Source organism: Coregonus clupeaformis, chromosome 11, assembly GCF_020615455.1.
Source record: "Coregonus clupeaformis isolate EN_2021a chromosome 11, ASM2061545v1, whole genome shotgun sequence".
Classification (NCBI taxonomy): domain Eukaryota; kingdom Metazoa; phylum Chordata; class Actinopteri; order Salmoniformes; family Salmonidae; genus Coregonus; species Coregonus clupeaformis.
This window is the reverse complement of record NC_059202.1, coordinates 48,948,505-49,020,593: the sequence shown is the minus strand read 5'-3', so window position 1 is coordinate 49,020,593 and position 72,089 is coordinate 48,948,505. Positions and strand designations below refer to the sequence as shown.

The 72,089-nt window shown below is 43.2% G+C and overlaps 1 protein-coding gene and 3 non-coding genes across 6 annotated transcripts; all 4 read right to left on the bottom strand.

The window, feature by feature from the left end:
• Window positions 1-33,566: 33,566 nt before the first annotated feature.
• LOC121577047 (synembryn-A-like) lies at window positions 33,567-55,458 on the bottom strand. 3 transcript variants are annotated; one of them, XM_041890754.2, is made up of 11 exons: window positions 55,238-55,458; window positions 53,107-53,154; window positions 44,884-45,171; window positions 41,520-41,921; window positions 40,274-40,368; window positions 39,781-39,931; window positions 38,968-39,063; window positions 37,161-37,305; window positions 36,773-36,917; window positions 34,438-34,557; window positions 33,567-33,750 (listed from the first exon to the last, which is right to left on the bottom strand). In XM_041890754.2, the coding sequence occupies exons 1-11, from the start codon at window positions 55,319-55,321 to the stop codon at window positions 33,627-33,629; spliced, it is 1,698 nt and encodes a 565-aa protein (XP_041746688.2). In that variant the 5' UTR covers window positions 55,322-55,458; the 3' UTR covers window positions 33,567-33,626. The 3 variants fall into 3 exon arrangements, with proteins under 3 accessions (XP_041746688.2, XP_041746689.2, XP_041746691.1); XM_041890755.2 differs by lacking the exon at window positions 53,107-53,154; XM_041890757.2 differs by lacking the exons at window positions 44,884-45,171; window positions 53,107-53,154.
• Window positions 55,459-62,046: 6,588 nt separating this feature from the next.
• On the bottom strand, window positions 62,047-62,118 carry trnap-agg. The gene has a single exon. It is a non-coding gene; the product is annotated as a tRNA-Pro (tRNA).
• A 3,300-nt stretch (window positions 62,119-65,418) lies between these two features.
• Window positions 65,419-65,490, bottom strand: trnap-agg. Its single transcript has one exon. It is a non-coding gene; the product is annotated as a tRNA-Pro (tRNA).
• Window positions 65,491-66,141: 651 nt separating this feature from the next.
• trnap-ugg lies at window positions 66,142-66,213 on the bottom strand. Its single transcript has one exon. It is a non-coding gene; the product is annotated as a tRNA-Pro (tRNA).
• Between the last annotated feature and the right edge of the window lie 5,876 nt (window positions 66,214-72,089).

Below are 72,089 nucleotides of genomic sequence, written 5' to 3'. Positions count from 1 at the left end.
TGAAGTTACCCTCAAGGCTATTTGTGCATACAATCTAGCCCCCAATCCTAATGCTATTGTTTAAACTTCTTACTCCTCTCATGCACTGCCTTCACCACTTTCTCACTCTGGGTTGGACTCATGCACAGCAGCGCTCTTATTGATACCAATATGGAGTTTGGCTTCTCAATGAACTTTGAAGACCACCATCTTGCTGAGCCCTATAGTTAACCAGACATTATAGTGGGCTTGCTGTGGTTCAGAACTGCATGTAGAATGAGAAGACTATAGTCCAATTTGGCTCAATTACCCTCTACCAAACTCTGCATGTAGAATGAGAACAGTAGAGTTCTGCTTCTAGGAGAACTGTAGCGCATTCTGCTTGGCTCTGTGACCCTCAACTAGTCCAGGTGCATCTCTGTGTGTGTTTTGATTTGGATTCCTCCTTCCCGCTCCAAAGTCCAGGTGAAAAATTCCGGGTGAAACTCCCATCCCGGGGATCATGAGCCTAAACAAACATTCAATGGAATCATCTCTAGAAAGAAAGGGCAAACTCCAGTAAACAAATAAGCAGGTCTGTCATTTGGGCTAACACCAGAGCTTGCTCTGTAATAATAAAATGCCTCCATCATCAGTGAAACTACCTACAGTACCTGTCTATCCATGATCTTCTTGCACCCTGATGTAAATCAGATAGTGAAAAATTCCACTTTGCGCAGTAATAAGTATCTTCTCCACTCATAACTCCACATTATGCAAAGATCAAACATTTAGTCCCACATTCTTTGTGCCATCCACCACATGCCGTGCCAACTCAAAATTACACACAGACCAAAAATACACACCCTGTATTATCGCCTTGCCTATGATGTGATTCTGTTTCATAGAATGGAGACTTTGCGTTTAATTTGACATTCGGGGCAAAGAGTGTTTAAGATGATTTCCCAGATAGCTATAATAGCTTTTTGAGGAACACCCAGTTAGCAGCTAGAGATAATTTGGATAGTTGTGAAGCCTCTGGCAGGTTACTATGGGCATATCTCCTCTGAGAGAAAAGGATCCCAACCTTTATTGTCCTTGTGGATTCATGCAGGAAGAACAGCATGTCAAAGATTCAAAGACGGCGCGTGTAACAATGGTGGAAGATGAGAGAGGTGTCAAGGTGGGACAGTGGAGGAATTACATATTGCATATTGCTATGGCTATGGCTTCGCTTATCTGGCAAAGCATCAACAGCTCTATGGGCTCTCAGTTTCCTCATTCTTCTTGTTTCAATGGCACTCATTCTAACTCTTCATAATGTGCTCTTATTGGAGAGAAAAAAACAACCCTCGAGAGAACAATATGTCAGTGACATTATGTCACAAAAACAAAGATAAGGACATTTTTAAGTGTATGTTTTGTACTGTTTTTGCTGTCATGGAAATGGTCCTCTGTAGCTCAATTGGTAGAGCATGGCGCTTGTAACGCCAGGGTAGTGGGTTCGAATCCCAGGACCACCCATACGTAAAAATGTATGCACACATGACTGTAAGTCGCTTTGGGTGGCGTATTATATTATTATATTATAAGTTCTTGTCATAGGCTTTGTATAAAATTAATAGTTAAGTGAAGTTAACCCACAAACAAACATTCTTTCTACATTCTTTATATACTGTATTCTATCGGTACTAAAGTAGAAATCAATGGCTCTGTCCGAATACCCATACTAGCGTACTAAATAGTATGTGAAAAAATAATGTTTTATAGTATGTGAAATTTCGAAAATAGTACTCCAAATGCGTCATCTATTGCGTGATTGTGTTGACGCACGTCATTCGTTAATTTTGGTACAGCTCGTCAATTTATCTGATTATCAGCTGTTGTCAAACACGTGAGTCGGAAAAGACGAGTGAGTTCTACTAGATCAAACGCCGAAATGAGTATGCAGTTTAAGTATGTAGTATGCTAGTATGGGTATTCGGCCGCACCCAGTATCCCAGCTTTTCAAAAGTGCACTGACACCAATGACTCCGAATGTATCCTAAAGCATCTACTGTAATGTTATTGTATCAGGCATATTCCAGTATGCTGACATCTTAGTTTTTTCTTTCATATCTTATATTCAGTCATTCCCTTTTGATCAGAGAGAGGATGCAAATAGAAATACATCCCCATAAAGAAACAAACGTGTGATTTGGCAGAATTCTCACGATATACTGTATGGTCCAAGAGAGGACAAAGTGTGAGTCACGCTCACACAGTAGTCTTCCTGGGATATATTTTTAGACCCTGTCTGTGTCTGACAGCATTGTACACCTCAGTAGCTGTCAGGGAGGACAAACACACTGCAGTGACTAGGCAAAATTGTGAAATGCTATTTCCTATTAGTCATATATCGTACAGTGAAATACAGCTACAGATTGAGTTGTATAGCCGTTAACACTTTACCTTAAGATACCCTTTCATGTATGTAACTACACAGTAATAACTGTAGTTACAAAGCATCAGAGCTGTTTGAAAATCTAGTGCACACTTCAGTAATTAGAGTAGGTTACATCCAGTGTCTTGCAAGTCAAACACACTAATTAAATCCAGTCACATCTTCTCCTTAAGGCGACTATGTGACAGACAGTCAGGTCAACACGGTCAACTATTCTGAACTCAGTGCCAATTTGGTTGTCACAGGCAGCTGGGGTGTATGTGCCATCTTGAATTGTGGTACCAATTCGACGTAATAACCCTATGAATCTCTCCACTGTATAGTAAAATATAACTATCATACATCACACGAAATGGAACAATGGGTGTTGTCTGTGTTTCTGTCATGAGGCTTGCTTGAGTTTCAGGTTCCTTTGAAAACAAAGGCCCTTCAGCTGGTACAGGGTGGGCACTACATAGGAGGATCAATACCTGAGGTTGTATATCCACTTAAAACTGTCAGCACAAGGATTGATATGCGGTGTCTAACAATGAGAGTTAGAATGGAAGACAATTCTGTCTTACTGCACATAATTTCAAGGCCCTTAAGCGGTAAATGGCGGCACTACATTATATGACGCCAGCAAATGAGAAACAACACACTCTCCAAACAGAGTGTGTTGATGAAGAGGCTGTAATGTGTTAAAAGGTTTCCATTATAATGGCATTGTATTGTTCTCAGTGAAGTGGCTTAGTCTGCATTTGTATGATGAGACAGACATGGATGACAGCCCCACTTAAGGCCATGCAGGTAATCTACTCCAGACAGGAAGGCCTTGTATGTGTCCCAAATGACACCCTATTCCCTATATAGTGAACTACTTTAGACCAGCACTTATAGGGCTCTGGTCAAATGTACTGTAGTTCACTATAAAGGGAACTGGGTGCCATTTCGAATGCAGACTGTGTCAGTCATCGTTCGGCCCCTCAAACAGCGCTGATATGGGACAGACAGGGCAGACAGGCAGGTGGGGGATGCTACGGGGGGATGGGTAATTGGTAGGATTTGACAGAGCACCTTTTTGGACGAGGTACAGAACGAATAATGTAAAGTTGTTTTGTTGTTTTTTTAAGAGGGGGAGATTTGATGAAGCGATTAGATTGGGAGTATTTTGGGGAATGGTGTGGCAGGTATTTATCTAGATGTATTGCCTTTAACCTTTGGGGTTTCATTTTGATTAAGAGGTATTTTTGGACCCAGACATATTACATTATGTTGCACTTTCCTCTACAGTGTATCTGCATTGTGGTATTAATCCATTGCAATTTACTGTATACTAAACTGTATTCAGCTATCAGATTACTTGACATCCAGCAAAGAAGTGTCTGTACATATAGTAAGTGACTAAACAAATATGTGTGTCTCTAACCTTACCTAGATTAAATAATTTTTCTTTATGTAACCATCTTAGATGGAACTGATATAATGTAAGTAGTTGTGGTTTTTCCTCATGTCGTTTCTGTTATTTCTGTGCATAATATCTCTTCATTAAGACTCCAAGGTAGCCTTTGGAAAGCTATTTATGAGAAAGAAATGCATGCAGAAAATCCTGTTATATACTTACTGAGGACAACAGTGCCATCATTTGCTCGTATGAAGCAAGGGCGACATAACCATTACATGGCCCTGAAGATCTACTACACTGTCTGGCAAACTGGTTGAAGTCTATGACAGAACTGGTTTGCACAGATTATTTAATTGTTGACAGTAATCCAGCTGTGACAGCTAACTTTTCTTTACAATTTTTTTTGCAAAGAACAAATGTTTACCGTAAATACCAAGGCGCTGCGTGATATACGTACATGTTTATTCAACTAAATAAACACACGACAAAACAATAAACGAAACGCGTGAAGTCCTAAGGTAGAATACAACAAACCTTAACCGGAACAAGATCCCACAACTAGACAGTGCCAATAGGCTGCTTAAGTATAGTCCCCAATCAGAGACAACGAGCGACAGCTGCCTCTGATTGGGAACCACACCGGCCAACATAGAACTAGACATACTAGATCCTCATACATAGAACACGCACAACAAGGAATATACACACCCTGACTCAACAAATAAAGCGTCCTCTGAGTCAGGGCGTGACAACGGCAGACACAGTACTGTAGTTTTGTCTTCCATCCCAACATTTGACCAAAGAAATAACCACATTGTGAGGAACAGAGTCACAGAGTGAAAGGTGTCATTGTTTGTCGCCATGACTCGTGTTCAGTTGCTTGTTTGTCCTGGTGTCTGTTTCATCCCCAGGGCTGTGAGTGTGTGATTGACTGGCTTGGAGAATCCACAGACTCCACACCACAGGCCTCTTGTTGGTTTCACTGCAGCAGAAACAAAGTAATCATTCTGTGTAGGGCCTTAATATGCCCCAATGACATGGGCCACAACAGTGTTGTGTGTTAAAACGTCCAGATAGTTAAACCACTCCATTGGAGTGTTAACCCATTAAAAATAATGAGCTTTTTTCCTCTCCTCCAACTGGAACCACTTTCATTTTAATGAAACGTCTCTCACGTGTGTGTGTGTGTGTGTGTTTGTGTGTGTGTGTGTGTTTGTTTTGTGTGTGTGTGTGTTTGTGTTACACTTGGGTGAAACAACAGTTTGGTCACAGGTCTGTCCATGCTGAATTTGACCAGCTTACATGGACCAGGTCACATTTTTCCAGACGTCTTAATTGCCTCCAGTTTTACTATCCACAAATAAAGTACAATTCCCCTGCCATGAGTTTGTATGTTTTGTAATTGGTGGTCAATCAGTACTTTTTCTTATTGTATATATATATATTTTTTTTACCAATCATAAGAAACAGCAGTAGAATATACAATGGCACAGTTTGATTCATTATTTAAGGTTACAAATGGTACAATTTCGACCAGGCAATGTGTGAAAAATAAAAAAGGATGTGCAGACCATAAGAACCCCTTTCCCTCCCTCCTCCCACGATCCCAGGTCCCCATATAAATAATAATAATATTAATAATATATAGCTGAACCTCCCACCCCATCCCAACCCCCCCTCCCAGCTCACACCGGCCAAGAAGATATTGAGACCCCTCCTAGCTGTCACACCCTTCTCAACCCCACCCCCCCATTGATCTGAAGGAAGCACCACAATGCCTATTCCACCCATGCTCTACCAAGGTTTTCCAGCGTACAGCTTTGACCTACCACAGTTGGTATTGTACTTCAAACTATGTGTAGGCAGGTTGGTTTAGGATTCAAACCTTCGCAAACAGCCTACTTCATACTCTTAGAGGAGGTGCTTCCACAATAATGGGATTTGTACCGCATACAAGGTAAAATTTTGGATTCTTACATTTTAGTCATTCAGCAGACACTCTTATCCAGAGCGACTTACAGTTAGCGAGTGTATACATTTTTCATACTGGCCCCCTGTGGGAATCGAACCCACAACCCTGGCGTTGCAAGCGCCATGCTCTGCCAACTGAGCTACAGGAGGACCTGATTCTTCGCACACCACAGTAAGACATTATCCCATTCCACTACCTTTTAATGCTTTTTTTTTACTAAATGAAAGCAAGCTGTGCTGTTATACTTACAAGACCATTAGGCTTGATTGAGCTGTTTTGTCTTGTAGTAATGTGGTGCATCCCTGTATTTCCTTAAACCTTTATTTTAGGAAAACATGTGGGGAAAATAAGTATTTAGTCAGCCACCAATTGTGCAAGTTCTCCCACTTAAAAAGATGAGAGAGGCCTGTAATTTTCATCATAGGTACACGTCAACTATGACAGACAAATTGAGAAAAAAAAATCCAGAAACACATTGTAGGATTTTTAAGATTTATTTGCAAATTATGGTGGAAAATAAGTATTTTCCACCATAATTTGCAAATAAATTCATTAAAAATCCTACAATGTGATATTTTTTTCTCATTTTGTCTGTCATAGTTGACGTGTACCTATGATGAAAATTAAAGGCCTCTCTCATCTTTTTAAGTGGGAGAACTTGCACAATTGGTGGCTGACTAAATACTTCTTTCCCCCACTGTAATTGAAAAAAATAAATCATAGTAACATCCTTTTTTGGTCAGTAGGTGCCCAACAAAGTAGCTCAGGTAGATAGAGCCTGTCTGAATTCCTGCTTTCTATAACTGTTAGCTTACCTGTGTAATATTGATATAAGCTCAGAACCACTTGTGTTTCAAACATGGACCTGTTTTATCAATTGCTGTACTGATCAATGGACAGTTAATTACCTCTGTAAAAATAATGTGTACCTTAAAGTTATGTTTGTATTTATTTTTTGCAATAAAGATGGTGACGCAACAATAATACACATTTACCATAGGCCTATATCTAAAAATACATACAGCCAAATGATATATATATATATATATATATATATATATATATATATATATATATATATATATATATATATATATATATATATATATATATATATATATATATATATATATATATATATTATATAGCAGGACACTGTTATCTATTATCCCTCTGAAGAGTATGAAATAGGCTGTTTGAGGTTTGAATCCTAAGCAACCTGCCTACACATTCAGTAGTTTGAAGTTCAATACCAACATAGCTACTGTAGTAGGTCAAAGCTTTGTGCTGGAAAACCTTGGTAGAGCATGGGTGGAATAGGCATGGTGATGCTCATATGAAATCCTTTCTTATTCTGCTTCAGACCAATGCCTATTCTCACTTAAAATGTAGTTTTTTGTTTTTAATTTCCATGGTTTTTACAATCATGTTTATTATGCAACATTATTATACAAGATTATAATACAGCATAACACAGCAATAAAAGTTAAGTAAATGTAAACAATTATGACAAATGGTATTTATTTAATATTAACAGCTGATTTTCCAGAGGGTTGCGAAAAACCAGAAACCCATTTAAGCCAATATGGGTAAACTGGAAAAAAAAATCCCTGATCTCTCTTAAGACAACCGAGCAAGCTCCTAGAAACTACACAAATAATCAACATGTACCCATTAACTATTTACCTGAACATGTACCTTATAGTTTACTGAAGAAAGGCCTAGTACTACATTACCTGCAAACAAAAGTGAGTTATCACTAATTATAAACTGGGTAGTTCGAGCCCTGAATGCTGATTGGCTGACCACGTGTATGACAAAACATTTATTTTTACTGCTCTAAATACATTGGTAACCAGTTTATAATAGCAATAAGGTACCTCAGAGGTTTGTGGTATATTGGCCTTATACCACACCTCCTCAGGCTTTATTGCTTAAATATAAAATGTACAACCAAATGTTCATTCATCAGATATAGTCAACTTTGTAAATACAATTCAGGGATGGCCACAATTGCTCTTGACAAGATACAGGTTTATGCAGGCTTTTTTGTTCTTTGCCCAGTTCTACCACACCTGATTATACTATTCATGGTCTCGATGAACAGTGGAGGTCTTGAACAGCTGTGAAGTAGAATCAGGTGTGGTAGCACTGGGCTTGAACAGAATAGCCTGCATAACGCTGTGGATCGTCAAGAGCAAATTTGATAACTCCTGATACAAACACTGCAGCAAATGACACACTGCTGAGAAACACCTGTAAAATACAGTCATTAGACAAGTACAAAACTCTTAAGAAAAATTATAGCCATATTTACAAATCCAAAATTGGATAGGTGCTCTAAATCCTTGAATACAACACTTCAAATGTCCTAAGTAATGCAGTATACAGTTGTTCAACTCCACTAAAAGAGCACACGTCCTCATTTATAAATGGCAGTATAAATATGAAAACAGTAGGGAGTACTCACAGATTTGGAACAGAACATACATTTTAAATATTGATAGTGTTGGCATAAGCTATTCGTCAGTTCCACACGGGCCAGCTTGCATTTCTCTGTGACAGGCGCATGCCCACAATCCACCACTTTGCCATAAAGCACCGTGTCCCTGGGCAGTACTGTAGGGATGGCGGGCATCTCATGGTTTAGGGCAACGACCTCTTTCTTCCTTGAGAGCCTATGAGCTGGTCTCTCCTCTGTTCTAGCAAGACGTACTCAGTAGTACACACCACCACAATCACTGCCACTTGCCTGCCACTCCACGAACCTAATAAATGCAAAAAGCACTGTGTCAAAACTATACGCTAAAGAGAATGGTCAAAATGTATCTTCTGAGATGCAAAACCAGGACCTTCAGTTCCCAAGGCAGTGACATTAACCGTTACACTACATTTCTTGTTATAAACACATTCACTTGACACTATTTAAATGGACAGTCTGGTCTATTTACCTGGGAAGTCTGGTAATGACAGGAAGCTTTCGTTGAACAATGTTTTTGTTGTTCATTCACTCAGTACTGATTGAACACTTATTTATCTTGCTGCTTGGTTAACAAGAAATCGTCTAAAACAGTTGATGTGTTGAAAACAGTCTCATTTATAGAGTTAGCTCTAACTAAGTTAGCAAGCATGGCATTTTCTTTTGACTGCACACAAGTTTGGTTGTGCTAGCAAGCATTGATGTTGTTGTTTTAACTGGGTGCACAAAGTGCTACTTATGTGGATGGCAAATTCAGATTTTTGGGAACACACCGAAAAGTAACTTGACACTGTATTGATAAGTCAGTGCAAATTTGGATTATAATGGCAAGAAGAAAATTGCATTGAGAGAGGAAGGAGCGTACTGAATTAATTCATTAGGTAAGGTCTGTAACGTTAGCTAACGTTTGTTTTGGCTCATCAAAAATCTATGTCTGTCTAGTAGCTAGCTAACTGTTTCTTAGCAAGTCATTTTTATCAGCTACAGTTTGTGTTGTGAGAGGCATGGCTGATCTTGGTCAAAGCTAGTTAGCTAGCAATTGTTACGTTATGTGCTGAAATCTGGTTGCACACATAACGTTAGCAAGCAAGCCAATTTGACTGTATGGAGTAGCTAATGTTAAATGAGCAATACCCACTGCAAGATGTATTATCAATAAGCAGCGTGGCAGTTTCCCAATGTTGACTATGAACTTTAATTAGCTAGCTAGCTATGCTTTGTGGAAGAATGTGGGATATAAGTTATTGTCTGACAAAGTTTGGTGTCGAATATGAACTTTACTTAGCTAGCTACCTATGCTTCGTGGAAGAATGTGGGATATACAGTGCATTCAGAAAGTATTCAGACCCCTTGACTTTTTCCACATTTTGATACGTTACAGCCTTATTCTAAAATTGATTAAACCCCATAATGACAACGCAAAAACAGATTTTTTGAAATTTTAGCAAATGTAAAACTGAAATATAACATTTACATAAGGATTCAGACCCTTTACTCAGTACTTTGATGAAGCATCTTTGGCAGCGATTACAGTCTTGAGTCTTCTTGGGTATGACGCTAAAGCTTGGCACACCTGTATTTGGGGAGTTTCTCCCATTCTTCTCTGCAGATCTTCTCAAGCTCTGTCAGGTTGGATTGGAAGTGTCGCTGCACAGCTATTTTCAGGTCTCTCCAGAGATGTTCGATCAGGTTCAAGTCCGGGCTCTGGCTGGGCCACTCAAGGACATTCAGAGACATGTCCGAAAGCCACTCCTGCATTGTCTTGGCTGTGTGCTTAGGGTCTTTGTCCTGTTGGAAGGTGAACCTTCGCCACAGTCTGATCTCCTGAGCGCTCTGGAGCAGGTTTTCATGAAGGATCTCTCTGTACTTTGCTCCGTTCATCTTTCCCTCAAACCTGACTAATCTCCCAGTCCATGCCGCTGAAAAACATCCCCACAGCATGATGCTGCCACCACCATGCGTCACCGTAGGGATGGTGCCAGGTTTCCTCCAGACGTGACACTTGGCATTCAGGCCAAAGAGTTCAATCTTGGTTTCATCAGACCAGAGAATCTTGTTTCTCATGGTGTGAGAGTCCTTTAGGTGTCTGTTGGTAAAATCCTAGCAGGCTGTCATGTGCCTTTTACTGATGAGTGGCTTCCGTCTGGCCACTCTACCATAAATGCCTGATTGGTGGAGTGCTGCAGAGATGGTTGTCCTTCTGGAAGGTTCTCCCATCTCCACAGAGGAACTCTGGAACTATATCAGAGTGAACATTGCGTTCTTGGTCAGCTCCCTGACCAAGGCCCTTCTCCCCCGATTGCTCAGTTTGGCCGGGCGGCCGATCTAGGAAGAGTCTTTGTGGTTCAAAACTTCTTCCATTTAAGAACGATGGGGACCTTCAATGCTGCAAAAATTTCCCCAGATCTGTGCCTCAACACAATCCTGTCTCGGAGCTCTACGGACAATTCCTTCGACCTCAGGGCTTGGTTTTTACTCTGACATGCACTGTCAACTGTGGGACCTTATATAGACAGGTGTGTGTCTTTCCAAATCATGTCCATTCAATTGAATTTACCACAGGTGGACTCCAATCAAGTTGTAGAAACATCTCAAGGATGATCAATGGAAACAGGGTGCACCTTAGCTCAATTTTAGAGTCTCATAGCAAAGGGTCTGAATACTTATGTAAATGAGGTATTTCTGTTTTTTGTTTTTAATAAATTTGCAAACATTTTAAAAAATCTGTTTTCACTTTGTCATTATGGGGTATTGTGTGTAGGTTGATGAGGGAAAAAATGAATTTAATCCATTTTAGAATAAGGCTGTAACGTAACAAAATGTGGAAAAAGTCAAGGGGTCTGAATACTTTCCGAATGCACTGTAAGTTATTGTCAACAGCTAGTTGGATAGCTAACTTGCAAGCAAGGATGTTTGCTAGCTTATTTGTTTGTTTACACAGATGACTTCAGCCTTATATAAAAAAACAAAATATAGCTAGCTAGCTTTCCTCGCTTGTTGGGTAGCTAGCTTGACAACGTTATCTCTCATCTGACTGGTATTCTATCTGTGGTAAAACATTACGTTAGCTAGTTAGCTAACATTACAGCTGCTGGCTAGCTAGCTAGCTACCTACAGTAACGTTAGCTAATCAAAACAAAACCACATTCAGCTCACTAATAACAACCAACCCATGTTTCATGTCGGACAATTTCTCTGTATGCATTTATTGATTAACCTCAGGTTGCGTATCAACATATAGCTATCTATAGTAGCCTAGGTTTGTCCTCAATCACTTCTTATTTATATATATATATATTTTTTTTTTGTCATTTAGCAGACGCTCTTATCCAGAGCGACTTACAGTTAGTGAATACATAAATTTTTGTACTGGCCCCCCGTGGGAATCGAACCCACAACCCTGGCGTTACAAACGAGATGCTCTATCAACTGAGATACATCCCTGCCGGCCATTCCCTCCCCTACCCTGGACGACGCTGGGCCACAGCGCGCCCATGAGTCTCCCGGTCGCGGCCGGCTGCAGCAGAGCCTGAATTCGAACCAGGATCTCTAGTGGCACAGTTAGCACTGCGATGCAGTGCCTTAGACCACTGCGCCACTCAGGAGTTCCACTCTTATCATGACTGGCTGCTGCCTGGCTGTGTTGTTGAGCTGCTGAGTGACCGAGATGCTAGCACGGTTTTAGAACTCTGAGATTCGGCTGAAAAAATTTGATAGCGTTGTCAGAAATGTTACAAAAAGGTAGCACATCATTGGTTATTAATGGACAGAAATGAGCATGTGAGAGCGATAAATTACACATTTAATAAAAAACTGTTGCACCTACAAATCTAATCAATCTGGCATTTTTGTTGTTGTCATGTTTCAAGGGAGACAAATCACAGTCCCTGTGACCAAGAAAGCGAAGGTAACGTGCCCAAATGACTACCGCCCCATAGCGCTCACTTCAGTAGCCATGAAGTGCTTTGAAAGGCTGGTCATGGCTCACATCAACATCATCATCCAAGAAAACCTAGACCCACTCCAATTCGCATACCGCCCCAACAGATGCACAGATGACGCAATCTCAATCGCACTCCACACTGCCCTTTCACACCTGGACAAAAGGAACCCCTACAGTACCAGTCAAAAGTTTGGACACACCTACTCATTCAAGTGTTTTCTTTATTTGTACTATTTTCTACATTGTAGCATAATAGTGAAGACATCAGAACTATGAAATAACACATATGGAATCATGTAGTAACCCAAAAATTGTTCAACAAATCAAAACATATTTTACATTTGAGATTCTTCAAATAGCCACCCATTGCCTTGATGACAGCTTTGCACACTCTTGGCATTCTCTCAACCAGCTTCACCTGGAATGCTTCTCCAACAGTCTTGAAGGAGTTCCCACATATGCTGAGCACTTGTTGGCTGCTTTTCCTTCACTCTGCCATCTCAATTGGGTTGAGGTCGGGGGATTGTGGAGGCCAGGTCATCTAATGCAGCACTCCATTACTCTCCTTATTGATAAAATAGCCCTTACACAGCCTGGAGGTGTGTTGGGTCATTGTCCTGTTGAAAAACAAATGATAGTCCCACTAAGCCCAAACCAGATGGGATGGTGTATCGCTGCAAAATGCTGTGGTAGCCATGCTGGTTAAGTGCGCCTTGAGTTCTAAATAAATCACAGACAGTGTCACCTGCAAAGCACCCCCACACCATAACACCTCCTCCTCCATGCCTTTCAACGGGAACTACACATGCGGAGATCATCCGTTCACCCATACTACGTCACACAAAGACACGACGGTTGGAACCAAAAATCTCGAATTTGGACTCCAGACCAAAGGACACATTTCCACCGTTCTAATGTATTTTGCTCAAGATTGCCTGCCATTCTGTACCTTTTGGACTCTGATCTGGATTACTGACCTCTGCCTGCCCTTTGACCTGTCGGTTTGCCTGCCCCCCTGTTTTTGTAATAAACTTTTGTGCTTCGACACTGTCTGCATCCGGTTCTTCTCCTGAAACGTGATATAACATTTGATTTGATTTGACGAAGTACGGGGAGTGTGTTGTGTACCTTCAATCAAGTTGATTTGCGATTTTTCCTCGAGATTGGTGTCATATTGGCTTAGATATGATGGTAGGGAGATTTGAATTTAACACTGAGCTTCAACCAATGCCTATATAGACACGACTATCGTTGCATCTACGTATAATGTGTGATTCACACCACAGTCTCACATTCATGGGTCAAACTATTTTCCCCTGGACCACATTCACCCACAAGTTGTTTCCTCTGAAACCCTGGGTTCTCCCCCTCTGAAACCTCCCACGTTTCTCCTGTTTGGACCGTATCAGTTCTGACACCATCTTGTGGAGCATACACACGTGCACACACACACGCATGCATAGTCAAAACAAAGGAGATGATCGTGGACTTCAGGAAACAGTAGAGGGTGCACCCCCCATCCACATCAACGGGACCGCAGTGGAGAAGGTGGAAAGCTTCAAGTTCCTTGGCTTACACAGCACTGACAAACTGAAATGGACCACCCAAACAGACAGTGTGGTGAAGAAGGCGCAACAGAGCCTCTTCAACCTCAGGAGGCTGAATAAATTTGGCTAGGCACCTAAAACCCTCACAACTTTTTTACAGATGCACAATTGAGAGCATCCTGTCGGCTGTATCACCGCCTGGGTACGGCAACTGCACAGCACACATCGCAAGGCTCTCCAGAGGGTGGTGCGGTCTGCCCAACGCATTCCTGGGGGCAATCTACCGCCCTCCAGGACACCTACAGCACCCGATGTCACAGGAAGGCCAAAAAGATCATCAAGGACATCAACCACCCCGAGCCACTGCCTGTTCACACCGCTATCATCCAGAAGTTGAGGTCAGTACAGGTGCATCAAATCTAGGATCGACAGACTGAAAAAGAGCTTCTATCTCAAGGCCATCAGACAGCCATCACTAGCACATTAGAGGCTGCTGCCTATAGACATAGACTAGAAATCACTGGCCGCTTTAAGAAATGGAGCACTAGTCACTTGAATAATGTTTACATATCTTGCATTACTCATCTCATATGTATATACTGTATTCTATACTATTCTACTATATCTTAGTCCATCCTGCTCTGACATCGCTCATCCATCCATATATGTAATATTCTTAATTCCATTCCTTACTTAGATTTGTGTGTATTGGGTATACAGTGGGGAGAACAAGTATTTGATACACTGCCGATTTTGCCGATTTTCCTACTTACAAAGCATGTAGAGGTCTGTAATTTTATCGTAGGTACACTTCATCTGTGAGAGACGGAATCTAAAACAAAAATCCAGAAAATCACATTGTATGATTTTTAAGTAATTCATTTGCATTTTATTGCATGACATAAGTATTTGATACATCAGAAAATCAGAACTTAAGATTTGGTACAGAAACCTTTGTTTGCAATTACAGAGATCATACGTTTCCTGTAGGTCTTGACCAGGTTTGCACACACAGCAGCAGGGATTTTGGCCCACTCCTCCATACAGACCTTCTCCAGATCCTTTCAGATTTTGGGGCTGTCACTGGGCAATACGGACTTTCAGCTCCCTCCAAAGATTTTCTATTGGGTTCAGGTCTGGAGACTGGCTAGGCCACTCCAGGATCTTGAGATGCTTCTTACGGAGCCACTCCTTAGTTGCCCTGGCTGTGTGTTTCGGGTCGTTGTCATGCTGGAAGCCCCAGCCACAACCCATCTTCAATGCTCTTACTGAGGGAAGGAGGTTGTTGGCCAAGATCTCGCGATACATGGCCCCATCCATCCTCCCCTCAATACGGTGCAGTCGTCCAGTCCCCTTTGCAGAAAAGCATCCCCAAAGAATGATGTTTCCATCTCCATGCTTCACGGTTGGGATGGTGTTCTTGTGGTTGTACTCATCCATCTTCTTTCTCCAAACACAGCAAGTGGAGTTTAGACCAAAAAGCTCTATTTTTGTCTCATCAGACCACATGACCTTCTCCCATTCCTCCTCTGGATCATCCAGATGGTCATTGGCAAACTTCAGACGGGCCTGGACATGCGCTGGCTTGAGCAGGGGGACCTTCCGTGCACTGCAGGATTTTAATCCATGACGGCGTAGTGTGTTACTAATGGTTTTCTTTGAGACTGTGGTCCCAGCTCTCTTCAAGTCATTGACCAAGTCCTGTCGTGTAGTTCTGGGCTGATCCCTCACCTTCCTCATGATCATTGATGCCCCACGAGGTGAGATCTTGCATGGAGCCCCAGACCGAGGGTGATTGACAGTCATCTTGAACTTCTTCCATTTTCTAATAATTGCGCCAACAGTTGTTGCCTTCTCACCAAGCTGCTTGCCTATTGTCCTGTAGCCTATCCCAGCCTTGTGCAGGTCTACAATTTTATCCCTGATGTCCTTACACAGCTCTCTGGTCTTGGCCATTGTGGAGAGGTTGGAGTCTGTTTGATTGAGTGTGTGGACAGGTGTCTTTTATACAGGTAATGAGTTCAAACAGGTGCAGTTCATACAGGTAATGAGTGGAGAACAGGAGGGCTTTAAAGAAAAACTAACAGGTCTGTGAGAGCCGGAATTCTTACTGGTTGGTAGGTGATCAAATACTTATGTCATGCAATAAAATGCAAATTAATTACTTAAAATCATACAATGCGATTTTCTGGATTTTGTTTTAGATTCCGTCTCTCACAGTTGAAGTGTACCTATGATAAAAATTACAGACCTCTACATGCTTTGTAAGTAGGAAAACCTGCAAAATCGTCAGTGTATCAAATACTTGTTCTCCCCACTGTATGTTGTGAAATTGTTAGTTATAACTTGTTAGATATTACTGCACTGTCGAAGCTAGAAGCACCAGCATTTCGCTACACCCGCAATAACATCTGCTAAACACGTGTATGTGATCAATAACATTTGATTTGATTTGATTCACATGTATGTGCATGTGCATGCGCGCACACACACACAGGCATGCACGCATGTACACACACACACACAATCAGGCACACACACACGTGCACACACATACACAGAGGCATGCATGCAGGGACACACACTAACACACACACCAGCAGGCAGGCACACACAATCATGCACACAGACACATACATGCTCATGAACACATGCGCACACACACACACACATGCAGGCACGCATGAACACACACACAAACACACACACACAGTCATGTGAGGTGCTAGCACACTCTGGATTGGTCCAGAGCTGGAATTCCCCCCCACATATAGTATGCAGCTGTTACAAATGGACACTTTAGACATGTAACGCAATACCTAAAAATGACCTCAATCAGTCTGTCTCGTTTATAGGCAAAGTTGACACTACTCCCTCTCCGAAAGCCCTGCATGGGCACATATCTGATATACATACACTATAATACATGTTGGCTAGGTTGCCAATTACTTTAACTCCAAGTGCGTGGTTTTTTTTATTGATCGTGAAGCAGTCATTGCTTGTCATGTTCTGACAAGAGCCACTACTAATGACATGGAATCCCCTGCCCTTGTGCACTTGGGCAAGGCACTTAACCCCTTAATCTGCTCCAGGGTCGCTGCTCCGCATTTGACCATGGCTTCCAACCCCTTCGGGTGTGTGTCTGTTTGTGTGTGTGTTTCTTGGGAGTTGGGTTGAAAGCAAATGGACAATACCAGGTACACTTTAAATAGCAGGACTGAAGCAACAATATATAATATACAGATGCAACCTCCTTTTTAGATCTCCCACAGTCATTTTCCATTGGGAGGCTAGTAGTCTAGTAGTCTATACAGGATAAACCCACTGAAATAAATTCCCATACATTTTTTGTGATGCCCTTCGCCATCTAGTGGCCTTCAATGAAGTAATCAGTTCAGCGAAAAGACAATGTTTGTTTACTCCACTGTTTATGAACAATGACTTTGTATATCTTCAAAATCTGTTTAAAAAATGTGTTTAAAAAACAGTATCATGATGTTGTCTGATGTGTCACAGAGTCACGTCGGCTACTGTATGTCTAGTTCACACACTAGGGCCAAACTGACCCTGAACTGCACTGCACTACTAATTGTTCAACAACCACCGATCAAGCTGTGTTCCCTCACACACTTGTCATCAGAAGAAATGAGACTCACAGGGCTGATGGGTTTTTCTGGCACCATGATACAAGAGCTGCAACATCACAAACCTGTGTCTATGTTTGTAAGAGTGGAAATAACATGCTTTTCAATTAACTTCACCCACTGTGTGAGATTGAGGTTTCCATAGAAAGCTTTCAAAAGAAGGATGTTATCCACTTACTGTTTGGCATCTCCCACTACACGGTATTATGCATTAGAATTCATTCCAACGGGAGACCCATACGAAAATAAATGCACTCACTACTGTAAATTGCACATGGCCTCTCCTATCATTGCTACGTAGACGACACACAATTCATCTTTCCTTTCCCCCTTCTGATAACCAGGTGGCTTGATCGCATCTCTGCATGTCTGGCAGACATATCAGTGTGGATGACGGATCACCACCTCAAGCTGAACCTCGGCAAGACGGAGCTGCTCTTCGGCAAGACGGAGCTGCTCTTCCTCCCGGGGAAGGACTGCCCGTTCCATGATCTCGCCATCACGGTTGACAACTCTGTTGTGTCCTCCTCCCAGAGTGCAAGAGCCTTGGCGTGACCCTGGACAACACCCTGTCGCTTCTCCGCTAACATCAAGGTGACCCGATCCTGTAGGTTCATGCTCTACAACATTCGCAGAAAACGACCCTGCCTTACACAGGAAGCGGCACAGGTCCTAATCCAGGCACTTGTCATCTCCCGTCTGGATTACTGCAACTCGCTGTTGGCTGGGCTCCCTGCCTGTGCCATTAAACCCCTACAACTCATCCAGAACGCCGCAGCCCGTCTGGTGTTCAACCTTTCCAAGTTCTCTCACGTCACCCCACTCCTCCGCACACTCCACTGGCTTCCAGTTGATGCTCGCATCTGCTACAAGACCATGGTGCTTGCCTACAGAGCTGTGAAGGGAAACGGCACCTCCGTACCTTCATGCTCTGATTAGTCCCTACACCCAAACAAGGGAATTGCGTTCATCCCCCTCTGGCCTGCTGGCCCCCCTACCTCTGCGGAAGCACAGTTCCCACTCAGCCCAGTCAAAACTGTTCGCTGCTCTGGCACCCCAATGGTGGAACAAGCTCCCTCACGACGCCAGGACAGCGGAGTCACTCACCACCTTCCGGAGACACTTGAAACCCCACCTCTTTAAGGAATACCTGGGATAAAGTAATCCTTCTACCCCCCCTTACCCCACCCCCCACTGGCTATCATAAAGTGAATGCACCAATTTGTAAGTCGCTCTGGATAAGAGCGTCTGCTAAATGACGAAAATGAAATGTTTGTATACAGGCAGTCAGCTCAGCAGAACTCCCCAAGGTCCCATTCTATTGTGTTTATCAACACACAGCCCAGTGATATGTGGCCACTACCAAATATTTATATTATGACATTAAGAAATTATGAAGTGCAACAAGCCATTTTTAGATAAGGTCATGGTGATTTCTTATTTTTTGTTGAGCTGCCAAAGTTTAATGTGACAACAAGCACAACAGCATCATCTGCTGGATATGATGGTAATCTTTGGAAGGACAGCAGAAGATACTCTATATGGTTCACAGTGGCTATCACCTGACTTTAAAGGAGAAGTTTGCTTTTTTACAACCAAATCAAGTTTTTTTTGCTGTATCACTTGTTTTTGAGAAATGTATTCCAACCAGAGATTAATTTTATCATCCTTGTGGTGCAGTACGGGGGCTCTGAAAAATAAACATGAACAAATGCTCCAAAAACACCCAAATACGTCATTTTAGAAACGGAAACGAGTTCTCGGCATAGTGACGCAGGTCTTTAGATGTTGTACATATGAAATTGTGTCATTCCGAACTTTATCCACCACATTATATTCAATTGTGTGTACTCAAGCTGTTTCCCCTATCCAGCTGTTCCATTCTCTGTGTAGCCTGCTGCTATTATGGATGGAGAGGTATCGCTCGAGTCGCAACAAAATGGAATATAATACAATGGAATGACGCTAAAGTGTAACGATCCCGGCTGTCTGAGTCGGGGTCTGGTCGTAAGCTCCAGTTTCCCGAGGGTTCGGGAACGCTCCGGGGAGCGCTCTGGTTTCCGCACCTGATTCCTGTTAGCAATCTGCACACCTGGGCCTAATCAGCACCTTTCTTAGGCTCTGGCCCAACATCCAGTTCCTGCCGGATCGTTAGCCATGAACAGTAGGTGTTCGTTGTATCAGTTGAGCGTTCTAGCGTGAGTTTTGTTATTTTGTACTTTGTTGAGTTTTTGTGTCCTTACCTCCGTTTTTGTTCCACCTGCAGTCACACGTCCGGAACCTTCACCCACCTCTGCCTGATGGTCGGCGGCTGCCGAGCCATCACTGGACCCAGACTGCACCCCCAACTACTCAACCACGCCGCCCGCTCTGTCCCTGGATTATTCTGCACCTTTTGTTATCTGAATAAACCCTCACTTTCGTTCAACTCTCCTTGTCCTGGTCTGCTTCTGGGTTCTGGCTGAGGGAACTGTGACAGAACGATCCGGCCAATTATGAACCCAGCGGACCTGGACTCAGTTCGCCATGCCATTACCCAGCAGGAGAAGATGTTGGGCCATCATAGCACGGTACTACAGGAGATCGCGTTGTCAGTTCGGAACCTTTCTACCGGCCTGATGGAGGTCCAGAACCAACGCCAGTGTCCGGTGGAGGACCCACTACCGGTTTCACCCATTCGCCTGCCGCTTCTGAAGTTGTGTCCCTCCGTGAGCCCAAGGTTCCGACGCTCGGATAAATATGAGGGGAGCTGGGAGGATGCCGTTCCTTCCTTATGCAGTGTGGATTAGTGTTCGATCTACAGCCCTACTCTTATGCCACAGACAAGGCTAGGATAGCCTTTGTGATTGAGTTGCTGCGTGGTCGAGCGCTGGAGTGGGCTTCAGCCGTTTGGGAACGACAGGATCCCTGCATGGCTTCATACCAGGGGTTCACGGCCGAGATGAGGAAGCTCTTCGACCATTCCGTCCGAGGAGGGACGCGGCTAGGCGCCTGTTTTCTCTTCACCAAGGAACTCGCAGCGTGGGCCGATTTCAGTGATCGAGTTCAAGACGTTGGCTGTGGAGAGTGGGTGGAACAGCAGGAGTCTTTGCAAGCGGCTTTTTTACCAGGGTCTGTCGGAGCAGCTCAAGGATGAGTTGATTCTCCTATCCGGAGCCTAGTGACCTGGACAGCTTGGTAGCCTTGTCTATTCGGGTGGATAATCGAGTCCGAGAGCGAAGGAGGGAGAAGCAATGGGGTCCGTCCAATCGATCAGCTTCTCAGTTCCCAGTCGGGTCGGGTGGTGGACCAGAACACGTCGATCATTCTCCACCACTAAGGATTAGTGGAGAGGACCTCTCTCCCGATTCTGAACCCATGCAAGGGGCGGCACGGGTTAACCAAGGAGGAGCGTCAACATAGACGTAAGACCAACTGCTGCCTCTACTGTGGTCGCTCGACATTACATCTCCACCTGTTCCCGGCGGTCGTCAAACTGCCCGGCTCGCTAAAGTTGGGAGGACTTTTAGCGAGCCAGTTTCAACCTCTCAGTACCTCTGTCAGACCCCGCTCTCGGCTACCCTTGTGAACAGGAATCAGAGCTTAGCGCTAACGCTTTTACTCGATTCAGGGGCCGATGGAAGCTTTCTTGATGCCGAGTTGGTGGAACAGCTGGGGCTTTCCAAGGAGCAATTGCCGAAGCCATTGAAGCGACCACTCTGAACGCAGTAGTCTGGCACGTATCACGATGAGACTGAACCGGTTAAGATGCGGTTGTCAGGGAATCATTCTGAGATGATTTCATTTTTCATTCTGCCGTCTTTCCCATGTTCCTCTGGTCCTTGGATACCCCTGGCTGAAGGAACACAATCCACGTTCGATTGGGTGACGGGCAAGGTAACGAGTTGGAGCCTGGATTGTCATGCTAACTGTCTCAAGACTGCCTGCCCCCATTCGGTTCCCAGTCAGGTGATTGAGGCTAAACCTCCAGATTTGTCCCTGGTTCCCGAGACATATCACGATTTGGGGGAAGTTTTCAGTAAGCAGAAGGCTCTGTCACTCCCTCCCCACCGACCATATGATGTGCCATCAACCTGGTCCCTGGAGCTGTCTACCCCAAGGGAAGGTTATACAGTATCTCCCGACCTGAACGTGAGGCGTTGGAGACCTAGCATCAAGGAGTCCCTAGCTGCTGGTCTCGTTCGGTCCTCGTCATCACCCCTGGGGCAGGATTCTTCTTTGTGGGTAAGAAGGATGGCTCTCTTCGACCATGTATTGACTATCGGGGGTTGAATGACATCACGGTCAAGAACAAGTATCCCCTGCCCTTGATGAGTTCTGCCTTGACTCTTACAGGGTGCTACGGTGTTCACCAAGTTAGACCTCTCGCAATGCGTATCACCTGGTCCGGATCAGAGAGGGGGACGAGTGGTTGACGGGTTTCAATACACCGATGGGGCACTTGGGTATCAGGTGATGCCGTTTGGACTGACCAATGCTCCAGCGGTATTCCAGAGTATGGTGAACGACGTCCTGAGAGATATGATCGGTCTCTTCGTGTTTGTTTACCTGGATGACATTCTGATCTTCTCGAAGGAACCTTCCCGACCACGTCCAGCATGTCCGGCAGGTTCTGCAGCGATTATTGGAGAATCGCCTGTTCGGAGGCCGAGAAGTGCGAGTTTCACGCCCACACGACATCCTTTCTCGGGTACATCATCTCCAGGGGTGAGATTAGGATGGACCAGGAGAAGGTTAGAGCGGTTCTGGAATGGGCCCAGCCGGTACGAGATTGCAGCTCCAGAGATTTTTTGGGGGTTTGCGAATTTCTACCGTAGATTCATCCGGGATTACAGCCGTGTGGCCGCTCCATTAACTGCCTTGACTTCCAGCATCAGGACCTTCAAGTGGAATCCGGAGGCGGATCGAGCGTTTCTGGATTTGAAGAGGCGATTCACCAACGCACCGATTCTCTCTCAACCGGACACGCCCGTCAGTTCGTCGTTGAAGTGGACGCGTCTGATGTGGGAGTTGGCGCCATCCTGTGTAGCGATGCTCCACGGACAGTAAACTCCATCCCTGCGCCTACTACACTCGTCGCCTTTCGCCTGCGGAGAGGAATTACGATGTGGGTAACCGGGAGCTTCTGCAGTGAAACTTGCCTTGGAGGAGTGGCGCCACTGGTTGGAGGGGGCGGAGCAACCGTTTATTGTCTGGACTGACCACAAGAATCTTGCTTACGTGCAATCGGCTAAACGTCTCAACTCCCGTCAGGCCAGGTGGGCGTTGTTTTTCGGACGATTCAAAGTTTGCCCTGACGTTCCGACCTGGATCTAAGAACGGCAAGGCGGACGCCTTGTCCGGATGTTCTCAAGACGGAGGAGAGTGGGTCCAAGACCGAGACTATTCTCCCCGGAACTGCGTCGTGGGGCAGTGATGTGGAAGATTGAGGAGGAGGTGCTGGCGGCCCTTCGGACTCAGCCCGGTCCCGTAACGGTCCACCCGGTCGGTTGTTTGTGCCTGAGTCGGTTCGTCTGCTGTCCTCAAATGGTCCCACGCCAGCAAGATGGCTTGTCACCCCCGGCGTGGCTCGGACGATGGCGTTTCTTCGCAGACGTTTTTGGTGGCCTGCCATGGCCGAGGAGACTCGGGGTTTTGTTGCTGCCTGTCCAGTGTGTGCGCAGAATAAGAGTACCAATCGGCCCAGCTCTGGACTACTTCATCCCCTTCCTATTCCCCCGCGTCATGGTCGCATCTGGCCCTGGACTTCGTCACGGGGTTGCTTCCGCTTCTGAGGGGGAACACGGTCGTTCTGACTATCGTGGACAGATTCAGCAAGTTCGGCCCACTTTGTGCCTATTGCTAAGCTTCCTCTGCCTCGGAGACGTCCGAGATCCTGGTTAGGGAGGTTTTCAGGGTCCACGGTTTGCCCAGTGATATCGTTTCCGACCGTGGCCCTCAGTTTACCTCTGCTGTCTGGAAGTCCTTCTGTTTGGCCATTGAGCTACAGTCAGTCTCACATCTGGTTTTCACCCCCAATCCAATGGTCAGGCGGGAAGAGCCAACCAGAAGATGGAATCCACGCTACGCTGTCTGGTCTCTTCCAACCCCACCTCCTGGGCCTCTCAGTTGCCTTGGGTTGAGTATGCCCACAATACTCTCCCTACATCGGCCACTGGGATGTCTCCCTTCCAGTGCCTGTATGGCTACCAACCTCCCCTGTTCCCTTTCAGGAGAAGGAGTCTCAGTGCCTTCTGTTCAGGCTCATATTCGGCGTGCCACAGGACCTGGCATCGGGCCAGAAAGGCACTCCTTAGAGGTTCGGACCGGTATCAGCTCCAGGCGAATCGTCGCGGATCCCCGCTCCCACCTATACCATCGGAGATAGGGTTTGGTTGGCCACACGGGGATCTTCCGTTACGGACTGAGTCTAGGAAGTTGTTACCGAAGTTTATTGGTCCGTTTGTGGTGGAGAAGGTGATCAATCCAGTGGCAGTGCGACTCAAACTACCGAGGACGCTCAGAGTCCATCCCACTTTTTCATGTCTCCTGCCTCAAGCCTGTCTTCCTCAGTCCTCTGTTGCCTCCTCCGCCTCCTCCTCCTCCTCCTCGGATGATCGGAGGTGGTCCTGCCTACACGGTGCGTCGCATTATGGATGCCAGACGGCGGGGCCGGGGTTTCCAGTATCTCGTGGACTGGGAGGTATGGTCCGGAGGAGAGGAGTTGGATTCCGCGGCGACAGGTCCTAGATACGGATCTCATCAGGGACTTTTACCGCCTCCATCCTGGCGCTCCGGGAGTCCGCCCGGTGGCGTTCGTCGGAGGGGGGTACTGTAACGATCCCGGCTGTCTGAGTCGGGGGGTCTGGTCGTAAGCTCCAGTTTCCCGAGGGTTCGGGAACGCTCCGGGAGCGCTCTGGTTTCCGCACCTGATTCCTGTTAGCAATCTGCACACCTGGGCCTAATCAGCACCTTTCTTAGGCTCTGGCCCAACATCCAGTTCCTGCCGGATCGTTAGCCATGAACAGTAGGTGTTCGTTGTATCAGTTGAGCGTTCTAGCGTGAGTTTTGTTATTTTGTACTTTGTTGAGTTTTTGTGTCCTTACCTCCGTTTTTGTTCCACCTGCAGTCACACGTCCGGAACCTTCACCCCACCTCTGCCTGATGGTCGGCGGCTGCCGAGCCATCACTGGACCCAGACTGCACCCCCAACTACTCAACCACGCCGCCCGCTCTGTCCCTGGATTATTCTGCACCTTTTTGTTATCTGAATAAACCCTCACTTTCGTTCAACTCTCCTTGTCCTGGTCTGCTTCTGGGTTCTGGCTGAGGGAACTGTGACATAAAGACCTGCATCACTATACCGAGAGCTTTTCCATTTCTAAAAGGATGTATTTAGGTGTTTTTGGAGCCTTTGTTCATGTTGTTTTTTTTTAGATCCCTCGTACTGCACAACGAGGATGTGGAAATTAATCGCTGGTTGGGATAAGTTTATCAAAAACAAGTGAAATCGCAAAAAAAGTGTCTGGTCCCTTCTATAACATTCACAAAAAATGTGGTTGTAAAAAAGCGAAATTCTCCTTTAAGTGCTGTGTAGAATAACTATGTGGCCCTATGGTGATCCGTTTTCATTTCAGGATATGTACAGTGGGGAGAACAAGTATTTGATACACTGCCAATTTTGCAGGTTTTCCTACTTACAAAGCATGTAGAGGTCTGTAATTTTTATCATAGGTACACTTCAACTGTGAGAGACGGAATCTAAAACAAAAATCCAGAAAATCACATTGTATGATTTTTAAGTAATTAATTTGCATTTTATTGCATGACATAAGTATTTGATACATCAGAAAAGCAGAACTTAATATTTGGTACAGAAACCTTTGTTTGCAATTACAGAGATCATACGTTTCCTGTAGGTCTTGACCAGGTTTGCACACACTGCAGCAGGGATTTTGGCCCACTCCTCCATACAGACCTTCTCCAGATCCTTCAGGTTTTCGGGGCTGTCGCTGGGCAATACGGACTTTCAGCTCCCCTCCAAAGATTTTCTATTGGGTTCAGGTCTGGAGACTGGCTAGGCCACTCCAGGACCTTGAGATGCTTCTTACGGAGCCACTCCTTAGTTGCCCTGGCTGTGTGTTTTGGGTTGTTGTCATGCTGGAAGACCCAGCCACGACCCATCTTCAATGCTCTTACTGAGGGAAGGAGGTAGTTGGCCAAGATCTCGCGATACATGGCCCCATCCATCCTCCCCTCAATACGGTGCAGTCGTCTTGTCCCCTTTGCAGAAAAGCATCCCCAAAGAATGATGTTTCCACCTCCATACTTCACGGTTGGGATGGTGTTCTTGGGGTTGTACTCATCCTTCTTCTTCCTCCAAACACGGCGAGTGGAGTTTAGACCAAAAAGCTCTATTTTTGTCACATCAGACCACATTACCTTCTCCCATTCCTCCTCTGGATCATCCAGATGGTCATTGGCAAACTTCAGACGGGCCTGGACATGCTCTGGCTTAAGCAGGGGGACCTTGCGTGTGCTGCAGGATTTTAATCCATGACGGCGTAGTGTGTTACTAATGGTTTTCTTTGAGACTGTGGTCCCAGCTCTCTTCAGGTCATTGACCAGGTCCTGCCGTATAGTTCTGGGCTGATCCCTCACCTTCCTCATGATCATTGATGCCCCACGAGGTGAGATCTTGCATGGAGCCCCAGACTGAGGGTGATTGACCGTCATCTTGAACTTCTTCCATTTTCTAATAATTGCGCCAACAGTTGTTGCCTTCTCACCAAGCTGCTTGCCTATTGTCCTGTAGCCCATCCCAGCCTTGTGCAGGTCTACAATTTTATCCCTGATGTCCTTACATAGCTTTCTGGTCTTGGCCATTGTGGAGAGGTTGGAGTCTGTTTGATTGAGTGTGTGGACTGGTGTCTTTTATACAGGTAACGAGTTCAAACAGGTGCAGTTAATACAGGTAATGAGTGGAGAACAGGAGGGCTTCTTAAAGAAAAACTAACAGGTCTGTGAGAGCTGGAATTCTTACTGGTTGGTAGGTGATCAAATACTTATGTCATGCAATAAAATGCAAATTAATTACTTAAAAATCATACAATGTGATTTTCTGGATTTTTGTTTTAGTTGAAGTGTACCTATGATAAAAATTACAGACCTCTACATGCTTTGTAAGTAGGAAAACATGCAAAATCGGCAGTGTATCAAATACTTGTTCTCCCCACTGTACATAGATATTCATTCATTTTATTTTAAATGTATTTATACAGGTAACTTTTAGCCCATTAATGTTGAGATAAAATAAAATATTGTGCTACAATCAGGCTACAACATCTGGAAAGTGTTGGGGAAATACGGTAGATGTATGGCTAAGGTAGCTGCAGTCTCATTCACCAGACTTCTGTGACGAGTTTAGTAGGCTACAATTGTGAGAGCACTATAAATCCTTGCCTCAATAACATTACACTATACACACATCATACACATGACACACACACACACATAGTTCCACATACTTTACCTGAACATATCCAGTTTCAAGATTACGCATATAAATCAGTTTCGTTTTGTGAGGGGCACCTTTACAGTTGTTTTTGCGTTCATTTGCCTCAGCGCAGCATTGCAGTAGAGGCTCTGGCAGGGGTAACATGAGGACAGCCTATCAACTGGAGCAACTCTTGGTATCAGCCAGCCTGTCTGTGGAGCGGAGCCTTCAACGCCGTTGATCTGACCAATTAAATACCCGGAGGCTATTTCAGCGGGAGGGGACTTCAATACGTAGACTATTTTCATTTGCTATGACCTTATATTACACTTGGCAGGTAGACAACAAAAATCAACGGGTTCCTGTGGGACATTGTGGACTTTCTCCTGGGCACAAGACAGAAAGAGTCATCACGACTATTGGATTGAAAAAATACACGAAAGAGGAATAATGTCGGGGATCAGAGGTTCAGTCAATTTGCTAAGGGTCGCAGTGAGGTCGCAGATCGTCTCCAAAGCCACCCTGTCACACAAGCCTGCGAAGCACCACATATCCGCGGGCGTAAGTAACGTTTGGCTACATGCGGCAGGTTGCTGCGCACTTTCCCTTTCCTAGATTGCATCCCGCAGCGCGCATAAAAAGTTCGCCCTTTCATTACAAATCCATTTGATGTCTTTCGATTTCAGACTTGAGTTTGCCTTATGAGGCTATATCAACGTCAGATGATTTAATGCAGAGATTGTGATATTCTTATATAAATGGATATTATTCATAACTGTCTCTGTCTCGCAGAGTATAGGGGAGTATAGGGGAAGTGCGCATAACGCTATTATCACTGTACATTCATTCACGTAGGCTAGTAGCCTGTTGCATTCATGAATAGTTCTTTATTTAAAAAATGTGTTTGACATTTGTTTTATGTGTTTGGCATCGATAACTATACTACTCACATTTCCTGCCTGGTGGTCTAGCTCATGACATGTGCATGGAGCCCACTTGAAATTGTGCCAATAATGTGACCTTGTAAGACTTTACCAAATATAGTCAGATTGTGCACATTTAGATTTAAAGCTAGTACAGCAAGGACATTGTGAAGGAAACTGATATAGAAATGGCTCACCACTGTCACATATTTGGTTGGACTTTATCCTGTATTGCGCTAGAATAATGCAATTCTAACTTAAATTAATCTGCCAATTGTTTTAATATGCCAATCGTTGTTGTTTTTTGTATAAGAGTGCAAGGGTATGCATGTGCAATGAAAGCAATAAATGCCCTTTTTGGCCTGATAGTTGTTATTAATATCTCTTGAGACTGAATGGCCAGAAAACACAATGTTTGGTTCTATTTTCCAAGATTAAATTGTTACAGGCCTAAACATATGTCACGTGTTGTTTTCATCCAGGAGCAAGCCATTGCATTGACAACCTTTTTTATCACAATCCTGGGGCCCTCTGGTTATGTCTTGGCCCACATGGAGGACTACAAGCACCACTCCTAAGTGGACCTGTCCTGACTGTGCCCCAGGCAACCTCACCTGTGCATTACTCCAGATGATGTCTCCTGAAGTCTCCTAAACCCTTTACATGAATGATGATTCTATTAATGAATGTACCAATAAATGAATTTCCCAATGCTATGAATGCCTCATCTTCTGATCTAAACAATCACATACATTTACGTTTAAAGCACATATATTTTTAAGCAGATAGGTGGGCAGAAGATTGATGTATTTTTCTCACGTAATTAGACAAAGTATATATTCTATTCTATTTTGATAGCTAACAGTCTTGTAGTGCATTTATAAATGTGTATTTTTGCCTCACAACAAACTGCTGGTAGCACAGCATAATTCAGTTATGCAAGACCCGTGACTCAGCCCTTCTAAGAACCATTCCATTCTGTCTGTAAAAAGGGCACTCTGCAGTAAATGTGATTATTAGACTATTGTGGCATTGCCAACACACAAGTAGATTAGAAAGTAACAAATATTGAGGCACTGCCAACAAACAAGTTAATTAGTTACAGGGTAGGCCTATTCATTCAGTGTGCCTGAGAATATAGGTGTATCCCTTTACTGCAGTCAGTGACCAAAGCCCTCTTTGGCCTCATGGATGGAATGTTATTAATATCTGTCATAATTTCAAAATCAATAACGATTTATTTCTTTTTTTTACAAAACAAATCTGCTGTTTCTATGTCAAACAGTTTTGTTATATTTCAGTCTTCTGTGATGTATATAAGGTGTAATATTGGGATGCAAACTCAAAATGGAATACATTTCAACTCTATATCTGACATGGTACAGGTGTCTTATTATTTTTAAGCCCATAACCATGTGTTTGAGGTGTATACTTTTGTTTCAAGGTAGATTTGTTTAAGACTACCAATAATCACTCTGTGTGACCCTGATTTAGCCCACTGCAGTAAAAGTTTAAGATATTATATAAACTATCCATTTGTGACATGAACATGTTGTATAATTAAAACGATGTAAACAAAACTATATCATTTTAGAAAAGGGTTTAGCATTCCCCCCGAGAAACACTGACCATTACATTGCATCAACCACCAGAGGGCAGCTTTTACTATCAATAATAATGTTTCTACCAGACAGGTTTGGCAGTGTTTACCAATCCTGGTCCTGGGGAACCAAATGCAAGCACCGTTTTTTTCCTCCTGGCACTAACACACTTGATTCAACTATTCAACAAAAAAATCAAGCCTTTAGTTGAATCTGCTGTGTTAATGCTAACTAGGGAATGGCCCCGGAGAAGATGGCTGCCGTTTTACGGGCTCCTAACCAATTGTGCTGTTGTGTGTGTTTTTCACGTTATTTGTAACTTATTTTGTACATAATGTTTCTGCCATTGTCTCTTATGACCGAAAATAGCTTCTGGATGTCAGGACAGTGTGTCACGCTCGTCATAAGCAACGGACCAAGGCGCAGCGTGATATGCGTACATCTTTTAATGAGTACTTTAAACAACAATTTACAAAACAACAAAACGATACGTGAAGTCCTAAGGTTAACGAACACAAACCTCTCCGGAACAAGATCCCACAAATGACAAGTGCAAAACAGGCTGCCTAAGTATGGTTCCCAATCAGAGACAACAAGCCACAGCTGCCTCTGATTGGGAACCACCCCGGCCAACATAGAAACACATGAACTAGAACAAGAACATAGAACACTAAACATAGAAACTAACACCCTGGCTCAACATATAAGAGTCCCCAGAGCCAGGGCGTGACACAGTGATTACTCACCTCGTACTGGATGAAGATTTTTCTTTAACGAGTCGGACACAAAGGATTTTCTTCAGACACCCGACAAGGCCAAAAATATCGGGGACGTAGGTCGGGGTGCCTTGTAAGGATCCGACGGCGAGTGGGTAATCTGCCTCTACCATCAGTCCTATTAGCCAACCGCCAACCTACAATCATTGGATAACAAAATAGACAAACTACGATCACGGATATCCTACCAACGGGACATTAAAAACTGTAATATCTTATGTTTCACTGAGTTGTGGCTGAACAACGACATGGATAACATACAGCTGGCGGGATATACGCTGCATTGGCAAGATAGAACAGCTGCCTCCGGTAAGACAAGGTGTGGCGGTCTGTGTATATTTGTAAACAACAGCTGGTAAAGTAAATCGAATATTAAGCAATTCTCAAGGTTTTGCTTGCCTGAGGTAGAGTATCTCATGATAAGCTGTAGACCACACTATTTACCAGGAGAGTTTTCATCTATATTTTTCGTAGCTGTCTATTTACCACCACAAACTGATGCTGGCACTAAAACCGCACTCAATGAGCTGTATAAGGCCATAAGCAAACAGGAAAACACTCCTCTAGAGGCGGCGCTCCTAGTGGCCAGGGACTTTAATGCAGGTAAACTTAAATCCATTTTACCTAATTTCTACCAGCATGTTAAATGTGTTTTACTTAAAACTGCATTGTTGGTTAAGGGCTTGTAAGTAAGCATTTCACTGTAAGGTCTACACCTGTTGTATTCGGTGCATGTGACAAATAACATTTGAAAAATGTGTACTCCTTTGGGTCCCCAGGACCAGGATTGGGAAACACTGGGCGATAGTATCCATATCATATTCTGATTCTCCTCTTCATCTATTTACCTAATAACCTAAGATGTTCATCTCATCTTTACAGTAGCTGTGTTCACCTGATATGACACCTCTTATTTCCCTCCAAGTCAAATCGGGGAGCAGGACCAACCATCCAAAATCCCCCAACTGTTCCCGAGAGCAAACCAACCCCCCCCCTTCAACTATGCTGTGATGTTTAACGTGCAATTTCAATCTATCTGATCGAATAGAATCCACAGATTGCGAGGTGAAGATAAATACTTTTACTAAGAGTATTAGTATATTAGTAATTGTACTTTACTAATTAAATACCTGATAATTTCTGTAAAAGGAAAATAAATTGCCACGAATATGTATTTATTAAACATGACAATTCAAGAGACAATGTTTTAAACATGTTTTACTGAACCTCACATTAGAGTTTGTATACAATTTAAATGAGGGCAAATATATCATTTTATTATTTTCATCCAACTTTACAATTACCATATGAAACCACCTAAAATTCCCGTTCTGGACAGAAATGTGCACATAACTGAGATAGCACAGATGCACACCATATCAAGATCATCCATCCAAAAAAACGTCAGGTATCACATAACATATCAAATGCTTCATAATATAGTCAGATATTCTACTTCCTTTTGAGGCTCTCTGTGCACTAGTTTAGAACAATGCACCTTTCAAAAGATTGCACAGTTTACAGAAACATAGGACACATTCATTAATCATTTTATTCCATTAATAATTTCAATAAAATGTGCAACGCAAGGAAAAACACTGGGTCAAATAAAGGGGAACTCATCACACTGTTTCATTCTGTCTTTTGAGAATGTAAACAAGATTCAACTTGAAACAACATTTACCAGAAAGGATTATGACAGTAGGCAGATTACTGTTTTCAACCCTCCCTCTCCCACTCTTTCTCTCCCTCTCCCTCTCTACCGCACCTGCTGTCTCGACCTCTGAATGCTCGGCTATGAAAAGCCAACTGACATTTAGTCTTGAGGTGCTGACCTGATGCACCCTCTACAACTACTGTGATTATTATTTGACCCTGCTGGTCATCTATGAACGTTTGAACAATCTGGTTTTAATGGCCATGTACTCTTATAATCTCCACCCCGCACAGCCAGAAGAGGACTGGGTTTTAGGCTGGTTATCTGTATAAGCACTTGTGACATCTGCTGATGTAAAAAGGGCTTTATAAATAAATTTGATTTGATGAGCCCAATATTTCAAGTATTTCAACTATAAAAGGCAGAACACACACCCATAGTCCCAATCCAAACACACTGATAGAAGCAGCTAAAATGCCACCTACAGTTAAACACAACCCAGAACACATTTTTGGATTTAAGAATCTAGTTTACATTTCACATGCTACTCAAAACCTGTATTTACTACACAGTCATTGAGTATGTGTCATGGAAATTCTACACCATGTCGTGGAAATTACCACTAGGGACACTCGAAGTCAATCTTAAATGAATCATCGTTTATTGTCAGCGTGCTGGAGAGGTTCCAACCAACTCAATGCACCACATGTACACATGTCGACAAGGAGCTCTGCTGGGGCTATACACAGACAAGTTATATTTGCATGATTTAGCATAATTTTTACATTTTAGTCATTTAGCAGACGCTCTTATCCAGAGCGACTTACAGTTAGTGAATACATATATTATTTTTTTATACTTGGCCCCGTGTGGAATGAACCCACAACCCTGGTGTTGCAAACGCCATGCTCTATCAACTGAGCTACATCCCGGCCCGGCCATCCCTCCCTACCCTGGACGACTGGGCCAATGTGCGCCGCCCAGAGTCTCCCGGTCGCGGCGGCTGCACAGAGCCTGGATTCGAACCAGGATCTCTAGTGGACAGTTAGCACTGCAAAAGCAGTGCCTTAGACCACTGCGCCACTCAGGAGTAATAATGAATTGATCATTAACGTTTTGTTTCATTCATGTGACCGACCAATACTGGTTCATAATATGTGACAGACCAATACCTCACGAGGCTTCTTCTCTCTAAGATGAGACCTTGAAACTGAGATATCTTTCGTTCTCAAAACAAAGGTCTGGGCGTACTGCCAAATTGCAGCTACTGATAAGTGAGGATTCGTCAGTCACTTGCATGAACACAGAAATTGGTTATTAGAACAGCACATGAATAGAACATAGAAATGTATAGAATAGAAAAGCACCAACATTAAAATTTCCATCACAAACGTTTACATGCACACTAATAATTCGATATTCAACTGATTATGGCAGTAGGTAGATTATGCAATAGTCACGTAAACACCTTACTCTGTTTATCTTAATCGTCGTAAACCGGGTTTTCTAAGCAATCTTTATAATTAAATCCAGCGATTTTCAGCATTTATCAGAGTGCCATCAGGTAGCCTGATTTCAGATGTGTCCATGTAAACAGGATTATTAGGAAAATCGTTCTTCTTGCAAAGCATGTAAACATGCCTGCACTGATAAGCTTCAGACACCCAGGCTTGAGCCTGTGACAGAAGCTACAAAACAGGTGATAGTCCTTTTATTCATTCTACCCTCATCCTCCTCCTCGCTGCCTGAGCCATGTTGTTGTTGTTCTTTTGGTCGTTGTTGTTGTTGTGGTGGCTCTAATTGTAGTTGTGGTTCTAAGTGTAGTTATGGTTCTAGGTTTAGTTGTTGTCCCTGTGGTGTCTGGTCTGTCATTCGTCGCAGGTCTCCAGAATTCATCTGTGTCATGGAACCATCACTCCCCAGCATCATCGGCTGGATAATATTGGACCTGAAAAAGAGAGAAGTCTCAACTCAACAAATATTTATGATGATTGGCTCATTACAATACATATGGCTTAAATGCAGTGTTCATTACCATTTATTATTGATAACAGTACATGTTTATTATTGTACCGAATATTTATATTCCATTCTATAAAGGGTTTTATCTATGAGAAAGTTAAACAGTTCTACTGTGGCGAGGGTGGAATACATGAATCCTCTGTCTTTTGGTAACAGCTCACGCCTCAGCTCATTAATTTTATACATTTTAGTATTTTTAGCAGACGCTCTTATCCAGAGCGACTTACAGTAAGTGAGTGTATACATTTTTTTTCATACTGGCCCCCAGTGGGAAACGAACCCACAAGCCTGGTGTTGCAAGCGCCATGCTCTACCAACTGAGCTACACAGGGCCACATTAATGATGTATGAACCTCAGTTGGAAGGGAAGGGATGAGGACACCTGCTTGGAGCCTGTAGCACTGCTGCAGTGAGCTGCTGCTAAGGCCTGCCCCTATCTGTGTCTGTGGCCCTGTTCAAAGAAATACATCCTTCCTTACACTATTCTTTAGAGTAATCCCTGATCTGACATGCCTGGGTTGCTGTAAGCTATGTAGCGGAGTCCTGGGTTTCACCTATCCGACCATTTTAGATCAGAGATTAGGCTACTTTAAAAAAGGCATCTGTACTGTACCTGGAGAGCTTATCAAACATGTTGACCAGCTTCATGGCCTCCAACTCCTTCTGTTCCTCTGTCATTCCCTCCATGGGGTTGGGCTGCTCATCCTCCACTCTGCCCGTCACAGGGTTAATTCTGGCAGGGATAGAGAATAAAAGAACGTTAGGCTACTCAGTGTGATGAGGGACAAGATGGACGAATTTAAACATTAATCATTGATTTTTTAATCTACGAAATTAAGGATGTTTACAGTGGCTTGAGAAAGTATTCACCCCCCTTGGCATTTTTCCTATTTTGTTACTGTCATGCCCTGGCTCTGGGGACTTTTATATGTTGAGCCAGGGTGTTAGTTTATATGTGTTAGTTTCTGGGTGTTAGGTTCTATGTTTGTTTTCTATGTGTTCTTTTCTAGATCGTGTGTTTCTGTTTTGGCCGGGGTGGTTCCCAATCGGAGGCAGCTGTCTCTTGTTGTCTCCAATTGGGAACCATACTTAGGCAGCCTGTTGTGCACTTGTCATTTGTGGGATCTTGTTCCGTGTAGGTTTGTGTTTGTTAACCGAGGACTTCACGTTTCGTTTTGTTGTTTTGTTGTATCGTGTATTAAGTACTATTAAAAGTATGTACGCATATCACGCTGCGCCTTGGTCCACTTATTACGACGATCGTGACAGTTGCCTTACAACCTGGAATTAAAATGGATTTTTTGGGGGGTTTGTATCATTTGATTTACACAACATGCCTACTACTTTGAAGATGCAAAATATTTTTTCTTGTGAAACAAACAAGAAATAAGACAAAAAAACAGAAAGCTTGAGCGTGCATAACTATTCAACCCCCCAAAGTCAATACTTTGTAGAGCCACCTTTTGCAGCAATTACAGCTGCAAGTCTCTTGGGGTATGTATCTATAAGCTTGGCACATCTAGCCACTGGGATATTTGCCCATTCTTCAAGGCAAAACTGCTCCAGCTCCTTCAACTTGGATGGGTTCCGCTGGTGTACAGCAATCTTTAAGTCATACCACAGATTCTCGATTGGATTGAGGTCTGGGCTTTGACTAGGCCATTCCAAGACATTTAAATGTTTCCCCTTAAACCACTCAAGTGTTGCTTTAGCAGTATGCTTAGGGTCATTGTCCTGCTGGAAGGTGAACCACCGTCCCAGTCTCACATCTCTGGAAGACTGAAACAGGTTTCCCTCAAGAATTTCCCTGTATTTAGCGCCATCCATAATTCCTTCAATTCTGACCAGTTTCCCAGTCCCTGCCGATGAAAAACATCCCCACAGCATGATGCTGCCACCACCATTCTTCACTGTGGGGATGGTGTTCTCGGGGTGATGAGAGGTGTTGTGTTTGTGCCAGACATAGCGTTTTCCTTGATGGCCAAAAAGCGCAATTTTAGTCTCATCTGACCAGAGTACCTTCTTCCATATGTTTGGGGAGTCTCCTACATGCCTATTGGCGAACACCAAACGTGTTTGCTTATTTTTGTCTTTAAGCAATGGCTTTTGTCTGGCCAATCTTCCGTAAAGCCCAGCTCTGTGGAGTGTACGGCTTAAAGTGGCCTATGGACAGATACTCCAATCTCCGCTGTGGAGCTTTGCAGCTCCTTCAGGGTTATCTTTTGTCTCTTTGTTGCCTCTCTGATTAATACCCTAATTGCCTGGTTCGTGAGTTTTTGTGGGCGGCCCTCTCTTGGCAGGTTTGTTGTGGTGCCATATTCTTTCCATTTTTTAATGGATTTAATGGTGCTCTGTGGGATGTTCAAAGTGTTGGATATTTTTTTATAACCCAACCCTGATCTGTACTTCTCCACAACTTTGTCCCTGACCTGTTTGGAGAGCTCCTTGGTCTTCATGGTGCTGCTTGCTTGGTGGTGCCCCTTGCTTAGTGGTGTTGCAGACTCTGGGGCCTTTCAGAACAGGTGTATATATACTGAGATCATGTGACAGATCATGTGACACTTAGATTGCACACAGGTGGACTTTTTTAAACTAATTATGTGACTTCTGAAGGTAATTGGTTGCACCAGATCTTATTTAGGGGCTTCATAGCAAAGGGGGTGAATACATATGCACGCACCACTTTTCCGTTATTTATTTTGTAATTTTTTTTGAAACAAGTTATTTTTTTCATTTCACTTCACCAATTTTGACTATTTTGTATGTCCATTACATGAAATCCAAATAAAAAAATGCAGGTTGTAATGCAACAAAATAGGAAAAACGCCAAGGGGGTTTAATACTTTTGCAAGGCACTGTACATGTTATTTCAAGAGCGAAAGCTGTGTCTGTTTCCTAAGAGCCAACACATCACGTCTCCATTCTCAATAAAGTTAAATTCAACTCACTGAGATTTGGCCTCTCGGTACTCTTCTGTGTCGCTGTCCTCGTCTTCAGAGTAGATGCCTGGGTTGCTCCCCCCTCGCAACAGCCCCCGGGCAGCCAGGAGACCTGCTGCGTTACCATAGCCTGTATACTTAATGAACCTGGACACTGCACAGTGAATGGAAGGGGATGGAAGGGGGTGTGGATGGTGGAGAAGAATGGTATTACAAATCCTAGTTTTCATCACATCTATGTGTTAATATTAAGTTGATATTCTATTCCGTTGTGTTCTACTGTATTCTATTATATTCTACATGAGTCATTTCACATTCATATACAGTACATTGGCATATGGATTTGTGGAAAATGAAATAACTATTTTATATGCTGAGAAAAACAGGTCCTCCTCACCACTTTCTTTGCACAGGACAAATAGGAACTCTGCTGAACAGTTCTTGACGTCCGTGTCAATGTTGGTCATCAGGCGAACGAGCTTGTTGCGAAGGGCGTTCCCCACCTCTGGTAGATTCGTCACATCCCTCAGTGGAGGGAGTACCTATGCACGCAAGCACGCACACACACACACACACACACACACACACACACACACACACACACACACACACACATGAAAAACCCATAATTGACTAACAGTTGGACGAATTATGAGATGAAACGTCCAATCACGTACAGCGCCTTCGGTAAGTATTCAGACCCCTTGACTTTTTCCACATTTTGTTACGTTACAGCCATATTCTAAAATGAATTAAATAAAAACAATTACTCAGCAATCTACACACAATACCCCATAATGACAAAGCGAAAACAGGTTTTTAGAACGTTTTGCAAAAAACAGAAATACCTTATTTACATAAGTACTCAGACCCTTTGCTATGAGACTCAAAATTGATCTCAGGTTAATCCTGTTTCCATTGATCCTCCTTGAGATATTTCTACAACTTGATTGGAGTCCACCTGTGGTAAATTCAGTTGTTTGGACATGATTTGGAAGGGCACAGACCTGTCTATATAAGGTCCCACAGTTAACAATTCATGACAGAGCAAAAACCAAGTCATGAGGTCAAAGGAATTGTCCGTAGAGCTTCGAGACAGGATTGTGTCGAGGCACAGATCTGGGGAAGGGTACCAAAACATTTCTGCAGCATTGAAGGTCCCAAGAACACAGTGGCCTCCATCGTTCTTAAATGGAAGAAATTTGGAACCACCAAGACTCTTCCTAGAGCTGGCCGCCCGGCCAAACTGAGAGGGAGGGAGAAGGGTCTTGGTCAGGGAGGTGACCAAGAACCCAATGGTCACTCTGACAGAGCTCTAGAGTTCCTCTGTGGAGATGGGAGAACGTTTCAGAAGGACAACCATCTCTGCAGCACTTCACCAATCAGGCCTTTATGGTAGAGTGGCCAGACGGAAGCCACTCCTCAGTAAAAGGCACATTACAGCCCGCTTGGAGTTTGCCAAAAGGCACCTAAAGGACTCTCAGACAAATGAAAAACAAGATTCTCTGGTCTGATGAAACCAAGATTGAACTCTTTGGCCTGAATGCCAAGCATCACGTCTGGAGGAAACCTGGCACCATCCCTACGGTTAAGCATGGTGGTGGCAGCATCATGCTGTGGGGATGTTTTTCAGCGGGAGGGACTGGGAGACTAGTCAGGATCAAGGCAAAGATGAACAGAGTAAAGTACAGAGAGATCCTTGATGAAAACCTGCTCCAGAGCGCTCAGGACCTCAGAATGGGGCGAAGGTACAACTTCCAACAAGACAACGACCCTAAGCACACAGCCAAGACAATGCAGGAGTGGCTCCGGGATAAGTCTCTGAATGTCCTTGAGTAGCCCAGCCAGAGCCCGGACTTGAACCCGATCGAACATCTCTGGAGAGACCTGAAAATAGCTGTGCAGCAACACTCCCCATCCAACCAGAGCTTGAGAGGATCTGCAGAGACGAATGGGAGAAACTCCCCAAATACAGGTGTGCCAAGCTTGTAGTGTCATACCCAAGACGACTAGAGGCTGTAATCGCTGCCAAAGGTGCTTCAACAAAGTACTGAGTAAAGGGTCTGAAAACGTATGTAAATGTGATATTTCAACAAACAAACAACATTATGGGGTATTGTTTGTAGATTCAATTTTAGAATAATGCAGTAACCTAACAAAAGGAAAAAGTCAAGGGGTCTGAATACTTTCCGAAGGCACTGTACCTTCATCCTGAGGAACTTCCTGGTCTCTCTGTGGATGCGTGCACTCTCTGTGAGCAGGTTGAGAGACGGCAGCAAGTTCTCCTTCAGCTTCTTGCCCTGGAGACCCAGACACATAGCTGTTATTAGACAGATATAACCACAACCTCTTCAACTAGACCCAAACAGACAGATATTGTAGGTTTTATTTGACAGATATTATTGTAGTCTCTCACAAGATTTGGTTCTGGTTGTCTAGATTAATGTTATTGCAATGTCTATCACTTATGGAGGAGACTGTCTGTTTCATCACTTTGATTAAACTCCCAGCTGTGCCCTGGTTGTTTTGCCCATATCCCCAAAGACACTGTTGTGCCTTCCATAACACCATCATAACTCCATTCACAAGAACAATAACATCCCATTTGGAGACGTAATCACATAACAGCCATACAGCCAGGCACCCTCTGCAGGGACATTATTCCATTACCTGTAAACACCTCTTAAGAGATGGTGGATGGTACACAGAGAGGAGGTCAAGAAACACAGAGTAGACAAGAGCTGGTAGCCTAGTGGTTAAGAGCATTTGGCCAGTAACTGAAAGGTCACTGGTTTGAATCCCTGAGCCTATGTGGATGTTATGCAGATTAGAGTTTTCCCTACTTCCATCTTGGGTGCTGTAAACTCGCCCACACACCGTTGATCCAACCAATTGCATTTATTCTGCCTTCGAGGCAAAGCTGTCCCTTAGAACAAGATTGAATAAGGAAAACTCCATTGAGCATCTGTACCAGCATGTTTGTGTGGACCTGTTGTTGAGGGACCCAGGCAGCTCACCCTGTCTAGCCTCTTCTCCATGTACTCCAGTAGCATGTTGACTGCGTCCATGTTGACTCCCATGTACTCTATGGAGCCCTGCTGGACCTTGGGCAACAGCAACACATCCAGACAGGGCAGAGGGAGGTTCCCCAGCAGGTTCAGTGAATGACTGCAGCCCAGGAGAAACACAAAGGGTTATCACAGGACACCGTTTCGCTCAGGGGTGTTAAACTCAATTCCTGAAGGGCAGTGTATGCGGGTTTTCGCTCCTCCGTTACCTGATTGAACAATTAATGTCAACAAGGTCATCACCAGGTTAATGTCAACCAGGTCATCACCAGGTTAATATCAACCAGGTCATCACCAGGTTGTCTAGGCCTTAATTCGACACAAATTGAAAGGAAATGACAAAACCAGCAGACACACAGGACTGCCCTCAAGGAATTGAGTTTGACATCCCTGGTTTAGCTTCAGAACATATTTATGAACATAATAAGACCTGTACTCTCACCTGTGAAACTCCTCTGTGTAGTCCTCTCCGTCAGCTGTGCTCATCACACAGTGTCTGAGGATGGCTCCTAGGTGTCTAAACGATGCTGTTTCCTCCTACAGGTTCAGCAGAACAGATCAATAACAACAAACACTGTGATTATCAGAAAGTTAATGTACAACTACAACACAATGCAATTTGGTAACATTTTATGTAAAGCCTGCATTATTATGAAATAACTGATAATCAGGCATAAGGGGTCTTACATGTTCACAACAAGTCTTACAAAAGTAACAAATTGCACACCTACCAGAAGGAAATACTGTACCATGTTTGTTTTGTGTCTCAAAACTCTATTTTAATGGTCCACAATGTTTTTATTTATTTATCAGTATCTTGTATTGTCAATTATTGTATCATTGTGGAGTGACACTTAAACGGCAATTCCACCACTTTTCAACCTCATTTTTATTATCTCCAGTACAATACCAGTGTCTACATATGTAAAAACTGCACATTTCTACATTTTGTAGAAAACAATATAAAGTTAAAAGGTTATACGAGGACATCATCAAAAGTTAAAACATTTTAAATCTGTGATTTTCAAACACTATGATGTGGGGAGCAAGAAAATACCCTCCCTCTGGCTGGAAACTCGTAGCAGATTTTGAAAATTATGTTTTTTCGTACTTTTAATCCTACCCTGTGATGTCACAGAGTAGCATTTTTTAGGACCTTTCTTATTATTATTTTTGTTAAATTTGTTTACTTTTTACCCCTTTTTCTCCCCAATTTCGTGATATCCAATTGGTAGTTACAGTCTTGTCCCATCGCTGCAACTCCCGTACGGACTCTGGAGAGGCGAAGGTCGAGAGCCATGCGTCCTCCGAAACACGACCCTGCCAAGCCGCACTGCTTCTTGACACACTGCTCGCTTAACCCGGAAGCCAGCCGCACCAATGTGTCGGAGGAAACACCGTACAACTGGTGACCGAAGTCAGCATGCAGGCGCCCGGCCCGCCACAAGGAGTCGCTCTTAGCTTTTTAACCACAGATCATAGAAACATTTTCACATATGTAGACACTGGTATGGTGCTGGAGATAATGAAGATGAGGTTGAAAAGTGGCATAATTGCCCTTTAAATCATTTGAACTCTACAATACATTATAACTGCATGATTATACCTGCAAGCCTTAACTCAAGTGTTACCAACACAATAAATATACAGTAATACCCAATGGCGCATCTTCTCCTCTCAGTGCTCACCTCATCCACCTCCCGGCGGTTGGCGTCGTAGGTGATATTGAAGAGGATCTTCAGGATCTCCATGGCTCTCTCTATCTTCTCCCTACTGAGAGGGGGCAGCTCCGCTGGCTCCTCCGCTGGCTCCTCCGCGTCTAGATCGACCTCCACCCCGGCCCGCCCCACCTCGAAGGTATCCGGCCAGCACAGCCCCAGTGTAGCATCCAGGTGGTTGGACAGCAGACTGACCCCCCGCAGCTCCCTCAAGAGTTGGGTACGCACCTCCACGCGCTGGGCGGTGAGGAGGAACATGAGGCGCAGGTCAAAGAACCTTACGTAGTGGTTCCACTGGTCCTCGCCGCACTGCTTGAGACGCTCCGCGATGCCCACGATCAGCTGAAGCTCCTGGCCCACCCCCACAGCCACCTGGGTGGTGGTTAATGAATTAAAGAGTGTTATCAGTGCCATAACCCATTATAAGTGTATTATAAGGCATTATACAACGGGTGGGTCTAATCCTGAATGCTGATTAGTTAAAACTGCATTCCAGCCAGTGTCTATTCCACAAGTTGCCACCCGCTAAATCTATGACGTTAAAATGCCTATTTACTCTGTTCCATCTGACTGCGCAATCCACTGTCTCATCAGCCCAGCAAGGCAACTTATAAACTTGATCTCCACTATAAAAGCATCTAGACATTATCTCACATTTCTTTTAGACTAACATTTAGTTTTCAACAGTGGAGATTTGTATAAACCTTGCCTCTCCGACATTTGCAACATTGTTTCAATATTGAAATTAAATATCCAGCTGTCCCATAGTAATGAACGTGTCAGGAGTCAGGACGAGACAGACAGGCAGGCAGCATTTCGCAGCCGGTCGAAATCATGAATCAGCTGACATCATTTACATTTACATTTACATCATTTATATGGATATATACAAAAAAAGGTACATTGAAAAAAGGTACAACGAAATGCAGCTAATTTCCAGTCTTTCCGGCTTCAGTTTGAAGTGATTGTGTTACTGTAGCTGTGTTGTTGGCTAGCTCCTCTGAACAACAGTGTCCTGATGAGTGAGCACATGTTCTATGCCAGGCGAAATCGTGCCTCAATAGCTCATTATTATGGATGTATCCAAACAAATGTCACTAGAAAAGAGCTTAAACAAATGCAAATGCAGCTACTTTGCTGTTATTCTGGCTGCACTTTTTGACGTGACTGTAAGCTGTAGTTGGCTAGCAAGCAAGGGATAAGAATGTTGCCAGCCAGTATGGCAATGGAACATTTAGAAAGAACGACTGGGTCGCGTCCATAGATACAGAACAAAAAGACTGAGCGACTGGTTCACGTCTCTAGCAACCCTAGATTTGTGTCGGGACTATATCTTGTGGAAGGATGAAATAGTATGAATAAATTAATCAAAATAACGTTTTTAATGAAAATATGTCAATTATGATTTGAATATGTTGGTAACCCGTTGTATAAAAGTGATAATGCCCTCGAAGCCGGTGTTTGGAGGATATATTGGCACGGTTTGCAGGTCCGAGATGAATATCCTATAAACACAGGCTTCTCAGGCATTATCACTTAATTATAAAGGTCTGTATGTACTGCATAGAAAGTGTTACCGAAATGATTATATCATTATGGTGTATAGGAATAAAAAGCACTGTTAGGGGAGCAGCTACAGTATCTTGCAAAAGTGTTCATCCCCCTTGGCATTTTTCCTATTTTGTTGGATTACAACCTGTAATTTAAATTGATTTTTATTTGGATTTCATGTAATCCACAAAATAGTCAAAATTGGTAAAGTGAAATGAAAAATATTACTTGTTTCAAAAAATTCTAAAAAATAAATTATGGAAAATTGGTGTGTGCATATGTATTCAACCCCTTTCCTATGACGCCCCTAAATAAGATCTGGTGCAACCAATTACCTTCAGAAGTCACATAATTAGTTAAATAAAGTTCACCTGTGTGCAATCGAAGTGTCACATGATCTCAGTTTATATACACCTGTTCTGAAAGGCCCCAGAGTCTGCAACACCACTAAGCAAGGGGCACCACCAAGCAAGCGGCACCATGAAGACCAAGGAGCTCTCCAAACAGGTCAGGGACAAAGTTGTGGAGAAGTACAGATCAGGGTTGGGTTATAAAAAAACATGAACATCCCACGGAGCACCATTAAATCCATTATAAAAAAAATGGAAAGAATATGGCACCACAACAAACCTGCCAAGAGAGGGCCGCCCACCAAAACTCATGGACCAGGCAAGGAGGGCATTAATCAGAGAGGCAACAAAGAGACAAAAGATAACCCTGAAGGAGCTGCAAAGATCCACAGCGGAGATTGGAGTATCTGTCCATAGGACCACTTTAAGCCGTACACTCCACAGAGCTGGGCTTTATGGAAGTGGCCAGACAAAAGCCATTGCTTAAAGAAAAAAATAAGCAAACACATTTGGTGTTCGCCAAAAGGCATGTGGGAGACATATGGAAGAAGGTACTCTGGTCAGATGAGACTAAAATTTAGCTTTTGGGCCATCAAGGAAAATGCTATGTCTGGTGCAAACCTAACACCTCTCATCACCCAAAGAACACCATCACAGTGAAGCATGGTGGTGGCAGCATCATGCTGTGGGATGTTTTTCATCGGCAGGGACTAAGAAACTGGTCAGAATTGAAGGAATGATGGATGGCGTTAAATATAGGGAAATTCTTGAGGGAAACCTGTTTCAGTCTTCCAGAGATTTGAGACTGGGACGGAGGTTCACCTTCCAGCAGGACAATGACCCTAAGCATACTGCTAAAGCAACACTCGAGTGGTTTAAGGGGAAACATTTAAATGTCTTGGAATGGCCTAGTCAAAGCTCAGACCTCAATCCAATTGAGAATCTGTGGTATGACTTAAAGATTGCTGTACACCAGCGGAACCCATCCAACTTGAAGGAGCTGGAGCGGTTTTGCCTTGAAGAATGGGCAAAACTCCCAGTGGCTAGATGTGCAAAGCTTATAGAAACATACCCCAAGAGACTTGCAGCTGTAATTGCTGCAAAAGGTGGCTCTACAAAGTATTGACTTTGGGGGGGTGGGGTGAATAGTTATGCATGTTCAGTTTTTTTGTCTGTCAGGTATGTTGTGTAAATCAAATGATACAGACCCCCCAAAAATCAATTTTAATTCCAGGTTGTAAGGCAACAAAATAGGAAAAATGCCAAGGGGGTGAATACTTTCGCAAGCCACTGTATATTCGGCATATTCTGGCCTCATTTCTTTATCTAAATATTATTTCTGCCCAGTATGTTATTTTCAAGTATGGGATATACAGTACCTATCATATATACATATATATACAGTATATCATATCTCCCTCTTCATTCTCCACCTTGTTGTGCAAACAGATGTTACAGAGGCTCTTCAGCGCCTCTACGATGACCTCCAGGTCCGGGTTCTCAGCGACGGGCACGAGGACCACGCCGCCCTCGTTGTCCACATTGCCGTGGGTGATGGCAATGCCGGCGTGTCGGCTGAGGGTCTGCATAGCAATGTGCGTGATGAAGGGCCCCACGTTGTTCTTGTCACGTGACAGGATGCGGATGGTCTCCAGACAGGCCAGCTGGCAGAACGGTTTGAGGTCTCGCTCCAGGAAGCCCAGCACTAGCTCTCCCAACCTCTGAGGACAAGACACAAGCAACAGCATGACTAGACTACTCAGCATGCAGGTATGCCAGCACTACCAAAGGTTTCTATGGGAATGGGGTGCTTGTCTGGCTAAATACTTCAGTACAGACCCTCGCAAGCATTCAACAAAGGCCTTTCACATTCTCGAGATGAAAGGATTGGAAGGGAAGATTAGTTATTTTCAAGAGGTTCAACATCAATGGGGAAAAGGTGTTTAGGATGGTCTTTCTGTGATGAGGTGGTAATGATGGAGTCAGGTGCAGGAGGGTAAATCACAAAATAACAGGCTTTAATCCGCAAAATACAGGTTTACGCAGAAATGCGTCACACACACTCCAGGGCACAAAACAGGCACACTGGAAAATACAAGGCACACGGGAAAAATACTCCCGTCGATACACAATACACGAGCTCCACCGAGCTTCACTAACCTCCACAAACAATCACCCACACAGACAAGGAAGCAGAGGGAACACTTATACCATGACTAATGAGGGAATAAGGACAAGGTGTGTGATTGAAGACAAGACAAATGGAGTGATGATAAATGGATCGGCAGTAGCTAGTAAGCCGGTGACGCCGAACGCCGAAACCTGCCCGTACAAGGAGGGGAGGCAGCCTCGGCGGAAGTCGTGACACTTTCACTAGTTCTGCATTAGGTTTTAAGTTCCAGAAAGTCCTCGGTTTGGGTTTACTACAACTATGTAAAACAGACCAAGTTAGAATCAAAGCTACCAAGCGATCTGTGATCTGTGAATAACAATAATTTAAGTGTCAGACACTCTCTTCCTTCCTAGAGATATCACAACTAGAGTTGCAAAATTCCAGGAACTTTCAATAAATTCCCTCCCTGGTTTTCCAGAAATCCTGGTTAGAGGATTCCGGATTTCCTGCTTATTCACTCCTGATTCTGGGAATCCTCCAAGCAGGATTTAGGGAAAACCAGGGAATTTATTGAATGTTCCTGGAATCTTGCAACAACTCCCTATTAATAGACACAAGTCTCTTTTAATTGATATGATGACAGGAAACAAGCTTGATCAAGTCTCTGAATGTCCATGGGCCATGAGAGGGACTGGCATCTGCCTAAACAATACTGTCACATTGACAAAACAGGGACCTGTTATATGACGGGCTATTAGCTGCTTTCAAAATAGATAAATTAAACACTTCCAAGAAGAAGTTTCAGTCTCACACACCACATAATAGCCAGTATATTTGAATCAATCTAAATCAAATGAAGAGTTGCTCAAGTCTTTAACCAACTTTATGAAGGTAGACTACAGCCCAGCTTTGTGAAGCTCAGTTTCATGAGTCTGTGCACTGCAGATGTGCTCCTGTCCTGATAGGATACAGTGGACCCAGAAATTCAGTGTACAGCCCTAAATCTACTGTACAGGCAGTAAGGCTTCAGAAACAGAATTTTAGCTGCCTCAGTCAGAAGTCTGGGTGTTTTCATCCATCAAGTTTTATTAGTTGTATGTACCGGATACACATGGTATACACTGTCCAACGAAACGCTTACTTGCAGGTTCCTTCACAACAATAAGAAATACTAAAAGATAAGAGTACAAACAATGTAAATTGCTCAGTAGAATATAATAATCAAATCGTATTTGTCACATGCGCCGAATACAACAGGTGTAGACCTTAGTGATATGCTTACTTAAAAGCCCTTAACCAACGATGCAGTTTTAAGAAAGAATACCTAAAAAAAAGAAACAAAAGTAACAAATAATTAAAAGAGCAGCAGTAAAATAACAATAGCGAGGCTATATACAGGGGGTACCGGTACCGAGTCAATGTGTGGGGGCACCGGTTAGTCGAGGTAATATGTACATGTAGGTAGAGTTATTAAAGTGACTATGCATAGATAATAAACAGAGTGTAGCAGCAGCGTAAAAGGGGGGTAGCCATTTGATTAGATGTTCAGGAGTCTTATGGCTTGGGGGTAGAAGCATCTTAGACCTAGACTTGGCACTCCGGTACCGCTTGCCGTGCGGTAGCAGAGAGTCTATGACTAGGGTGGCTAGAGTCTTTGACAATTTTTAGGGCCTTCCTCCGACTCCGCCTTGTATAGAGGTCCTGGATGGCAGGAAGCTTGGCCCCAGTGAAGTACTGGGCCGTACGCACTACCCTCTGTAGTGCCTTGCGGTTGGAGGCTGAGCAGTTGCCATACCAGGCAGTGATGCAACCAGTCAGGATGCTCTCGATGGTGCAGCTGTAGAACCTTTTGAGGATCTGAGGACCCATGCCAAATCTTGTCGTGCCCTCTTCACGACTGTCTTGGTGTACTTGGACCATGTTAGTTTGTTGGTGATGTGAACACCAAGGAACTTGAAGCTTTCAACCTGCTCCACTACAGCCCCGTCAATGAGAATAGGGGCGTGCTTTAAAAGTCTAGGGTGGATGGAAAAGAGACCCGTAACATAACTAATGCGAATTAGAATATTGCCAAGGAACAGTGAGAACAAAAAAGAAAAATACACCGACAACCAAAAAGCTACCGTCAAACACTAAAATGTTCATTATAAAAACACGGTAAAGGTTTGGGGAAAAGGGGCTGACAGGACCCAAGGAATGAAACAGATCTTGCCTGCTTCAAGAACCGCTAAGCTACTGCTAACCATACAAAAATACAGTGGGTGGTCCGCTCAGGTCTAACTAGTGTTTTAGACAAGGTTCTGCTATGGGTAATGTATGCCCAAGGGCGACTTGCTAAATCCCCCTTTTCCCAGGAACAAACAACATAGTTACCATATGGCGTAAACAGCAAATGAGTGAGTACACAAAAAACAAGACACCACAGTATCCATACTCACAAAGGAAAAGAGTCTCTGTCAGAAAACACAACTGACTGGCTTTTAAAACAAGGGGATGTGTGATGTGATTGGGTAATGAAAACTAGAAACAGGTGGTGCAATCAGGAGAAGTGGCCACTGATTGGTCCACCTCAGCAATTAGCAGATGAACTGATGACTGACAGGTGGGACACACCAACGACCTCCAATCAGGAACACAAAGGACACCTGTGATTAGGACAGAATGAGAGGAAAAACATAAAAACACATACAGGATACCTGTATCCGTAACATCCACAATCATCTCCTTTGTCTTGATCACGTTGAGGGAGAGGTTGTTGTCCTGGCACCACACGGCCAGGTCTCTGACCTCCTCCCTATAGGCTGTCTCGTCGTTGTCGGTGATCAGGCCTACCACTGTTGTGTACTCAGCGAACTTAATGATGGTGTTGGAGTCGTGCCTGGCCATGCAGTCATGAGTGAACAGGGAGTACAGGAGGGGACTGAGCACGCACCCCTGAGGATTGAGGATTGAGGATCAGCGTGGCAGATGTGTTGTTACCTACCCTTACCACCTGGGGGCGAACCGTCAGGAAGTCCAGGATCCAGTTGCAGAGGGAGGTGTTTAGTCCCAGGGTCCTTATCTTAGTGATGAGCTTTGAGGGCACTATGGTGTTGAATGCTGAGCTGTAGTCAATGAATAGCATTCTCACATAGGTGTTCCTTTGTCCAGGTGTGAAAGGACAGTGTGGAGCGCAATAGAGATTGCATAATCTGTGGATCTGTTAGGGCGGTATGCAAATTGGAGTGGGTCTAGGGTTTCTGGGATAAGGTGTTGATGTGAGCCATGACCAGCCCTTCAAAGTGAGTGCTACGGGTCGGTAGTCATTTAGGCAGGTTACCTTAGTGTTTGACCAGGGCTCTGGTCAAAAGTAGTGCTCTATAGAGGGAATAGGGTACCATTTGGCATACAATTCATCAAGACCACTATTTCTCCAAAACACAGTACATGAATGCACACTTCCTGTAGGTCAAAGATTTTAACAGGTTCTCCAAACTGAAATAAATTCAACACAGATAGTGTCTGCATCCCTAATGGCACCCTATTCCCTATATCAGGGATCATCAACGATTCAGCCGTGAGCCAATTTTTGAGCGGATGGTCTGGGGGGCCGGAAAATACAGTAATTATAAATAAGTTATAGACTGCAAATTGACTGCAAGAAGCCCAAACAGATATAAACCTTGCTTACATTTGTATACAATCACGTGTCTCTCTACTATGCTTGGGAATACTTGGGAACAGATTTCCAAAATTAAAATCACTTGGAGCAGATGTATTTATATTTTCTGATATATATATATATATATATATATATATATATATATATATATATATATATATATATATATATTATGAGAGAGAGAGAGAGAGATTTCCTTGTATATATATATATTTTTTTATTAACTTTTATTGCTGTGTTGTCCTGTATTATAATCTTGTATAATAATGCTGCAAAATAAACATTATTGTAAAAACCAAAAAAACTAAGTTTTAACTAAGAATATGCATTGGTCTGAAGCCGAAAAAGAAAGGAAATTCACATGACCATCACAATGCCTTCTCCACCCATGCTCTACCAAGGTTTTCCAGCACACAGATTTGACCTACTACAGTAGATATGTTGGTGTTGTACTTCAAACTACTGTATGTGTAGGCAGGTTGCTTAGGATTCAATCCTCAAACAGCCTAATTCATACCCTTCAGAGGGATAAAGGATTTTACAGTGTCCCGCTATATATGATATACAGTGCATTCGGAAAGTATTCAGAACCCTTCACTTTTTACACATTTTGTTATGTTACAGCCTTATTCTAAAATTGATTACATTTTTATTTTTCCTCATCATAATGACAAAGCAAAAACAGGTTTTTAGACATTTTTGCAAATGTATTAAAAATAAAAAGTATTCAGACCCTTTACTCAGTACTTTGTTGAAGCACCTTTGGCAGCGATTACAGCCTCGAGTCTTCTTAGGTATGATGCTACAAGCTTGGCACACCTGTATTTGTGGAGTTTCTCCCATTCTTCTCTGCAGATCCTTTCAAGCTCTGCCAGGTTGGATGGGGAGTGTCGCTGCACAGCTATTTTCAGGTTTCTCCAGAGATGTTCGATCAGGTTCAAGTCCGGGCTCTGGCTGGGCCACTCAAGGACATTCAGAGACTTGTCCCGAAGCCACTCCTGCGTTGTCTTGGCTGTGTGCTTAGGATTGTTGTCCTGTTGGAAGGTGAATCTTCGCCCCAGTCTGAGGTCCTGAGCACTCTGGAGCAGGTTTTCATCAAGGATCTCTCTGTACTTTGCTACGTTCATCTTTCCCTCGATCCCAGTCCCCCCAGTCACTAGTCTCCCAGCCGCTGAAAAACATCCCCACATCATGATGCTGCCACCACCATGCTTCAGCGTAGGGATGGTGCCAGATTTCCTCCAGACGTGACGCTTGGCATTCAGGCCAAAGAGTTCAATCTTGGTTTCATCAGACCAGAGCATCTTGTTTCTCATGGTCTGAGAGTCCTTTAGGTGCCTTTTGGCAAACTCTAAGCGGGCTGTCATTTGCCTTTTACTGAGGAGTGGCTTCCGTCTGGCCACTCTACCATAAAGGCCTGCTTGGGGGATTGCTGCATAGATGGTTGTCCTTCTGGAAGGTTCTCCCATCTCCACAGAGGAACTCTGGAGCTCTGTCAGAGTGACCATCGGGTTCTTGGTCATCTCCCTAACCAAGGCCCTTTTCCCCTATTTGCTCAGTTTGAATGCACTGTATATTTATATTTTGTACAAATATATTTATTTATTTTTACTTGGGGGGCCAAATAAAACCACCCGTGGGCTGGATTTGGCCCACGGGCCGCCAGTTGGAGAACCCTGCCCTATTTAGACCAAGGCCCATAGGGCTCAAAAGGATTGCACTAAAGTAGTGCACTATATTGGGAATAGGGTGCCATTTGGGACTTGACATAACCAGTATCTGCTAAGCTGAGCTAGATTTCATAATGCCTTCTGATAGACTGCTGCATCAGTAGTGCTCTAACTAACCCCATCCCATATTTAACTTTTCCATGGGCCAATAGCATTGAGAAAACTTGAATAAATTGTCCAGCACCGGATACGCTGGAAAGATGTTGTCGATGATGGCCTATGTTCCAGGAGGAGTAAGCCCTAAGTACGTATAACATTTATGGAGAAGGAAGGACTAGGCCTACATATAGCTATAATCATCTCCAAGGATAACCAAATAAGAGTGAGTCTGAAAAAAGTATGGACTGTATTTCAACATGGTACTGATAATACTGATGAGCCTACTTCTGATGGATTTTGGACAAAATGGAGTCAATATTGGAAGAAGTAGCAGGAAAAACATGGATGACCCCTCATTAACACATGACTGCGTGGCCAAGCACGCCTCCAACTCATTCATCAAGTTTGCAGATGACGCAACAGTAGTAGGCTTGATTACCAACAATGACAAGACAGCCTACAGGGTGGAGGTGAGGACTCTGGGAGTGTGGTGCCAAGAAAATAACCTCTCACTCAACATCAACAAAACAAGGAGATGATCGTGGACTTCAGGAAAGAGCAGAGGGTGCACCCCCCTATCCACATCGACGGGACCACAGTGGAGAAGGTGGAAAGCTTCAAGTTCCTTGGCATACACATCACTGACAAACTGAAATGGACCACCCACACAGACAGTGTGGTGAAGAAGGCAGAGCCTCTTCAACCTCAGGAGGCTAAAGGAATTTGGCTTGGCACCTAAAACCCTCACAGACTTTTACAGATGCACAATTGAGAGCATCCTGTCGGGCTGTATCACCGCCTGGTACGGCAACTGCACCGCCCGCAACCGCAAGGCTCTCCAGAGGGTGGTGCGGTCTGCCCTACGCTTTACCGTGGGCAAACTACCCGCCCTCCAGGACACCTACAGCACCCGATGTCACAGGAAGGCCAAAAAGATCATCAAGGACATCAACCACCCGAGCCACTGCCTGTTCACCCCGCTATCATTCAGAAGGTGAGGTTAGTACAGGTGCATCAAAGCTGGGACCGATAGACTGAAAAACAGCTTCTATCTCAAGGCCATCAGACTGTTAAACAGCCATCACTAGCACATTAGAGGCTGCTGCCTATAGACATACACTAGAAATCACTGCCACTTTAAGAAATGGAACACTAGCCACTTTAATAATGTTTACATATCTTGCATTACTCATCTCATGTGTATATACTGTATTCTATACTATTCTACTGTATCTTAGTCCATGCCGCTCTGACATCGCTCGTCCATATATGTAATATTCTTAATTCATTCCTTACTTAGATTTGTGTGTATTGGGTATATGTTGTGAAATTGTTAGATATTACTTGTTAGATATTACTGCAATGTCAGAGCTAGAAGCACAAGCATTTCGCTTCACCCGCAAAAACATCTGCTAAACACGTGTATGTGACCAATAACATTTGATTTGATTTGATCAACTAGTTGGGTACACACAGGAAGAGGGGCCTGCTTCCCCATGAGATTTAAAGCCATAAGTGTCTTGATCACTTGTTATAGGTTGACTCTCATGAAAACAGTGTTCTATGTGTTCTTCTACGTCTACTAAGAGGCTAATATTTTGTCACATGGAAACCCAAAGTCTATTTCTTGATATAATGCAATAACAATAAGTCACATAATTCTTACATTAGGCCTATACCAAATGTCTAAATACATCATTAAGAATTTAATTTGTTTTAGAGATAAACTTTGGGTTGAAATATACTTAAACACTACCATTCCACACATATAACTCTTGAAGCTTCCCCTCCTCCTAATACACAGGCATGCAAGAAGAAAGAGATGACAGATGGAAAAGAGAGTTAGGGCGGTGGGGATTTGGTGATACTGACCTGCCTACAGTACGTTAACAATGTTAAAAACTATAATCTTTAGTGTTTGGGCTGTATAATCCTTTGTTTCTACATAATCTAGATTGCGAGCAAACAGTATAGCTAAAAAGCAGATTATTCCAATGCCTCACTGACCAATGACAAAACAGGGGAAATAGTTCAGCACAAATGAAAACTGTACCTCTCTCTCCTCCTTTTCATCTGTGTTAAATAAGAAGCACTGGGTCATCTAGGAGGAGGCAAGAAAGAAAAAGGAAAATATTATAAAAGGTTCAACAAAACGTTTTCAAACAAAACAGCTACCCGGACTAATACATAATTCATTGGGAATTAGCATACAGCACAATACGTTCCAGTGATGCCTGAGTGCATTTGCCTTATTGTGTCATTGCAATGAACTGTGATGTAAAGGTATGGGGAAGGTGACTTCTTTTAAGAAATGCTCCCAAAATATGAGATGATTGAGTCATTTCTCATCCTGTTCTCCTCTCTCTATGTCCCAGAGAAAAGGATGACCAATCACTTTTCATCTTCCACCAAAACACTAGAGCGTATGGAACACTTCCGGTGATGATTTATAGTACAGTAGTACAAGACCAGCCCTTTGTTATACTACAGTAAGCTCAAATAGCCTGGCACCAGATCAGTTTGTCGCCCATTGTAACGCCAAACAATGTTTGCCATGACGATACCATAAGGAGTTGGAAAGAGGGCAAAAACAGACTGGTGCCCAGGCTAAAGCTATAGGATCAGATGAGAGCCATTTAGACAGGACAGGATTTGACGACCCTCGAAGCCTCTGGAGTCTATTTGTGTTTCTCAGAAGACTTAATCCTATTATGTCAATAGATACAACCCACAGAGGTCTAGGAAGGACTGACTACTGTTGCTTGGTGGATAGTCTCTGTGAGGTAACGTTCTAAGGAAATACAAATAAAACATGTCTCTCTAAACTCTGTGACTCAATTAATAAGTATGGAATCTTCCATGGGGTGAATAGACAGATAGATAGAGTTGTATTGTGTCTGCTTTGACTTCAATCCAATTTTACTCAATTAGGCCTATTTCAAAGTCACATGCCAGTAACGGTCAAATGATTTAAAACATCTTTGCAGAGTAGTGTCTGTTGTCAAGTAGTTTAGGAAATCCCAGACCATGGCAACATGCTGGAACATTGGTAACATTGTGGGAGGCAACCGGGCTGTCTAGAGAAGGGCACAGTTTGTGAGCAGAACAGAATACTCGGCTAAGCCGCTAAGGTGCCCTTATGAGATGGGGCTATATTCTTTTGAATTCTAATCAGACATACTTACATAAAAATGTTAGGATTTGGGCTTTCACTGTTTACCTTCCTAAATGACTAAAATGTACAAGCTAATAACACTCTGCCTGAACTAAGCTGGGAATAATAGGCTACAGAAATGAAGACAACAACTTTGCAGATAAATAGTGAATTTCAAGTGAGGGAAGCAAGGATTTTGACTAAAGAGGGGATGGGATCAGCATGGGATCGGTTGCCCAGGCGATGGCCTCAGCAGAGAAGAGCATGGGATGGTAGTCTGGGGGAAAGGCTCAACCTCAGGGATCTAGAAGATACTAGATACTCAAAGCTTTTCCTCTTATTGGCTTTTTTCGGCTTTCTCCTGCTGCTCATTATGCCTATAATAAAACATATATTTTGGCCAACATCAAGCGAGGAAACTGCTATAGTCTTCCTGTAATGTGTCCCAAAAATATGACATCTTAATCCCTGACAACAGCATATGATGTACACAAATTCCCAATACATGCACTGAATAATTTCCCCATATGTTAATGAATAGCATAGACACTAACAGAATAGAAGGCTCAAACTGACAGTTGCTGAGTTGTTGATGCTGAACTGACAGTTACTTGACACACTGTATCACTCTCGCCATAAACATTATGCTACCCACCTCTCAGAAGATCACACGGGCTCAGGTTTCTATGATATTGTTGAACAACATGATCGCATGTTCCTGCTACATTGACCATAATAAGCTACCAGTGTCATGAGAAACATGACATCTCAAGTTCAATATTAGCCTTAACACTGTCAAATTGCATAGAAATTTAACTTAGACTAGAAGAACACAAGTCACAGCTTTCATATACAGGTGGTCATCTGTAGCTCAACTGGTAGAGCACGGCGCTTGTAACGCCAAGGTAGTTCGATCCCCGGGACCACCCATACACAAAAAATTTATGCACGCATAACTTTAAGTCGCTTTGGATAAAAGCGTCTGCTAAATGACATATTATTATATTATATAACGACGGCGACCATTTACCTTTTTATTGTAGGTCTGCAGTGCCATCAATGCAGCATCTTGATCCCCCTTTTCCATGTTTTCTATAATGGCATTTAAATCCATGTTTATTATTATTATGTTCCCGGTCCACCCGTACTATATGTTTAGCGCCTCGCCGACAGTCATGTACCGGGCACTAACGATAGCTATATGCACAATGCACATATGACTCAGTATAATCTTCACTTCTCGGCTCTGGTCCGTGGAACTCAAAAATCGGGGATAAGATTAACGGAGGGTTGAAAATTTGCCGCACAGCACATGGGATTTGTAGTTCAGTTCCTGTAAATGGCTATGGACATGTTATTATCTGGTAGGATCCCGTTTATTATTTACACAGAAGAAGATGATGCTCCTTGGAGGAAATTCACAGAGCAATGCTTAGACACGTTACAGAACAACAGCAAGCAGCATTGACATGGCCCTGAGGTGAAAGCCTGTGGCAGAGTTGAAAGCCTGTGGCAGAGGCCCTGAGCAACTCAACATTTTTACGCGGGAGGTGTGCAATGCTTGCATTTATTGCACTTCGATGAGTGTCTCTGGTTAGTCGCTGAAGTGTATCACACTGTCAAGGTTTATTTACTAACAGAAAAAGAAATGGACATGGGTTGTAGGTAGCCTAGTGGTTAGCGTGTTGGGCCAGTAACATAAGGGCTGATAGGGTTTTGTTGATGTGCCTTTGAGCAAGCCACTTAACCCTGAGTGCTTCTGGAAAAAAGCAGCTGCTAAAATATGTAAATAAAGTTGGATTGATGGGAAACTGGCAAGATAAAAAAACTAAGTTAGGAACTTCATACAGTTTCTCATTTCATGATCACTTTATTTGTTTGGAGGCATAGGCCTACCATTATCAGAAAAATCAGTAGTCCTAGTAAAGCCTAAATTGTAAGCGAGATCTGGGTATTACTATTGATGGCTATGTGATTATGGTAGGCAAATTAACTTGCAGAGAAGGCTTGAGGATGGTGCGGAGTCCTTAGCTAATTTTCCTTTATTTTCTTCATCTTTTATAGGCTTGTTGAGCAACATTTTGATGATGATGGGGTGTTTCCAATTGCGACCAATTGGTATACATTCTGGATCAGACAATTCCACGGAGCCAGAATAAATATCTTTCAACTGGGGGACAGCAGAGGGACATGGTAAGTATCTCTCTCTCTTGCTCTCGCACGCACATTTATAACTTGTTTAGCTTTATATTAGTTACTTATGACTCATAACTGTTTTCTCCTGTGTGTGTCCTCAGGGACCTGAATGTGGTGATATTTGGCCCAGGCCTTCATTGAGAGACCCTCGTCTCTGTCTGTGACCGCTGACCTGCATTCTAAACACACTCTGGGAATCCACCTGTGGCCTCACTGAGGGCATCGAGATCATCTGCCTACTCATCTTCCATCTCAACCTCATTGTCAAGCTAAGAAACCCAAAACCTACTTCTGATGTAGTTAATGCAACCAAAATATAATTAGATAGTTGTTGATGTGTAACACCAAGATTATGCTATCTTGGTCCCACATCCGCTTGTGCGGTCTTGTCAACGCCTATTTGTGTGACAATGACAATAGGAGTTGGCAAGACAGTACAAACAGATCTGGGACCAGGCTAGGGTCACGCACCACTTGCATACATTTCTCAATCAATTTCATAGTGTACGAAGCACGTCATCATATACAAGATTTTCACATGTTACTGTAATAATGAGTAGCCTATTAGTTGAAAGTGATGAATCTTTCATAGAGTTACCTGATTGGTCTTGAGGAGTTTTTGAAATACCAAATGGCTGGTGGGCCACATGGTGGTCATCTCAGTGTCTGTCATTGACTGGATATTATCCCAGAGCCCGTGAGGAGGTAAGCAAAGTCATATACAGTGGGGAAAAAAAGTATTTAGTCAGCCACCAATTGTGCAAGTTCTCCCACTTAAAAAGATGAGAGAGGCCTGTAATTTTCATCATAGGTACACGTCAACTATGACAGACAAATTGAGAAAAATCCAGAAAATCACATTGTAGGATTTTTAATGAATTTATTTGCAAATTATGGTGGAAAATAAATATTTGGTCACCTACAAACAAGCAAGATTTCTGGCTCTCACAGACCTGTAACTTCTTCTTTAAGAGGCTCCTCTGTCCTCCACTCGTTACCTGTATTTTTGGCACCTGTTTGAACTTGTTATCAGTATAAAAGACACCTGTCCACAACCTCAAACAGTCACACTCCAAACTCCACTATGGCCAAGACCAAAGAGCTGTCAAAGGACACCAGAACAAAATTGTAGACCTACACCAGGCTGGGAAGACTGAATCTGCAATAGGTAAGCAGCTTGGTTTGAAGAAATTAACTGTGGGAGCATATATTAGGAAATGGAAGACATACAAGACCACTGATAATCTCCCTCGATCTGGGGCTCCACGCAAGATCTCACCCCGTGGGGTCAAAATGATCACAAGAACGGTGAGAAAAAATCCCAGAACCACACGGGGGGACCTAGTGAATGACCTGCAGAGAGCTGGGACCAAAGTTACAAAGCCTACCATCAGTAACACACTACGCCGCAAGGGACTCAAATCCTGCAGTGCCAGACGTGTCCCCCTGCTTAAGCCAGTACATGTCCAGGCCCGTCTGAAGTTTGCTAGAGTGCATTTGGATGATCCAGAAGAGGATTGGGAGAATGTCATATGGTCAGATGAAACCAAAATTGAACTTTTTGGTAAAAACTCAACTCGTCGTGTTTGGAGGACAAAGAATGCTGAGTTGCATCCAAAGAGCACCATACCTACTGTGAAGCATGGGGGTGGAAACATCATGCTTTGGGGCTGTTTTTCTGCAAAGGGACCAGGGACGACTGATCCGTGTAAAGGAAAGAATGAATGGGGCCATGTATCGTGAGATTTTGAGTGAAAACCTCCTTCCATCAGCAAGGGCATTGAAGATGAAACGTGGCTGGGTCTTTCAGCATGACAATGATCCCAAACACACCGCCGGGCAACGAAGGAGTGGCTTCGTAAGAAGCATTTCAAGGTCCTGGAGTGGCCTAGCCAGTCTCCAGATCTCAACCCCATAGAAAATCTTTGGAGGGAGTTGAAAGTCTGTGTTGCCCAGCGACAGCCCCAAAACATCACTGCTCTAGAGGAGATCTGCATGGAGGAATGGGCCAAAATACCAGCAACAGTGTGTGAAAACCTTGTGAAGACTTACAGAAAACGTTTGACCTGTGTCATTGCCAACAAAGGGTATATAACAAAGTATTGAGAAACTTTTGTTATTGACCAAATACGTATTTTCCACCATAATCTGCAAATAAATTCATTAAAAATCCTACAATGTGATTTTCTGGATTTTTTTTTCTCATTTTGTCTGTCATAGTTGATGTGTACCTATGATGAACATTACAGGCCTCTCTCATCTTTTTAAGTGGGAGAACTTGCACAATTGGTGGCTGACTAAATACTTATTTTCCCCACTGTATCTTTTTATCTACTCTCTCCTCTGGAACCATAACACATGGTTGATACTGTAATCATATTTTCTATTCTATTCTATTATATTCTATTCTATATTGGAGTCTATAAGACTTGGTAAACGTGTTTCATAATGTCCTTTGAAAATTCTGTCCTGATATCTCTGCGTCATTTGTATTGTAGACTGTAAAAATGAGAACTTCTTCGACCATTCTACCTCCTTCAAAATTCATCATTGATGAAGAACACCTTGAAATGCATCAAGAGAACATTACCGGAAATCACAAGGTACTGAAGCAACAGTTTACTTCTTCCAAGGAATTTCTGTACATGTTCATGAATGCCAAATGCTTGCATGAACAGTTTACATATCAAAGGCCATGGACGCACAACTTACGCTATCTTGTACTAACACAGAAGTACACTCTTAGAAAAAAGGGTTCCGAAAGGGTTCTTCGGCTGTCCCCATAAGATAATCCTTTTTGGTCCCAGGTAGAAACCTTTTTGGTTCCAGGTAAAACCCTTTTGGGTTCCATGTAGAACTCTCTGTAGAAAGGGTTGTACATGGAACCCAAAAGGCTTCTAACTGGAAGGAGTGTATTGTAGGTGCTCAGTAATATTTTGCTCCTCTCTCCAGTGTGATCTTGCTAGTGGTTCTCCACCTGTGTCTCTTCACCATGATTGGCATGCTGCTCTTTCAAGGGGAGAGGTACAGTAAAATCACCTCTATCTGTTCGCACTCAGCGTATATTGTGGAGACCGGGATAAGGGTTATGTTTTCTAGCTTAGGCCCTTAAGCCTATTTTGAAAAGTTATAGCTAGCTTATTTTAGTTGAATGGCAGTGGCTGTCAGGATTTTCAGAATATTTACTTGTTGACAAAATGTGTTTTTATTTATATTTTATTTAAGCTTTATTTAACCAGGAAGTTAGAGCACACAATAACTATTTCTCAAAGGAGAACTGGCCAAGAAGGGCAGCTCAGTAAAAACACATAGATCATTCCAAACAAGTACAGTGCATACTGTGGGGGGCCACAGAGGCTCGTGGGTCTGTGTACCCACATCGATACCTACACATGCAGTCAGAGCTCGCGGGTTTGGGCACTGATAAACACCTAAATTGGAATGCAGTGGCTGTACAGTAACATGCTATACGTGCTGTCAGCGGTTCACAGTATGGGTTTTGACTGACAGCCGTTCTGAACTTGAGCTCCTCGCATGACAAGAAGTTGTCCCCATCCCTCCTGCTAATTGGGTAACTTTCGCCAATTTTTTGTTGTCTGAGTGAGGGAAATGCTGTAAATTAAGAGGACTCTATGTATTTTTGAAAGATGAGACGTTGAAGATGATAATAAAATACTGATGTCATACAAGCAAGCCAAACACCCGTCCAAATGTGCACTTGACATTTTCATCATAAAACTAAGTGCCGTCTTTAGCCAACTCTCTTGCTATCTCTCTCAGAATGACCTTCTTGATCCAAACCAGTCAGGTTTCAAGACTGGTCATTCAACTGAGACTGCTCTTCTCTGTGTCACGGAGGCTCTCCGCACTGCTAAAGCTAACTCTCTCTCCTCTGCTCTTGTCCTTCTAGACCTGTCTGCTGCCTTTGATACTGTGAACCATCAGATCCTCCTCTCCACCTTCTCCCGAGTTGGGCATCTCCCGCGCGGCTCACTCTTGGATTGCGTCCTACCTGACCGGTCGCTCCTACCAAGTGGCGTGGCGAGAATCTGTCTCCGCACCACGTGCTCTCACCACTGGTGTCCCCAGGGCTCAGTTCTAGGCCCTCTCCTATTCTCGCTATACACCAAGTCACTTGACTCTGTCATATCCTCACATGGCCTCTCCTATCATTGCTACGCAGACGACACACAACTAATCTTCTCCTTTCCCCTTCTGATAACCAGGTGGCGAATCGCATCTCTGCATGTCTGGCAGACATATCAGTGTGGATGACGGATCACCACCTCAAGCTGAACCTCGGCAAGACGGAGCTGCTCTTCCTCCCGGGGAAGGACTGCCTGTTCCATGATCTCGCCATCACGGTTGACAACTCTGTTGTGTCCTCCTCCCAGAGTGCGAAGAGCCTTGGCGTGACCCTGGACAACACCCTGTCGTTCTCCGCTAACATCAAGGCGGTGACCCGATCCTGTAGGTTCATGCTCTACAACATTCGGAGAGTACGACCCTGCCTTACACAGGAAGCGGCACAGGTCCTAATCCAGGCACTTGTCATCTCCCGTCTGGATTACTGCAACTCGCTGTTGGCTGGGCTCCCTGCCTGTGCCATTAAACCCCAACAACTCATCCAGAATGCCGCAGCCCGTCTGGTGTTCAACCTTCCCAAGTTCTCTCACGTCACCCCGCTCCTCCGCACACTCCACTGGCTTCCAGTTGAAGCTCGCATCTGCTACAAGACCATGGTGCTTGCCTACGGAGCTGTGAGCGGAACGGCACCTCCGTACCTTCAGGCTCTGATCAGTCCCTACACCCAAACGAGGGCATTGCGTTCATCCACCTCTGGCCTGCTGGCCCCCATACCTCCCTCTGCGGAAGCACAGTTCCCGCTCAGCCCAGTCAAAACTGTTCGCTGCTCTGGCACCCCAATGGTGGAACAAGCTCCCTCACGACGCCAGGACAGCGGAGTCACTCACCACCTTCCGGAGACACTTGAAACCCCACCTCTTTAAGGAATACCTGGGATAGGATAAAGTAATCCCCCCCTTACCCCACCCCAAAGAAAAAAAAAAAAAAAGAAAAAAAAAATTGTAAAGTGGTTATCCCACTGGCTATAAGGTGAATTCACCAATTTGTAAGTCGCGCTGGATAAGAGCGTCTGCTAAATGACGTAAATGTAAATGTAAATGTCATATACAGTGTCAACGTTTATGATCACTATGTTTGATGTACATTTACAAGATGACATGGTGTCATACCCTGGGTTGTTCTGAACAGAATGAGCCTATGTGTGTCTATTGTGAATTATACAACGGGTGGGTCTAATCCTGATTGCTGATTGGTTAAAACTGCATTACAGGTGGTGTCTATTCCACATGTTACCACCTGCTAAATCTATGAAGTTAAAATGCCTATTTACACTGTTCCATCTGACTGCGCAATCCACTGTCTCATCAGCCCAGCCAAGAAATGTATAAACTTGATCTCCACTATAAAAAGCATCTAGACATTCTCTCACATTTCTTTTAGACTAGCATTTAGTTTTCAACAGCAGAGATTCCAGTCTACTTATTTACAGTAATTTTGTTGAAGAAAGTACCTGGGTGAATGCACACTATGCTTTGTTCACACCGAAAAGAGAAAGAAGGGCTCGTCCGGGATTTGAACCCGGGACCTCTCGCACCCTAAGCGAGAATCATACCCCTAGACCAACGAGCCCCCAAATCTTGTCGACAACCAACAGTTTAAATTCCACTGCCTGCCACGTGTATGTGGAAATCCTCAGGTCATGCTGTTGCATGCTCATTAAAACTGCTCAGAGACTTCCATCTAGTGGTTACTATAGGCACTGCACAAAAATAGACATGTTTTAACATATCAGATATTGAAAAGGCCAGGTCCCATTTCATGCATTTCATTCAGCAGTGTCCCATGAGAGAGGTTTAGATGTAGTTCGGATTTAATAATATTTTAATAACTGTACAGTATATGCATTTAACTTTCATCAGTGTTCCTCCAGATTATCCTGGTGATTGACTGTGAGAAGACACTGAACAGGAGGACTACTATTTAGAGGTAATTCAAGACCATTTTATGTGGTACAAGTACAGTATTTACTTCACCTACACCGTTTCTCACAGTGATTAATTTAGGTGTATTTAGGTGTAGCTGGTGTGGGTCATGCATGTCTATGCCTCCATGAGATTGATAGATGTTATATGTCCCTCTGTTATCAAGACGATCAACTGTTTATTTATCCTCTACAACCTGCTGAATGAAGATGGTTCCCTTTGGCTGGAAAGGATATGTGTCCTAATAGTGGAAGTAACATTTTGATGGCACTCTCACAGTTCTTCTTCTGGTAAATTGCAGTTCAATACAATGTTAGTGAGGATAATACAGGCTCATTTGATTTTGAACTCCAAAAATATGAGGATACTAGTTGAACATTCTATCTAAATGTATGTACATTACTGTCACACAAATCAAAGTCACTTGTTGACATTATATTCCATACTCATCGGATATTGATTTTATATCTCTGTTTTATCAGGGTCTACAGATATCCATATGTGCTACTTACAGGCTACCATTAAAACAATATATATATATATATATATATATATATATGGAATCATGTAGTAACCAAACAAGTGTTAAACAAATCAAAATAGATTTTAGATTTTAGATTCTTCAAATAGCCACCCTTTGCCTTGATGACAGCTTTGTACACTCTTGGCATTCTCTCAACCAGCTTAATCTGGAATGCATTTCCAACAGTCTTGAAGGAGTTCCCACATATGCTGAGCACTTGTTGGCTGCTTTTCCTTCACTCTGCGGTCCGACTCATCCCAAACCATCTCAATTGGGTTGAGGTCGGGGGATTGTGGAGGCCAGGTTATCTGATGCAGCACTCCATCACTCTCCTTCTTGGTCAAATAGCCCTTACACAGCCTGGAGGTGTGTTGGGTCATAGTCCTGTTGAAAGACAAATGATAGTACCATTAAGCGCAAACCAGATGGGATGGCGTATCGCTGCAGAATGCTGTGGTAGCCATGCTGGTTAAGTGTGCCTTGAATTCTAAATAAATCACTGACAGTGTCACCAGCAAAGCACCCCCACACCATGAAACCTCCTCCTCCATGCTTCACGGTGGGAACCACACATGCAGAGATCATCCGTTCACCTACTCTGCGTCTCACAAAGTCACAGCGGTTGGAACCAAAGATCTCAAATTTGGACTCATCAGACCAAAAGATAGATTTCCACCGGTCTAATGTCCATTGCTTGTGTTTCTTGGCCGAAGCAGGTCTCTTCTTCTTATTGGTGTCCTTTAGTAGTGGCTTCTTTGCAGCAATTCAACCATGAAGGCCTGATTCACGCAGTCTCCTCTGAACAGTTGATGTTGAGATGTGTCTGTTACTTGAACTCTGTGAAGCATTTATTTGGGCTGCAATCTGAGGTGCAGTTAACTCTAATGAACGTATCCTCTGCAGCAGAGGTAACTCTGGGTCTTCCTTTCCTGTGGCGGTCCTCATGAGAGCAGGTTTCATCACAGCGCTTGATGGTTTTTGCGACTGCACTTGAAGAAACTTTTAAAGTTCTTGAAATGTTCCAGATTGACTGACCTTCATGTCTTAAAGTAATGATGGACTGTCGTTTCTCTTTGCTTATTTGAGCTGTGCTTGCCATAATATGGACTTGGTCTTTTACCAAATAGGGCTAAATTCTGTATACCACCCCTACCTTGTAACAACACAACTGATTGGCTCAAACACATTAAGATGGAAAGAAATTCCACAAATTAACTTTTATCAAGGCAGACCTGTTAATTGAAATGCATTCGAGATGACTACCTCATGAAGCTGGTTGAGAGAATGCCAAGAGTGTGCAAAGCTGTCATCAAGGCAAAGGGTGGCTACTTTAAAGAAGCTCAAATATAAAATATATTTTGATTTGTTTAACACTTTTATGGTTACTACATGATTCCATATGTGTTATTTCATAGTATTGATGTCTTCACTATTATTCTACAATGTACAAAATAGTAAAAATAAAGAAAAACCCTTGAATGAGTAGGTGTGTCTAAGCTTTTGACTGGTACTGTATGTTTGTAAATTTACCATTACAAAGTACCATAGTGATTGAGTGTCCATATAGCTGTACCATGATATTTGCATTGCTACTAAGTAAACCTCCAATTGTTCTTCACTATTCTACCTGCTATTTCTTGAATATTATGCTCACCCATCAGGGGGCTTTGGCTTTGTAGGACCAACCCTGCCAGGCAGGCTCAGAATCTTGAGGGGGTGGTGCTGCTTTAGTGGGTCACTGTCCGCATGTATCTTTCTGTTTTGGCTGCGTATAGGCTACTTACAGTAGGCCCATAAAACAGATAAGGCCTTCTCCTTAGTGTATGGGTCTCTCAGGTGGGTGTCTAGGGTATAGGGTTGGGGACCGTTCCATCATGATAGCACAATAAATAAATAAACTATATTTATAATTTATTTTAAAATGTATATCCCATATCGGCACTTTCCTCTCACAACCCCTGTTCGCAGACATGAGCTCTGGGATTTGCAACCATTTTCCTTTTTCACTCACTTAACTCCACACTTTTCCAAACACAAAACACACACCCCACCTTCCATCACAATACACCCGCACATACCCACATACTGTGCCTTCTATGTCCTCTGTTTGCTGTTTTTTTTATCCCTACCATGTGAGTACTTTTGTGTTCCAGTTCCTTATATTTTATGATGTATTATTTAGCTAATTATCCTTTCTTCTAATGCTGTCTTATCTATTTGTAAATAGAAAGTCGAATACTAATTATTTTACAACATTCTATATCTTGAATGCTATAGTGTAGTTGTAGTTTATTTCTTTACAGACTACCATTTTCCTATTTGTAAGATTTTTCTCACGACTTTGTCCATTACTTTTCAATAGCTAACTTACTACATAAGGACCACCCTAACCCTAAATATAAGAACATTTTTTCCTCAAAAGGTGGGCTCGTCCGGGATTTGAACCCGGGACCTCTCGCACCCTAAGCGAGAATCATACCCCTAGACCAACGAGCCTGCCTGATGACCGTAACTCTTAAAGTTAGGTCCTTTCCTCGTCCTCATAGGCCTGTGCGTTAACCTCCAGAATATGTGATGTGGCAGGTTTTTTCAGAGTACAGTTCTACTGTTAGACTGCCCTCTGGTGGTAGTCACTAACACTGTTTTGGAAGTTTTACATACATTGTCAAATTTGCAAACTAAACCTTTTTCACAAAAGTCACTGACCACCTTCCGGAGACACTTGAAACCCTACCTCTTTAAGTTCCTGGAATAGTATAAAAAGTTATCCTTCTACCCCTCCCTCCCCCACCCCCCCATAAAAATAAAATAAATGGTTGTCCCACTGGCTATCATAAATTGAATGCACCAATTTGTAAATCGCCCTGTATAAGAGCGTCTGCTAAATGATGTAAATGTAAAAAAAATCTACATTACCCGCATTTAACAAGTATTGCACTGTATACCTATGTAGTGCTAAAAGTTTAAGGGCTTGTCTGGAGTTTGAACACAGGACCTGTCACAGCCAAAGTGAGAATCATACCATTAGACCAACAAGCCTGCCTGGGAGATACATCCCCATACTTAAACTTTCCTCCTCTCCTGCTCCTCCTCATAGGCACTAAATATCCCAAACCTGAATAAAGGCAACTTATTTCCTCAAAATACGGGCTCGTCCGGGATTTGAACCCGGGACCTCTCGCACCCAAAGCGAGAATCATACCCCTAGACCAACGAGCCCTGTTGGAAGAAAGGTGGAGATAGATTATAAATTCTGCTCCCTTCCTGCTCTGTCACTGATGTCAAGCATGTGTGACATCTGAGGCATGTCCTCAGTGAAACTGTGACTTCACTGACCTCAAGTGGTGATCATGTATATCGAGTCATCAATACAGTCAGGTTCAGACCTAAAGAAAACACTACATGTTAGATAAATGAGCATACAGTGCATTCGGAAAGTATTCAGACCCTTTGACTTTTTTGGTTGTTGTTACATGACAGCCTTATTATAAAATGGATAAAAAAACTAATAATCCTCATACACACAGTAACCCATAATGACAAAGCGAAAGCAGGTTTTTATTTTTATTTTATATTAGCAAATGTATAAAAAATTAAAAAACAGAAATACCTTATTTACATAAGTATTCAGACCCTTTGCTATGAGACTCGAAATTGAGCTCAGGTGCATCCTGTTTCCATTGATCATCCTTGAGATTTTTCTACAACTTGATTGGAGTCCACCTGTGATAAATTCAATTGATTGGACATTATTTGCAAAGGCACACCTGTCTATATAAGGTCCCACAGTTTACAGTGCATGTCAGAGCAGAAACCAAGCCATGAGGTCGAAGGTATTGTCCGTAGAGCTCCGAGACAGGATTGTTTTGAACCACCAAGACTCTTCCTAGAGCTGGCTGCCCGGCCAAACTGAGCCAACGCGGGAGAAGGGCCTTGGTCAGGAAGGTAACCAAGAGCCTGATGGTCACTCTGACAGAGCTCCAGATTTCCCATGTGGAGATGGGAGAACCTTCCAGAAGGACAACCATCTCTGCAGCACTCCACCAATCAGGCCTTTATGGTAGAGTGGCCAGACGGAAGCCCCTCCTCACTAAAAGGCACCTGACAGCCCACTTGGAGTTTGCCAAAAGGCACCTAAAGGACTCTCTGGTCTGATGAAACCAAAATTGAACGCTTTGGCCTGAATGCCTAGCGTCACATCTGGAGGAAACCTGGCACCATCCCTACGGTGAAGCATGGTGGTGGCAGCATCATGTTGTGGGGAAGTTTTTCAGCGGCAGGGACTGGGAGACTAGTCCGGATTGAGGGAAAAATGAACGGCGCAAAGTACAGAGAGATCCTTGATGAAAACCTGCTCCAGAGCGCTCAGGACCTCAGACTGGGGTGAAGGTTCACCTTCCAACAGGACAACGACCCTAAGTACACAGCCAAGACAATGCAAGTGTGGCTTCGGGACAAGTCTCTGAATGTCCTTTGGTAGCCCAGCCAGAGCCCGGACTTGAACCCGATCGAACATTTCTGGAGTGACCTGAAAAAAGCTGTGCAGCAACGCTCCCCATCCAACCTGACAAAGCTTGAGAGGATCTGCAGAGAAAAATGGGAGAAACTCCCCAAATACAGGTGTGCGAAGCTTGTAGCGTCATACCCAAGAAGACTCGAGGCTGTAATCGCTGCCAAAAGTGCTTCAACAAAGTACTGAGTAAAGGGTATAAATACTTATGTAAATGTGATATTTCAGTTGTTGTTTTTTTATACATTTTCAAACATTTCTAAAAACCTGTTTTTGCTTTGCCATTATTGTCACGATCGTCTGAAGAAACGGACCAATACGCAGCGCGTGGAGTGAACATGATGACTTTATTTAATAAAGCAACCACGAAAAACAACAAATGACGATAGTGAAGTCCTCTGTAACACTGACAGAAACATGGAACAAAAACCCACAAACCCAACAAGAAAACATACAGATTAAATATGGCTCCCAATCAGAGATAACGAGCCGACAGCTGACACTCGTTACCTCCGATTGGGAGTCAATGACCAAACCTAGAAATACAACCAACAGAAAGGCAAACCTAGAAATACAACACCAAACCCCAACAAATCAAAATACACCCTGGCTCAAATATAAAGTCCATGGAGCCAGAGTGTCACAATTATGGGGTATTGTCTATAGATTGATGAGAAAAAATAAACGATTTAATCAATTTTAGAATAAGGCTGTAATGTAACAAAATGTGGAAAAGTGAAGGAGTCTGAATACTTTCCGAATGCACTGTACATTTACGGACAGAGTATATTTTACATTAGTTATCTTGTTGTTATTAGTCCCACCCTTCAGCTCCACTCAACCCCTCCCATCTATCTCTTAACACCATCTATATTGGATTTCTATTTGCCATATATTTTTTCAACTGTGCTGTGATGTTTCACAAAAGTTCTGAACCTTTCTATTCTCATAGTTTCTACAGATTGTAAAATAAAGATATTTATTTTTGCCAAAAGTATCATTATATTATTGATCGATTGACTATGACTTTTCAGATCACCCAGTAGTGCAATCTGCAGAGTTAGCTCCAGGTACACTACCGGTCAAAAGTTTTAGAACACCTACTCATTCAAGGGTTTTTCTTAATTTTTTACTATTTTCTACATTGTAGAATAATAGTGAAGACGTCAAAACTATGAAATATCACATATGGAATCATGTAGTAACCAAAAAACTGTTAAACAAATCATAATATATTTTATATTTGAGATTCTTCAAATAGCCACCCTTTGCCTTGATGACAGCTTTGCACACTCTTGACATTCTCTCAACCAGCTTCATGAGGTAGTCACCTGGAATGCATTTCAATTAACAGGTCTGCCTTCTTAAAAGTTAATTTGTGGAATTTCGTTCCTTCTTAATGCGTTTGAGCCAATCAGTTGTGTTTTGACAAGGTAGAGGGGTATACAGAAGATAGCCCTATTTGGTAAAGACCAAATCCATATTATGGCAAGAACAGCTCAAATAAGCATAGAGAGTACATAATTACTTTAAGACATGAAGGTCAGTCAATACGGAAAATGTCAAGTGCAGTCGCAAAAACCATCAAGTGCAGTCGCAAAAACCATCAAGCGCTATGATGAAACTGGCTCTCATGAGGATCGCCACAGGAATGGAAGACCCAGAGTTACCTCTGCTGCAGAGGATAAGTTCATTAGAGTTACAAGCCTCAGAAATTGCAGCCCAAATAAATGCTTCACCGAGTTCAAGTAACAGACACATCGCTACATCAACTGTTCAGAGGGGACTGTGTGAATCAGGCCTTCATTGCTGCAAAGAAACCACTACTAAAGGACACCAATAATAAGAAGAGACCTGCTTGGGCCAAGAAACACGAACAATGGACATTAGTCTGGAGTCCAAATTTGAGATTTTTGGTTCAAACAGCCTTGTCTTTGTGAGACGCGGTGTGGGTGAACGGATGATTTCCGCATGTGTGGTTCCCACCGTAAAGCATGGAGGAGGAGGTGTTATGGTGTTGGGGTGCTTTGCTGGTGACACTGACTGTGATTTATTTAGAATTCAAGGCATACTTAACCAGCATGGCTACCACAGCATTCTGCAGCGATATGCCATCCCATCTGTTTTGGACTTAGTGGGACTATCATTTGTTTTCCAACAGGACAATGACCCAACACACCTCCAGGCTGTGTAAGGGCAATTTTTCCAAAAAGGAGATTGATTGAGTGCTGCATCAGATGACCTCCATAATCCCCCGACCTCAAACCAATTGAGATGGTTTGGGATGAGTTGAACGGTGGAGTGAAGGAAAAGCAGCCAACAAGTGCTCAGCATATGTGGGAACTCCTTCAAGACTGTTGGAAAAGCATTCCAGGTAAAGCTGGTTGAGAGAATGCCAAGAGTGTGCTAAGCTGTCATCAAGGCAAAGGGTGGCTACTTTGAAGAATCTCAAATATAAAATATATTTGGATTTGTTTAACACTTTTTAGGTTCCTACATGATTCCATATGTGTTATTCCATAGCTTTGATGTCTTCACTAACATTCTACAATGTAAACATTTTTACAAATAAAGAAAAACCCTTGAATGAGTAGGTGTGTCCAACGTTTTGAACGGTAGTGTATATATAAAAATATATGGGGGATTGGAAAGGATGCAGACAATCACATTGATGGAAGCTACAATCTATCTGCAATATTAAAGCTGATCTACCGCCTAAAAATATATAAATATTTAAAAGAATAAAAAGATACAAAAGATCACCGATTGTAAAACATCTTCTATTTTTAGTCATAGAATCATGTTATAGTGTGGACTTCTGTCTTAATGTTTCCTATATTCTCAGTCTGCTCTGGTTCTCCTGATGAACAACTGGAATGTCTTTCTGGATGTAAATTATATGCCAGATACACCACTGAGTAAGTCACTTGATAGTATAGTGTAGAATAGTATAGTATGTCATATTTGTGAGCATTGAGGAGAGTGTTGACTGACTGAGAGGAACTGATTTGATGTTGTTGTTTGCCTCTCATCCAGGTGGTTTAAGCCCTACTTCATAGCCTGTTGGCTGACCTCCTTTGTTACGTGGGTCAACCTGTTTGTGGCTTTGATTCTGGAGGTATGACCATACACATAGCTATATTCACCTATACAGCATATTCAACATATGTTTACATCGTGACGTTAGACCTGTACACCGTTTATGCACATATTTTACTATGTTGGCAGGCCTATCAATGCAATTGTCATCAAGCTATCCACATTTAAAAAAATGTCCTTATTTTATGATTTGATTAACTAATATGAAGTATAATCACTAAACCTTTCACATTTCTTTCAACTCAACCCAGAACTTCATCTACACGTGGGACAGAAACCATGGCTGTTCAACCCGGCTTGCAGACTACCGTTCAGCTCTTTGCATTGAATGGGTTTTACCTTTGGACAGGGTTCTAGACTAACTTTTTCCACTGGTGGCACTGGTGCTACAATCTTTTTTTAGTTGATAGCACCAGCACATGATTTGAGCACATCAGGTCTCACCAATTATTCGCCACAGTGCGTCGATATTGACCTGACCTGTGTCCCATAGTGTACCTGCATTCCATACAGAACCAGGCTAATAATGACTAGCCATCTTTTAAATTAGCATGCCCTTGCAGGGCTTGACATTCAGGTACATTTGCCAGTGGCACACCGGACCAGTGCCAACTGAAAGCTACTAGCCCGAATGAAAAGAATACTGGCCCGGGAAAGTGGATGATGCGCACATCATTTAAATATTATCATTAATTTCCGGGCTGAGCAAGTAAGAAAGAAATTCAGACCTACAGAAATTAGTATCTTCTACAGTAACAACAGTGGTTGCTTTCAACATGTTTATTTATTTATTGCGCACTCAGAAAGCATTTTTCACTCCCGCGTTGGAGCACACAAAGAAGAGAGAGAGTGAAAGTGCACTGCTACCAAGCAGCAAGCAGAAACTCTGTGGAGTCCAGACAACTGTCTGATTGACCAGAAGGCTACATGTAAATGTTTTGGATGCCTTACCTTTTGATTCAACCAGTTTGAATACAAAAGAAGCCATCGACCCTTGATGGGTGATCAGCAGAACAATAGCATCTCTGTGAGCATGTGAGAAGTCTTGAGGATGCGCTAAATTACAGCAATGCTGACCAAGCTTGACACATTTTCCCTCTTGATATTAGATGAAGTAATCCCAAATGTAATCAGCTGTTTTTAAGAATGGAGCGGGTCGAGTAAGTCCAGACAGGACACATATGAATAAAACAAATCATTTCCTTGTTATGTCGAGATCATTACTTATTTATCTCATGACCAACACATAACATAAGTTGTTTTGTCGAGATCACGATATAATCAAAAGTACCACGCATCATCCATTCATTTGTTCATATGCACAATAACCACCTCATCAAGGAGCCCTGTGGCTGCGTTGATCGCAATGTGCTCGTGGGGCATTTAAGTCCTGAAAGATGTCTGACAGGAAGCACTGTCTCCCAGGCTGCGTGCCGCCCCCAACCCCACAGCCAATCGCATGCTAGGAACAACGCAGCTAACTTGG

Excerpts from the sequence above, each read along its gene's own strand:
- LOC121577047 (XM_041890754.2), bottom strand. The coding sequence starts at position 55,321 with ATGGATTTAAATGCCATTATAGAAAACATGGAAAAGGGGGATCAAGAT. Across the intron at positions 41,922-44,883 it reads ACATCTGTTTGCACAACAAG|GTGGCTGTGGGGGTGGGCCA; the intron begins GTGGAGAATGAA and ends ACCACCACCCAG. Across the intron at positions 39,932-40,273 it reads TACACAGAGGAGTTTCACAG|TCATTCACTGAACCTGCTGG; the intron begins GTGAGAGTACAG and ends CCTGGGCTGCAG.